Consider the following 69,403-nt stretch of genomic DNA (forward strand, 5'->3'; position numbering starts at 1 on the left):
AGTGATATTGAGGACGTGTCCCCTTCAGTTTATCTCCTGATTGTCTCTCAACAAATGTAGTTTCTGTACATGTTTAAAAGGCAATAAAGATAGTTTCTACTCCTGATTGGTGCTCAACAAATGTAGTTTATCTTCTGATTGGCGATCAACAAATGTAGTTCATCTTCTGATTGGCGCTCACAAAATACAGTATATCTCCTGATTGACACTCAATAAATGTAGTTTATCACCTGATTGACGCTCAACAATAGTTTATCTTCTGATTGACGCTCTCAACAAGTGTAGTTTCTGGTGTTGTTTTAATTAGTTTTTACAAACTTTACAAATCTAGTTTCTGTGCATGCTTCAAAGGCAACAACGATAGTTTATGCTCCGGATTGACGCTCATCAAATATAGTTTATATCCTGATTGGCGCTCAACAACTGTACTTTATCTCCTGATTGACGCTCACCAAATATAGTTTATCTCCTGATAGTCGCTCAACAACTTTAGTTTATCTCCTGATTGACGCTCACCAAATATAGTTTATCTCCTGATAGGGCTCACCAAATACAGTTTATCTCCTGATAGGCGCTCACCAAATATAGTTTATCTCCTGATAGGCGCTCACCAAATACAGTTTATCTCCTGATTGACGCTCATCAAATTTATTTTATTTCCTGATTGTCGCTCAACAACTGTAGTTTATCTCCTGATTGACGCTCACCAAGTATAGTTTATCTCCTGATAGGCGCTCAACAAATACAGTTTATCTCCTGATAGGCGCTCACCAAATACAGTTTATCTCCTGATTGACGCTCATCAAATTAGGTTAATTCCTGATTGTCGCTCAACAATTGTAGTTTATCTCCTGATAGGCGCTCACCAAATACAGTTTATCTCCTGATTGGCGCTCAACAACCGTAGTTTATCTTCTGATTGACGCTCAAAAAATATAGTTTATCTTCTGATTGACGCTCAAAAAATACAGTATCTCCTGATTGGCGCTCAACAAATGTAGTTTATCTCCTGATTGACGCTCACCAATAGTTTATCTACTGATTGGCGCTCACCAAATACAGTTTATCTCCTGATTGACGCTCATCAAATTTAGTTTATTTCTTGATTGTCGCTCAACAACTGTAGTTTATCTCTTGATTGACTCTCACCAAGTATAGTTTATATCCTGATAGGCGCTCAACAAATACAGTTTATCTCCTGATAGGCGCTCGCCAAATACAGTTTATCTCCTGATTGACGCTCAACTGTAGTTTATTTCCTGATTGGCGCTCAACAACTGTAGTTTATCTTCTGATTGACGCTCATAAAATATAGTTTATCTTCTGATTGACGCTCATAAAATATAGTTTATCTTCTGATTGACGCTCAAAAAATACAGTTTATCTTCTAATTGACGCTTACCAAATTTAGCTTATCCTCTGATTGACGCTCACCAAATATAGTTTATCTCCTGATAGGCGCTCACCAAATATAGTTTATCTCCTGATAGGCGCTCACCAATTGTAGTTTATCTCCTGATAGGCGCTCAACAACTGTAGTTTATCTCCTGATTGGCGCTTAACAACTGTAGTTTATCTCCTGATTGACGCTCACCAATAGTTTATCTCCTGATTGACGCTCAACAAATTTAGTTTATCTTCTGATTGGCGCTCAACAACTGTAGTTTATCTTCTGATTGACGCTCACCAAATTTAGTTTATCTCCTGATTGGCGCTCAAAAAATGTAGTTTCTTTTGTTGTTTTAATTAGTTTTTACAAACTTGAACAAATATAATCTATGATCTCGATTCATGCTCAATAAAAATTTTCTACATTTTGATGAGTACTCAAGAAAGAAACTTTCTATGTTTGGCTTGCACTCAACAATTGTAGTTTCTGTGCATGCTTGAAAGGCAATAACGATAGTTTCCGCTCCTGCTTGGTGCTCAACAACTCTAGTTTATCTTCTGATTGTCGCTCACTAAATATATTGAAGACAACATTAATGTGTTTGGGAATCATAACAACATACATGTAGACCTAACAACATCAATGTCGCTAGTTATTGTACCTTCCTATAGGAAATCCACATAATATACCTATATCCAATACATAAATCATTGGTGACCCCTTGGTAATGCGACAGTGAGATTAATAAGCATGCCTATTGTGACCTTAAATCGAAAAGTCGGTATTAACCTCATTTGTGGTTTATGACTTCATAGAAAATGTTGAAGGATTACCCTGTCCTTGTAGTTAATACTCATCTATCTAGCACAGCGTTCTTGAACTGTCGAGTCCATCAATGGGAAGATATCTGCAACGACACACAAACGTAAACTTAATTGTAGTTACTTCCCCTGCAACACAAGTCTATCATTAACACTTTAAGTGAAATGTAATATAACCACATGTAGCATTATCTCATACACGCCACGTTGGTTTGAAATACAGTTAAATAGTTGTAGTCAAATAATTAATGTTTAGACGTGTTTAGGTAGGACACTTTCCATAACAAATGTAAATCATCGTGTCTAAAAGGAAAATTTCAACTTATTGCTACATGCGTGTTTGTGAAAACGTCTTTCATCTCATAAAAGGCCCCAACGTGCGTTACTAAAAGCTCATGGCATATCAAAATTTAGAACTGCTATAGTTTAATATTAGTACATGGCTACACCTGTATGACCCTCTGTTTGTCGGGTAACGTCCACGAGATCAGATATTTGCCAAAATGTTTTGTATATAGAAATTAAAATTATTTCAGTATTTTGCCAGAAAATTTAAATAAAGAGAGTAGGTATACGCGTTATCTGATTTTTCTCCACATTATTTACTGTGATATTTATTGCATGTTTTGTTACCATTAACATGACAATTATGTCCGTATTGTTGGGAATACAAGACGTAACTCCTCTAAACTGGTCTCACACACGACATAAACTGAAGCGTCTGATAATATGACATGCCCTAAGCGTGTAATAGGTAAAAAACTAGTTTTCAACAGTATCAAATAAACATAGAAGATAAAAGGCTTGGATAATCAATTATGAGTTACGGCCATCTCAGTCTTTTGAATTCTTTTTAACATTCATTGAATTAAATTGTCGAATCTCTTTGTATTTTAAGATTAATTTTAGATTTCGGACATCTTATGAATTTGCGAGCTTATTTATGAGCTTTATCATGTACATTGCCACTGTTATAATTTAGTTGTTATTTTGCACCACGATAGATACACCTCGGCTATCGGTATATCAAACAAAATTGAAAGCAACTTACTGTTTTCAATAATCAACTTAAAAATAAGTATTGTATTCTTTAATATCCATGTATTTTTCATTTGACAGTATATGGAGAGTTGGTTTATGGAAAAAGCTGCTTAAGGTATAAGACCCCGTTTTAACTAGTGATATTTGCAAGCCTTTATATCACTTCGTAGATGTATTGTAACATAGTTACTAAATAGTGTCTATGCCTCCGTCTCAATCTTAGATATTACTGTTGACTCTAATATTCGACTTTACAAAGGCATACACATCGAGTCTTATTTGACCTTGTCAGGAAAATGGCGGTTGTAGATTGTATGATAATATAGCATATAGGAAGGCATTTCAATGATTTTAGATTCGTCTATTATATAGTTTTAGGGGAAAATATTTAACTGCTGTATTTGGGGCATTTGTCAACAGCAGTATCAAATGTTAAGACGGAGGCATAGCAACTATTTAGTAACTAAGTTATGTTCAAGTACATCTAAGAAGTGATAGATAGGCATAACCTTAATGTGATTTTTATGCTATATAAGGATACAAAATCACGTGTTAAAATGGAAGTGAACTGTCAGACCTTTTCAATTGCCAAATCTTTAATTACTTTAGTAAAACAAGGGGGAAATTTATCTCTCTTCCTATGTTTAACCTATCATATGGAATCTTAACTGGTAAAAAATAAAGTTAATAGTCTTACAATTTTTGACAAATTATGTATAGATAATATTGGAATGTATCGCAAACTTTTCATCATTTTATATGCCGATGACAATGTTTTGATATCAGAAACTTCGGATGCTCTACTACAAATGTAATACAGAGTTAGATCTATAAGAAGGGTATATATCTAGGCATATCTTTAAAAAATTTTAATGGTAATTTCTTTTAAAGCACGGAAAAAACCTACTGCACAAGCAAATAAATCAGTGTTTGCTATTAATCGGAAACTTAGGAATTAATCTCTTACTGTTGATCTTCAACTAAAAATATTTGATTCACTTGTAATGTCAGTTTTATTATACCCATTACAAGTATCGGTATTTGATATACAAAAGTTTTAAACCAAATCATTTGCTTTTTTGTAAAAGATCATCCTTAAGTTAAGAATGTCTACAAAACGTTTCATGGTCTATGGCGAGCTTGGAAGATACCCAATTGATATTGAAATATAATGTAGAATGATAATATTTGGGCATGATCTTATAACATCAAATAAATCATCAAGTAACATTTATGAATAATTGTTTACTTTACTGAATCAATGTACAACATCAAATACATTATCCAGTAACCTTTACAAGTTATTTAATACTTTATTGGGTCAAAGTTATTTGAATGGTTGTTATATGTTGAAAATATTTAATCCAGAGCTGGTTTAACTTATGTTTGGATATATTAATGGACCAATATATTAAAAAATGGTTCGACGATATTGATAAGACTTCTAGAGGACAGACATATTTTATATTTAAGACAGTTTGGCATAGAAAAGTATTTATTAGAACATAATGAACATGATAAAAGAATTATGCGAAATTTAGCACCGCTAATATTAACCTACCTATAGAGTCAGGAAGATAACTATTCTGCGTGATGAGAGAAAGTGTGATTTTTGTAAATCGGATATTGGCGATGAATTTCGTTATCTTTTTAAATGTAAACTCGAATGAGTGACGTTTTTAAAAAATAAATTTATTCCAAAATACTACTTTTATTTCACAAGTGAAGAAAAATTGCAAGGAATGTGTTTAATGCTAAAACCTTGTCTTTCTCGTCTGATATTTATTTAGGTGTCCATATCAATTTACACAGGCTCATCAACACATGGTCCCATTTTCTCTTTAACTCTCTTGTCGATTTAAAATAACAATAAACAGAAAGTTACTCGATGCCGTGCAAAGTACCATATCAAGTGATTTGTTTCTGCCCTTACCATGTAACGTGATTATTCTGAGAACATCAACATTTTTCTCTGTTTATCGATTGTCTTTTTTCAAGTTTTATTAGTTTTAAGTAAAAGTTGACCTTAAAAGTGACTTTTCAGCAAAGCTTTTGCCTCAGTCTCCATTAAATGAAGTTGCGGGATGAGGACAAATATCCATCACCACGTGGTATGCTGGCCCTGATTGATGTCAGACATTACTGTAGACAGTATTGGTCACGTGATCCATTACATGATGGCCTATCACACCGTGTGTATGTGTGTCGTCTGATAATTACTTCCGCTATCGTTTATCTGTTGGACTCTGCGATATCCGACAGACCCGTAATTTGTCTTGTGTTATTGATACTGATATAAATATATTTGTTAACCGTTTAATATATAATGACATATGGAGACGTTTGACATCTCTCTGATTCTTTAACGCATGAATGACTATCTTATCATTCGACACGTAAGTTTAATATGTTCTGTGTGGGAATGTAACTTTAATATGAATTGACCTGCATATCTTTTTATGTAATCGCAGTTCCATTATATAAATATCTAGTCAGCATATCTAAGCCAGTGAAATCTCAAATTTCTCCAATGACTCTTTTCTCTAATCACGTTGTATTAGCTAAACAGACGGGACGTTACACGGTTTAAGCTAACTTAAACTGTAAACCAATCAAATGGGACCTTACAATGTTTATACGTGAGGAGAAGCTAACTTAAATTTTAAGCCAATGAAAATGCTTGATACAAGCAATGTTTAATTATGTTTTAAATTGTTTCATTTTGAATTATGATTTTGTATTTGGACATTTTTTTGTTGATTTAAGGAGGAATCAGGTATTGGAAGTGTAGGGAAGCCATATTTCAAAGAAAATTATTCACAAGAAAACGCATATAATTTTCAATAGCCAAACGTGCCATTTTGTTTCTAGTTATTAACAAATTCATGTTTCTTTCCATTCAATATGATCAAGTTATTTAATCTACGACATGTTGTTCATTGCATCAATCACTTCAGAGTTGCCGAATCCCCACGAGTGTGAAATCCTCACAATTAAATGTAACATTGCCAGTAAGTGTCGCTGCAAGTTTTCCCTTACCACATTGAAGTCCATCATTCTGGAGGTTTGTTTACGGAGACGTGTCGGTGAAATATCATGCCCGTTCTCTAAATCATACAACTTGTTCTAATATTGAGTAACTGGGTGATGGATACGAGTCACTGACATATTGCCTGGATGAAATACTGCTAAAACGTGTAAACAAGTAAGGAGATACTATCATAATGTATTTTTGCTCGAATGTCATTTATATACCAATGCAACCAGGGGGGACAAAATTTATTGCCGTCCCTGTAGATTTATTATTGTGCATTTTTCAAAAATTTCTCTGTTCATGAAAATATAAACAAGACTCGGAAATCCAATCAGAAATATAAGTGTAGATAGTGCCTGGCTACCGGTGATGATGCTCCCCGTGAGAATATACATACAGTCATGTAGCCACGAACTTGGATAGCTTCATCATAAATACTTTGATGTACCTTGTCCACAACGATCTTCAGATAACAAATACTGGGTTATTTAGTTGATGAGAACAAAAGAAATTATATTAATTACACAGAGACATTAAGCACATTTACGATTGGATTGTACCTTGCAGTTTTTCGCCCTTTTAGGACTCGTCAGTTGGGCTAAGCCGACCAAAGGGCGTGAAAAAGACCCACCAAATTATACATCACTTTATCATTTTAGGACTTGAAATGCTGATGCTAGAAAGCTACTCGAACGGGAACTTTCACCAATAGAACTCCAGACACTGACAGATTGGAGCTGTCAGCTAGTTCCGACTGGAGTCGTGTGTAAGCTGCACATGAAATCAAGTTAACAATGTTCCACGGTTTTTGGACTAACTACTTCTCGTTTTCAGTTGTTATGTAATTTATTAACACATCATTGTGAATAAAGTGATAAGGACTAATTCCTGATTTACGAAATTCTCTGACGAAAGGAAGTGACATTATATCATAATTACAAACTGATGGGGCGAATATAACAAAAATGATTTAGAAATTCTCTGACAAAAGGACATAATTAGAGTAAATCTTATAAAGACAAAAGCACAACCATGGTGTAAAGTCTAAGAAAAAGAGTTTGTATAATGCGGAGTACTGACAGAAATGACGGATCCTCTTCCCTAACACGGACACGGATACCCACGGCGTGTCTCGGAAAATTAAGATTAAAGAGAAACATGATTTATGTATCATTGATTAAAAGAACTGTTTCTAGACAGAAAGTATAATGTATCGAGAGATGCACAAGGGGCCGATATTGATTTTAACATACCGATATACCGGTCGAATCGTCTGAAGTTTTCAATTGTAATATGTTATCTTTATCAGATCGAAAGAATCGCTCCTCATGATCAAGATAAGGCAAAAGTTTGAGAAATTAATCATGTATATTGACGGCACGTAATGTTGAAACATATTGTATAGTTGTTGTAACGTAATTAAGAGATAGAAAATAGGGTATTCATCTGACAAATTGTTATTTATATATATAATTGTCCCAAGGAACGAAGTAACAAAGTAACATATTGTACCGTGAGGATTCGGAGGACATTTGAGTCAAGTCAACCATACCGTAGATGAATCCATCACTAATTTCCATATGCATGTATTGACCTAAAATCTATTTCTGTTAGGTGCAGAGAATAGAAATACTTATACACGGTTGAATTGACAGAGCAAAAGTTTGACACTGTGATGGATGGCTATATAAAGATAGTTAACATGGGGATGACGCTGTCAGAAAACGTCACTGAAAACCATTGAACATTATGATTATTTTAGACAGAAAACCTCTGAATATTATGATCATTTCAGACAGAACACCACTGAACATTATGATCATTTCAGACGGAAAACCTCTGAACATTATGATCATTTCAGACGGAAAACCACTGAACATTATGATCATTTCAGACGGAAAACCACTGAACATTATGATCATTTCAGACGGAAAACCACTGAACATTATGATCATTTCAGACGGAAAACCACTGAACATTATGATCATTTCAGACGAAAAACCTAAGAACATTATGATCAATTCAAAGACGGAAAACCTCTGAACATTATGATCACTTCAGACGAAAAACCACTGAATAGTAGGATTATTTCAGACGGAAAACCACTGAACATTATGATCATTTCAGACGGAAAACCACTGAACATTATGATCATTTCAGACGGAAAACCACTGAACATTATGATCATTTCAGACGGAAAACCACTGAACATTATGATCATTTCAGACGGAAAACCACTGAACATTATGATCATTTCAGACGGAAAACCACTGAACATTATGATCATTTCAGACGGAAAACCACTGAACATTATGATCATTTCAGACGGAAAACCTCTGAACATTATGATCATTTCAGACGGAAAACCACTGAACATTATGATCATTTCAGACGAAAAACCACTGAACATTATGATCATTTCAGACGGAAAACCACTGAACATTATGATCATTTCAGACGGAAAACCACTGAACATTATGATCATTTCAGACGGAAAACCACTGAACATTATGATCATTTCAGACGGAAAACCACTGAACATTATGATCATTTCAGACGGAAAACCACAGAACATTATGATCAATTCATAGACGAAAAAACCTCTGAACATTATGATCATTTCAGACGGAAAACCTCTGAACATTATGATCATTTCAGACGGAAAACCACTGAACATTATGATCATTTCAGACTGAAAACCACTGAACATTATGATCATTTCAGACGAAAAACCTCTGAACATTATGATCATTTCAGACGGAAAACCACTGAACATTATGATCATTTCAGACGGAAAACCACTGAACATTATGATCAATTCATAGACGGAAAACCACTGAACATTATGATCATTTCAGACGGAAAACCACTGAACATTATGATCATTTCTGACGGAAAACCACTGAACATTATGATCATTTCAGACGGAAAACCACTGAACATTATGATCATTTCAGACGAAAAACCACAGAACATTATGATCAATTCATAGACGGAAAACCTCTGAACATTATGATCACTTCAGACGAAAAACCACTGAACAGTAGGATTATTTCAGACGGAAAACCACAGAATATTATGATCATTTCAGACGGAAAATCACTGAACATTATGATCATTTCAGACGGAAAACCACTGAACATTATGATCATTTCAGACGGAAAACCACTGAACATTATGATCATTTCAGACTGAAAACCACTGAACATTATGATCATTTCAGACGGAAAACCACTGAACATTATGATCATTTCAGACGGAAAACCACTGAACATTATGATCATTTCAGACGGAAAACCACTGAACATTATGATCATTTCAGACGGAAAACCACTGAACATTATGATCCTTTCAGACGGAAAACCACTGAACATTATGATCATTTCAGACGGAAAACCACTGAACATTATGATCATTTCAGACGGAAAACCACTGAACATTATGATCATTTCAGACGGAAAACCACTGAACATTATGATCATTTCAGACGGAAAACCACTGAACATTATGATCATTTCAGACGGAAAACCACAGAACATTATGATCAATTCATAGACGAAAAAACCTCTGAACATTATGATCATTTCAGACGGAAAACCTCTGAACATTATGATCATTTCAGACGGAAAACCACTGAACATTATGATCATTTCAGACTGAAAACCACTGAACATTATGATCATTTCAGATTGAAAACCACTGAACATTATGATCATTTCAGACTGAAAACCACTGAACATTATGATCATTTCAGACGGAAAACCACTGAACATTATGATCAATTCATAGACGGAAAACCTCTGAACATTATGATCATTTCAGACGGAAAACCTCTGAACATTATGATCATTTCAGACGGAAAACCACTGAACATTATGATCATTTCAGACGGAAAACCACTGAACATTATGATCATTTCAGACGGAAAACCACTGAACATTATGATCATTTCAGACTGAAAACCACTGAACATTATGATCATTTCAGACGGAAAACCTCTGAACATTATGATCATTTCAGACGGAAAACCACTGAACATTATGATCATTTCAGACGGAAAACCACTGAACATTATGATCATTTCAGACGGAAAACCACTGAACATTATGATCATTTCAGACGGAAAACCACTGAACATTATGATCATTTCAGACGGAAAACCACTGAAACATTATGATCAATTCATAGACGGAAAACCTCTGAACATTATGATCATTTCAGACGGAAAACCTCTGAACATTATGATCATTTTAGACGGAAAACCACTGAACATTATGATCATTTCAGACTGAAAACCACTGAACATTATGATCAATTCAGACGGAAAACCATCGAACAGTATGATTATTTCAGACGGAAAACCACTGAACATTATGATCATTTCAGACGGAAAACCACTGAACATTATGATCATTTCAGACGGAAAATCACTGAACATTATGATCATTTCAGACGGAAAACCACTGAACATTATGATCATTTCAGACGGAAAACCACTGAACATTATGATCATTTCAGACTGAAAACCACTGAACATTATGATCATTTCTGACGGAAAACCTCTGAACATTATGATTATTTCAGACGGAAAACCACTGAACATTATGATCATTTCTGACGGAAAACCTCTGAACATTATGATCATTTCAGACGGAAAACCACAGAACATTATTCAATTCATAGACAGGAAACCTCTGAACATTATTCAATTCATAGACGGAAAACCTCTGAACATTATGATCATTTCAGACGGAAAACCTCTGAACATTATGATCATTTCAGACGGAAAACCACTGAACATTATATGATCATTTCAGACGGAAAACCACTGAACATTATGATCATTTCAGACGGAAAACCACTGAACATTATGATCATTTCAGACTGAAAACCACTGAACATTATGATCATTTCAGACGGAAAACCATCGAACAGTATGATTATTTTAGACGGAAAACCACTGAACATTATGATCATTTCAGACTGAAAACCACTGAACATTATGATCCTTTCAGACGGAAAACCATCGAACAGTATGATTATTTCAGACGGAAAACCACTGAACATTATGATCATTTCAGACGGAAAACCTCTGAACATTATGATCATTTCAGATGGAAAACCACTGAACATTATGATCATTTCTGACGGAAAACCACTGAACATTATGATCATTTCAGACTGAAAACCACTGAACATTATGATCATTTCAGACGGAAAACCACAGAACATTATGATCCTTTCAGACGGAAAACCATCGAACAGTATGATTATTTCAGACGGAAAACCACTGAACATTATGATCATTTCTGACGGAAAACCACAGAACATTATTCAATTCATAGACGGAAAACCTCTGAACATTATGATCATTTCAGACGGAAAACCACTGAACATTATGATCATTTCAGACGGAAAACCACTGAAAATTATGGTCATTTCAGACGGAAAACCATCGAACATTATGGTCCTTCCAGACAGAAAACCACTGAATATTATGATCATTTCAGGAAGAAAACCACTGAACAATATGATCATTTCAGACGGAAAACCACTGAACATTATAATCATATCAGACGGAAAACCTCTGAACATTAGGATAATTTCAGACAGAAAACACTGAATATTATGATCATTTCAGACGGAAAACTACTGAACATTATGATCATTTCGCTATGTTCAATATTTCACAATTTGTAAACTATAGCAGACTATATAACATACGAGTTGTTTTGTAAATTTATTTCAACTAAGAATATAATTATATTAAGTTTCATATTATATAAAATGTATTTTACATTAATGAGTATAAATTGCAATGGATATGTTTTTCATTCATAAAATGTTTATTAACAAATCAGAAAGGGTTGCGGAGTAGATGAATAGATTTTTAAATGTTGACCACAAAAATGTTCCATACATAAAAAAAACCTCCCAGTTAAGAAACGTTTCTTTATCACACTCTGTTTTCGAGCTGTTCACAGTAAAGAAAGATTTACATCCTGTAGTAAAACTAGGCATGTTTTTGTGGGTAAAACAACTTCCTAAATCCACGGAGATGTTATCACAGCTATTTAGGCTCGGCGTACGCTGGACGACGATGTGTTCACACAAATGCATCTTTCATCACTACATTCTGATGTTTAGGGGAGTATCTGTCACTCGCCCTCCAAATCAAACCCTTTTTGTATTTCAGTGGATGAAAAGCCTGTCAGAAAAATCTTACAACAGAGGCTGAGTGTTCAGTGAGATACTGAGGGATGTATGATGTATGCCTAGTAATGGCAGTATACCATTATGATATATAAACCCTATACGCACGTTACAACCACATGAGCTTTTTTACGTTTAAAATAACTTGCTGACAGCTAGGAAGAATTATTGTGAAAATGCTAGCTATATTGAGTCTTTTATTTATAGATGAAAAACCAATCCTAACCTTAAATATCGTTAATTCAAAATATGAATGTCTGTCCTTGTTAGACTTAAGACGTGCGTCATTATGCACCATGGCAACAGGGTAGGTTTTTCTTCAATTGGAATGACAACAGGAAGTTATATATAATTTTTATCAATCACAAATAAAGATTGAAGTTTCTTTTATTACAACGTCAGCTGAACGTGTTATCATTCCGCGTGGACTTCCGGCATGTTAATCACTGAGTATTTACCGGAAAGGATGGAAAGGTAGAAAACATACTTTTCACTAAAGATACTGTCCATGTAAAAAAGTAACATTTTCTAGGCCAATGTGCAGTGGATATTGTCGTAACGATGGACAAAAAAAACAAAAACAAAAAAAAACAATAGGCGTATTCGTGTAGTATATAATTGTCTACATATGAGTTAATATTTATATATCGGACGTAAGAAAAAAATATATGTGTGCGCCACAGAGATATGTTTTAGTGTTAGACGTGATCTACAATGGGTTGTGATTGGTGCTGACAAGGTCACGTGTATAACAAACACAATACAAAAATGTTTTCTATTTTTGATGTTTCTATAACAATAATGTACAAGCAATTAACATATACTGAAACAATGAGAAAAGTGTTCTCGAGGCTTTAGACACATTAAGTATACTCAAATATTAAGATTGATAAGGATGCACATATCACTAGAATGCATGAGCTACGGGAGGGGAAACGTCCTCTAACGATACCAGTAATCATCTCTCATTGCAGTGTGGAACCACGTGACACAAAGAGAAACACGTGCTATATTTTATCTTACACGGATATCTGCATCACTCAATCTTACGTGTAGTACTTTCCTTCTTCGGAAATTTTCACGCAACTTCTGGAAAATCATCCTTGGAATACATTTACATTAGAAACATATACAGTAAACACTGCATTAAGCGAGTGCAGGAATACAATGTTCAAAAATGGTAAAATAAACAATCTTGCCATCATTCACCACAATTATCATATAACTAAGTTGCTCCTGTTGGCTTCGTTGTGACTATAATGTTCGAAGAATATTTAGGAGTACTATTAAGTCCTTGTATCAATAGCAATGCCATTTATTTTTTGAAGTCTTTGTCATTAAACCACATTTAAGGTTTGTGTCATTACACCACACTTAAGGTTTGTATTGGGATCATTTTCAACAGACTGGAGTGGTATATTTCATGAAACATTCAGCCTTCACATAACGTAACAACTAGACACTCATATCGCCGATCGGAAAAGAAAAAAAAGTTGTCGGTATGAGAAGTCGGAGACATTCCCTGAGAAATTGCTAAGTGATTGAAGTAAGCTTGACATCCGCCATGTTGTCAGTGTACTTTATGGGACTTTTACATGATATGATATTTAGCCAGGACGGATCGCGTCAATATTTATCATCGGACGTTCAAACATGTCTGCAATGTTCCATAAAAACATGTATGTATATAGCCGGACAGGGTGTATTTCTTACTGTGAAATGTGATCAGGATATTGAATCTCAGATGGGCGATATTGGTCGGTCCACACTCAGCTGTAATTGATTGACGTCAGGAATAAATGTCATCCTCATAAAGTACAGACCATACGACCGGTGTATTACGTAAGACAATAATATCAACTATTAACTCATAAAATAAACGGTAAGCAATACTGGGAAATACTGAAGAAACAGGCTCAGTGTAGAAAAACAACGAATATATGATTCGTTTTAAATTTTCAGGGTTGCTGAAGGAGTTACGGAATAACAAATGCTTTGATTGTGGAAAAAGTGGGAAATTCCCAATTCTGTATTTAAATTCACTATCTGGATTAGTAATGTTTTAATAAAAAGTTAAGTATAACTGTTTTGTTATTACTTAAATATTTTGAATTTTAAAGAAATCAAGAAATGAAATTTAGTCCGATTTCGGTCTTTGTTGAGTTGTTTGAGTCGTGATGATAGATAACGTGTTGGTATCAAAGCAAGTGTGTTTATCTATCTGTTCCACTCTCTGTAATATTCCTGTTAATGAATATATATTACCATCATTTATCTGTACTTTTCACGATTAAAATAAAACTTAGTGAACTTGAGAACGTCAATGAACAAACATGCCGAAGTCATGAGTTTTTAGCAGAATATTAGACAGCTGTTAGTACTAAGTCGGCGACCCTAAACCATTTACCATACTGTCTCAACCTTTGAACTGTTTAATCAGTCAGGATGATGGTCATCATTCAGGCAGGTCGACATTTATTATCGTTTTTAAATGTCTATTGTATTGTCGATATGTTCTACAGACGAATCTATCCTTTGTTCATCTGGACAGTGTCCAATAGTTTTATAAACAGATGTGCTGATTTATTTAGCTTTTCACGGGCTTTGTAGCCAACGGTCACTATCTAAACCTCGCATTCCAAATATAAACTTATCTCAATAATCTTAAATCGATAGTATGATCATACACGAAGGAACATAATGTACAATGTAGCTTTCGAACCAACCCATTGATTTACAAATACCAGGAGACATCGTAAATAACTTTAGTTTTCGTGGCTCTTTCGTTCATGACGACTTTTTAATCTAGTTCAGTTCACTGAGGTTTTGGCTTTACATATTAATAAAGTCATTTTGTGCCTTTTAACTTAATGACTTCCAATCGTCCACAGAATAAGCAAAATTTATTGAAATAAAAAAAAAATCCAGTTATTAAGCATCAACTGTGGCAGTATGTAGTGTAGCGTACGTTACATCTTACAACCATGCACATCGATGATTGACTAGGTGGTCAAAATATTTTTATTTCAAGAGTATGTTCAAAATATAATGACAGATTTGCACAATATCATTGAAATGAAAATCAACCATGAGTATCAAAAGAGTCGTGTCATAATACACGTCACAATGGTAACGGAAAATCAGATCACCAAGTCATATAAAACAATTAATGGTCGCGGCTGATCAGGTCATCAAGTCATATCGAACAAAAGTCACGGATGATCTGGTCGCCAAGTCATGTTAAACAATGGTCACGGATGATGGGGTCATCAAGTCATATCTAACAATAGTCACGGATGATCAGGTCATTAAGCCATATCAAACAATGGTCACGGATGATCGGGTCATCAAGCCATATCAAACAATGGTCACGGATGATTGGGTCATCAAGTCATATTAAACAATGGTCACGGATGATCGGGTCATCAAGTCATGTCAAACAATGGTCACCAATGATTGGGTCATCAAGTCATATCTAACAATGGTCACGGATGATCGGGTAATCACGTCATATCACACAATGGTCACGGATGATCAGGTCACTTAGCAGTAGCAAACAATGGTCATAGATGATCGGGTGATCAAGACTTACCTATCAATGGCCATAGGTGATTAAGCCTATTACACAAATCAGACTCCCGTCACGGACGATGACGACCCACTGAACACTTCAATATAAATGTATTTGTATTGACATGAACAATACACGTCATGGATGATTTCAAAGACTTTATTTATCATAACATCAGGGCGTTATAATTGACCAATTACGTTAAATTAACAGTACAGTTGGTATCGCTTATATACTATAGTATTAACATAATTAATGTTTCTGTGTAAGTTTCAACGCCGACGAAAAAAGAAAATGAATTAATAAATAGATCTTCAACATAGGCAGAGATAGGAGGATGAACTTCATGTTCACCGTCCGCTGATACACTAGTCAAGACAGATGCTAGACGGTTTGTGGAGATCTTCTCTTTAATTGTGATGTAGTGTAATTGTGTAGTGACAATCGACAAGCCGTTATTTGTCCCCTGGCAGTTGAGACATGCCTATGGTGATGCTGATGGAGTTTTACGATTGTGTAGATCAGTAAGTAACACGCTGTACAAATAAATTCTCTCTGAACTTACACGTACGAAGTGTAGTCAAGGCATAATTCGCATTAGGGACAGTCAGTGTAACGAAATTTTCGTGTTTTATGTGTCGCTCTTCTGTTGAGACTTTACCATGCCGCAGTGGACCAAGGATAGCTAGGTGTCACAGAACAATATCTAATAACCGGCCCCTACAGTAAACCTATAACCGCATTAATAGAAATAAACAAAGAATTTAGGATAAAATGTCAAATTTACAAAGCGATGTTTCTAGCCTGTTTAATGAATATGGCTGGAGTATAAAATGTCCAAGTGTTCCGTTTTATCTGATGAAATATTTATCATTATACGGAAGATGATTTTATTTTTCCGAGATACATTGACGCCGTTTTATTTCCTTTGGTTACCTTCATGGCGCAGTGCGACATATCTGCTTATTTCACCTAGTTATACTGAAAGTTTTATCACTAATGTATAAAGATATAATGGAATATGTAGTTAGATAGTGCATAAACTTTATTGCTTTGCTTTTATTTTCAATGTAAAATTAAGATATCTTTAATTAATGTTAATTCAAAATTTGTTTGTGAAACTATTATTATTGTGTAACCTTTGCGAACAAAACTTAAGATATTGAAAAGCCTTAATTAAAATCCTGTATAGCTTGAACACATTATTTAGATGACTTTTTATAACCGCCAAGAAACCTTCACATTGACAAGTTTTAAAAGTCATTCCTGATTTAAATGATATAACTAGTCACTCCTGTTAATGTCGCCAGTGGTTTTATTCTTCATCAGTTCTTTTTCAGTTTTGCTCACAAAAGTAGTACATTAAATCTCACATTTAAGATCATTTTAATAATATTATTATTATCTATAAAAAGTCAGTTAATTTCATATTAGGTAACATCATCATATATGATCTAATAAGTTCTAAGGTTGGTAGGTGACAAATATAGCTTTAAACTGATTTTGTGTTATTGACTATCGTTATCTTCATCCTTAGCCGGAGATAAGGGAATGCAAATGTTTGATATTGACATGCCGATTGTCAGTTTCCGTTTATACACAATATCATAATGCATCAACACTAATCAAATTAACATATGACAATACCTGTAGTAAAAATAAATAGTACTATGTAACGATATATTTGTTTTAAGTTATACAAATATCTGCTTGTATCTGTCCAAATAGATACATGTACATTATATTTGCAGTCTTTACATATGAACATCATGTTCCCGCTCTGATTAGGTCAAAGGAAGATACCCTGTATACGGTTAATGGCGACTGGCTGACTTGTGACAAAGTATTGGTTTTAGTCAGTGACACTCTCTAATACAAACAAAGGCAATGAGAATAAACTTTAAATTGAGAAATACGTATGTAAAAAATATTATAAAAATAATAAAATGTAAAGCGTTATCCACAAGCAGTTCGACTGTATGAATATCACTGATTTATCAATTTCATAAAAAAATGGCTATAATTACTTCTCTTCTTTAATTAATATCTACAATACGGCATGAATTGTAATTCAACACTACAAAATAAAGATTTAGCTAGATGAATATCATCGGCTTCCTCATAGTATTTGGGTATAAATAGTCATGATACAATAACAGACAATGATTTACAGTATACAACAAATTCTCATAGTTCTTGCTATAATAATAGTTGATATATAAAGCGATAGTAGATGTTCCGCTACATTGTATAACGTAACATTTAGTAAGGTGTTAAGTGTATATCTGGATATCGGTTAGAATTAGCTCTGTACTGAAATCACAACTTATTTATTCCTCAGTCCAAAACAATGTCTTTATAACCACAAAGAAGGAATCGATTTTGCAGAAATGGAACAATTATAATGCCAATGTCAGTCTGATAAAGATATTTTGAGATTTGGAATGGATTACTTGACTGTTTCATTTTCATAAATTTGATATAGGGGGAAATTATATACAAACTATTAAACAACTGTCTGAATGTGAATCCAAACAAAACCTCGCAAGAATGATAAAAACAATAAGAAATCTCCATGGACAGTACAATCCAATTATACCTCGACTAAAATGCTTATTAAAGCAATACTACTCGGCAAGGTTCAGTATGTTTGTACAGAGAGGTTAAAAGGGCTGGCCAGATGACCTTTGGTTCGCTCTTTACCTTCCTGTTTAAGATGGCGGTGTCGTGGTACTGTCGCCGATGTTGTTAAAAGCATGTCTATGAAAAATAACGTCTGGATTTGTGAGTACAGATTACATAACTGACAACACACACATGGTTGGCCCGGAGATAACAGTCTAGCTTATTGATTTCCTATAGACCAGGAGGGCAGATCTGTGTTATGTCACCAAAACAATACTATGTAGCAATTAATAATACTTCATCTGCGGGGATTTTAAAATGAAATTACGTTTTTTAGAATGTTACATTTGATGTGTTGCAGGTAAAAAGTTTTGTCGATTGCAAATATTGATGAATAAACCTCATAATTATATAAATCAAATTTTGTAAGAAGACAGTTCTAAGTGACCTATTTTGAAACAATTCTAAAACTGACTTGTTGAATACCTAAAAACTAAAAAGACAATAGATAAGACCAGCTTTACTATAGAACGTAATATCTGCCGAAAAGATTGCGATTTTGACGTGGATTTAAATTCCCAATATGGCGGCATACAGGGTTCATGACGTTTCGACGTCCCCATGTCACAAATTTAAATACATTTATTTCAAACTTTTGATCGCTACACTTTTATGATGTCTCCATACTTTATACTTTTATCAGTATTTCCCCCAAACATGGTTAAGGAAAGGGAGCTGGTTTTAAATATTTGAAGGTTTCTAGATTACTCATTAATGATTTTTAGTCACAAAATATGTTACTTGGCATAATATATAGTTTTGTAGTATTTAAATTGGGAAATCATTTGTCAATAGTATTTTTCAGTTATTAAAAGTTTTAAAAATATTTTTAGCAATGAAGTTCGAGTGTATGTCTCCCTTGGGTCATGGTACATAAACTGCATAAACATCCTGCTTAGCAGGCATGTATACTCGTCTGACAGTTGTTAACATATATAATACATGATGGTGCATGCCTATTCCACTGGATACACCTTGCAGTAATCGTTCCCTCTGTAAATTGTATTTGGTTGGATTATCAATACCTGTTCTGGCGTTGGTATTGACCAGCCTGTGTTACATTTAAAACACATTGACAGAAATATCTAACCTATCTAATCATAATTCAATTACCACAGATTGGTTTTTTGTCATTGAAATCAATTTTGTATCTAATCCACCATCAGACTATTGGTATTTATAAATTGATAGACGCTTGCTTTGTCCGGTAACGAAATACCACTATTGGATAGGCGTTTGCTTTCACACATCACACATCTTATACGATCAATGACGTTTCGTAATGTGTCGTTTCTGTTCACCAACAATAGAAATAACTTGTATACCGGAAACTAAGTCTTCAGGGTTCTTTATAAAGTCTTCTTAGATCCCTCCCTCCAGTTTTTACCGTTAACCTTCACAGGTCGAATACAAATTTCATCTGCTTTTTTTATACATTTTCATATTATAGAAAGTTACTACTGTACACTCCCACAAAGATTGTATCAACGGACATGGATTTGACATTGACATGAATGTTTTCGTAAACAAAGTATTTTTATTAAGGTATATCTAGAAGCAGTTATCAATTTCCATTTACACTAAAACTAACAGAAAAGAAACAAGTTCTTATTTTATTTAGGATATTTTAAAGGTACCAGCACTAAAATGACATGGACAGAAAAACATGGACACGTCTCATGGAAATTGTATGCCCATTTCGTTCTGTGTTGTAAAAACAAATATCTCTCCACATGAGTTTCATTAAAATGAGACTTCTTTGCATTGATGCACGATACTTTTCTCTTCAAATAATCAACTGTTAAATAAGTTTTCTTATTGAATCTTTTAAGGCCTGTGAAACAGCATTATATGAGCAATCCGTTTCTATTGGAGAGGAACGACTGGCTTGTATGTTGTCTTCATTGAGAAATACTATAAAACTGCAAGAGCTTCACTCTTACAAGATACAACACAAATATCCACACACCACAACACGTTACACACACGGGAGGCTGTCCATAAATAGCTAACCATAGGTCGTCAATTTAATAAACCAAACAAAGCTAATCAATAACGCAGTAGCCGCTTTCTCTCCCGAAACATCTGGATCTACTGCTGTTGTACAGAATTCTTTGTACTTTATTAGCCAGTATGAAGTTTGAGTTTAGATGGTGGTTTGCATTAGTTGATCGGTTGTTATAAAACCCAACTTTATCATTTTCGTGTTTCCCTTATGATAAATGTATTATCAAGTATTCGATTAATATAGACACAAATATCGTTGCATCCACAAACCTTATCTATCAAAATCACTTTAAAACATTACGTTGGTCATACATATAATACTTCTTTTCCGGAGTTGAAATTGGATCCAAATCTTTTAAATTACTTATACTATTTTGTAATCAGAAGGCAGATGAATGAAGATGATAGTAGATGTTATTTACCAACCTCTGCTTCGGTTAATAAACATTTCACATAATCGTTATATCTTCTGTGTTGAGTATGCGGCAATTAAAGACAAACTTCTTTACTTAACAAGCATTTATTAAACAAAGCAAATCATATGTACCCGATACTACCAATAAACCATGCATTTAACGACAGTTGCTCTTCACAACATGTTAAAGTAGTGGCTCGAATATAATTGGGTTAAAGTTACTGTAACATTGAGGGAAATTACGAACGCTGATGTTGGTCCCTTCTGGTCTGTATTCGTTCCAGAATATGTTATAAAGACCCTACAAATAAATTAATAAAAACTATTGTATAAGTTGTAGAATACTTGATTATATAATCCATATATCAAAGCTATTCTACAACCGAAATTATTAATTATAGATCATTCACAGATGTATCAATTAATAAAAGTATCTGAATCAATTCATTTTAAAACATTTACTATAAATATAACACTTACCTTGACAATGGGTCAAGGGTTTAGTAGAAGTAGTAATATTCACGTCCGTCTGGTCTTCAGTAAAATTCCCTTTTCTTTTCCCCGCCAAACTGCGGACAAAGACAATGACCACAAATAAAAACAGAAACGAAACAATACAAGGACACGAACATTGACTACTTCACACAGATAAACTGGACATACGTACACAGGTATACAAAGCTAGTGACAAACAAAACGAAATAGTAAAAACCACCCTAAATCCCTGATTACTGCTGCGAAATAGTAAAAACCACCCTAAATCCCTGATTACTGCTGCTAGATATAATAGTATATAAATACATAATAGGTGGTGGTACCATGTTTCCCAGACATATAGATATCAGGACATGCTATTCACTGTTAGTGATCCTTCCAGCCATCGTACTAAAGTACACGTCGTCTGGATGATGTCAGAAATGGACATGAGTTGTCGCCCCTGGCACATTTGTACTATCTGTTCTCCTCGCCCATCTTCCTAACGTAATCAATGAAGACTCTATTAAGATTTTATTGTTACATAAAATACAATGGACGGGGAAATTGACCATAACCAATTATTGTAATCAAATATATTTGGTTAATAGGTTTTATTACTCTTTTGTGTCGGCGGTTAGAAATATACTGACAAAATAGTAAAATAGGGTCATTTGACTCCGAGTAATACCCAGTTGGGTTTTTTGCTTTCAAAAACATCTGTAACAACGGTAAGATTAACTACACCGCTACACCAGGCAATTCATCGCTTTCCCAAATATCTGGTACTGTACGTGAAAACAACTACTCGTCGTTTGCCTTTTCGATATACTAATAAACCTTTGTGTCGGTGTTGTAACTAATAAACCTTTGTGTCAGTGGTCGTCTAATATGACTAGGTCTAAACTTTCCCATGAACGTGATAAGATATTCTAAGCTAATGTAAATGTTGTGTTGGAATTCTACTTATATTATTACCATAGTTACCTTTATCAAAACAGTTTGTGTACATGATTTGTTGTTAATAGGGCGATTAGGTGTGTGTAAATATATCCCGGCTGCGTAAAACCTTTTGAATCTGACACATGTGAATATAGATAGATGGGTTTTCTTTATTTCCTCATTTCGGAGATTGCAATATCTATTTTACATTTATGCTATAAAAAACCGTTATTCAGTTCAAAGGTCAGAAATCAAATATTCAAAGTAAAGAATTCATTTGTACAATCAGTGATGGAATTATGTCACCATCGTTTACCATCATCATTTCTCATCTACCATAATCAAGGGGAATATCCCTCTGGTTTCCAAGTAGGAAATAACATTGCTTTTTCTCCGGACGATGGTCGAGTTTTATATATTCTATAACTTCTAAAAAGTTAACGATGAGGTCTGATATTTTATCACGACACAGTGCAGGACCCTGGAAAGAAAGTGCTTAGTAATGTTTCCTGAATGTTTCCCATATAGTCTGGTGGTTATGATAAACAAGTCTCGGTAACCATACTGGAGTAGGACCACGGGTAGAGTGAATGCTGTCGTACGTTTTGAGCACAATCGAAATATCCATAGCGTCCACCATTTATTGAAGTAGTCCTCTTCCACTACTCTCGTGGCAAAGGTTCGCCATAAATTGCGAGTAAGACAAAAACCATCATAAACAAAGTCAAATAGAATTGATACTACATTTAGTCTATGCGCGGTTGCGAATATGTCACGAGTAAAGCTTTACGCGAGGATTATCTTGTTTCCGAATATGAGTTCGGGATGTGTTTAGACATCAAAAGACAAAGTCTGTTTCTGAAGATTACCCGTTTATTGAGTGAGAGAAAAACCTACAAAAGACAAGACAAACATTCAAACACAACCGAACTCACCGACCGAGAACATCCTAGTCAACTTACCAGACTTGACATAAAACGGCGAGATTTTATAGCCCCCGTTTGGATAAGTTACATTGTAGAAAGGAAAGAAAGCTATGGAAGTGACGTAAATTAGGGTAAAGCAGTACAGGTTTAAAGAATGTCGAGTTCATGTCAAAGCCACGTCGGACGGTTCGTCCACGTTCCACAGTACATAAACACTGGGTAATTACGTAAACAAGTCGCACATGTATATAGCATAACGTACACAACTGGCCTGTACATGTATATATACAATGTATGACCTGGATCACATATATTCCAGCATTGTACAGTATTAGGCATGCACATACATTGGTAAATAGTCACTTCATTCTATCGTTATTACTTCCATGAACTTGAATTTGAAACAACCTGATCAGATGCGTTAGTGTACGACAGTGGCACTTAAAGTTGTCCAATCACTTCTGTTCTCCGTTAAGATATGGGAGGTGTACGAGTGATTTAGATGTTTGACATTCTGCGACATACATACTAATCTTCTTCTCTCTCAGAAAATAGGGACTCGTGAGAGTCATTTTTCAGATACTGGCATTAGGTTTGACTTTTTTCCGAAGTTTTCCTAAACAGAAGATGATATGTTGTATATAGGGTTTCGATTTCGCTTTTATGTTAACCATGCTTGTATGGAGCAATTCCTCTAAGAATATATTCTATGGGGCGCGCCCCATATTTACACTCATACGACTTTTTATTTATATTTTATGCAATAAAATCGAAGTTGTAAAGTGACGTTATTATTCAATAAAAGTCTGTCATAAGTGGTAGGAGCTTACCCAATTGAACAGACAAGGACGACTCTTCACATATGGTAAAATTATATTCATCCGCGAAATAAAGTTCAATAATTTAGTGTAAAATATACATGACAAACAAAGTAAAATTCATAGATAATTTTATCTAATCAGATCAGATATTAAATATGCATTTCCTTTTTAAGTAAAAGTTAATATATAGCGTAGTTCCATAAAGTATTTGTACTCGACCACATGTAAGAACGAAGCTGACGCACGCTTACACACTAGAGTTTGCCGATGTTTTCAAAACACCGATGTTCAAGTAGCTCAATGTGTGTTTGAGATTTTTATCTGACTTGACGATATTACATCTTTGCGACAATGTGATTTAGAAATCTACGGTAGATTCATCGATATACGGAACACCTTCACTTTTGTTCGATGGATACACTGTATTTGTGGTGACGCGTAACTGTCAACACGCGGATTACTAACGGTGCATACTTTATATTAAACATTATTAAAGTTTCAAAGAACAAAGACAAGAGGATATGTTTATAACTGACAGACACAGAGGTAATGTTTTCATTTGACATCCATCATTTTTAACAAAAAATGAAAGCATTTCACGTCGGGATGTTAATTAAAAAATGTAATATACATAAATTAATATACATTTAAATTTTTTCCATAAGTGTATGAAAAAACCCAATATACATGTAATGTGCTTCAAAATGTAAACAAAGCCATATGTTTCTTAAAAAAGTAGCCCTATACGCAAGTTCAAAGTTCAATGTTAACATGCAGTTATGGTAAACACACTCGGCTAGTAATTGCGTATGGTATTATAACAAGCCTGATAAGTGTAAATATATAGATATGGTTGTGGTAAGATTTACAATCCATCTGTTGATAAAACACGTGTGATCTTTATTAATCTTGAATATGAATGAGTAATATATTTTGTCGTGAATTGAATTTTGAGAAATGACTAAAATATTACTTTATCACAAGTCATGGGATATTTGGTTATTCTCACAGTGGTCGCTAATTAATGTGTCGAATAGACTGCCCCCTAGCGACCAGAGGAGTCGATCGTCTGCTCACCAATTTGTGGTAGACATTGTCTCTTGACACACGGAAAACGAAGCTATAACTTCAGTCGTTAAATGATACAACTTTCAAAGGGAATGAATACCGTCTTCAGATTAAAGATAAATTTGATCATACAGACATTCGTTTGTCTGCTAACAAAACAGTATATACAAATTGTGGTTATACCATGCTGATTGTCTTAAACTGACACCCAGAAAGGCTTCCCGAACGTAGTTAACCGCCTTGACAGTAAGTGATGATTCCCTTATCCATTTAGGAATAGGAAATAAAAGCTCTGGACAGACTCGGTAATAAGTGTAAACATATTAACGTTAGATTAAGATTGACAATATGAAAGTATCGTAGCGTCCGTCTGTCTGTCTGTCCGACACAACTTCCGGAATACCAGTTCTACAGTGTAAATTACAAGGAAGACATTAAGATATGATATCGGTATAAGATTATCATTCTCTAAAACCTTTGAGTATAATACTGGTTTATTCCATGCAATACACCATGCAATACAACTTGAACGTATCAAAATGACCGACTATTGTTATTTTAAAATTGTAATAAAATTTCGAGGTGTGATCGAGAAAATAACGTTACATATGTGGATGTGAAAGGTAGGGATATTCTACCCAAGGGTCACAAAATGTTATAAAAAGCCCGACAAGTCTGAGGTTTTTCAATATTTAGTGATTTTCGAGTAAAATATCCCTATCATTCATATCTACACAAGAAAGAGGATTGTGATATATAAGGTTGTAAGATTAATTCGACAGTGTTATACAGATGTTTTTCAAAATATGGGTTTTTATCTATTTAGAAAAAGCAGGACTTCCATTCAGATTCCAATAAGTTGCTGATACGGGACTAGGAAACAGACCGGACCCTTGTTTTACGAGACAATGAGGTTTTCGGTATGTAATACATCAAAACGAAACACACTATGCACTTCATAGAACTAAATTCACTTTATTAAAGATGCTCCACCGCCGACAGAGCATAAATGATATTCATCATTTGAACAATAATTGGTGTTTAATCGTGTATAAGTATTCTAATTAACACAAAAAATAATGTAAAATAATGTATTTTGCCTTTGGTACATGCGCAATCAGTACTTCATTCCATATAGGATATAGTGCCACGGAATTTTTTCGGGATGCAATTAATTATTTTTTCATATTTTTAACTTAAGTAAAATTAGAAGCCGAAACTTTTCAATGGTGGTAATGGTGTAAAGTAAGTAACTTTTGTAAATGAAGAAAAATACGTAATCGTCAGCTCCTGTTTTTGATAGTGAAAAATTACCAATTGTCAGCGGTGGAGCATCTTTAATTAAAATGAGTTTCGTGGATTTTGAGGTAACCCAACTTAATTGGCGTTTACCGTCGCTATTACATAATTGAACTAATACATTCCATATAGTCCGATACGAAACGTTTATGTAGACTATGTTGTACCATGTCTCCTTTAACAATAGCAATCATCTTGTTATCTACCTATGGCGAATATTAAGTCAGGGTAAACCTATTCGTCATAATTAATGTATTGCTGCAAATGTTTTACCCAGCGATCGATACTTCTCTCATAATCCAGGTTTGAGAAGATTTAGTGCTGCATTTGTCATATTGAATTCTGTAGAGATATAATTATGACAAACTACGTAGAAGATAAAAAAAAAATTATTATCCGTAAATAAGACATTGTCAGCAGTGCACAAGGTTTAAAATAACCCTTACATGATCACGCAAGTACACGCTGTTCGTATAAAACATATGACCTTGTCACAATAGTTTAAACAAGAAATTGTTATTATTTTGTTGTTTACTAGTTTGTAAACTGTCGATAAGTTTCAGTCTACAAATTCAGCTTACACACACTTAAACAAAAAAAGCAACTAAATCGCATTGAGATACATGGATTTCTTCTGAACTGATAGAATGGTTTGACAGCTGTTCCAAAATTTACGAGACATCCTCGGGGCTTAACAAATGAAAGTGCCTCAATATGTCATTTTCATTCGGTCCTGGAGATATTTCAAACTTCGGTATATATATATTTGCATATTAAATTATACAAAAAAAAATCAAAATTAAGAAATCAAGGTTATATGTGTGTCGACTCAAGCCCTCGACCTCGCTTTATTCCTACTCATAAAAAACATGTTTATGGTAAACTAAGAAGTGTGAAAGATCGTAGGTAAGTCTGTAAATATTTACTTTTACACATATCAATACACTTCTCGACATAAATATACTTATTTATTTACAGTTTGCACTGACATGGACTTAATAACCATGTTTTCTAGTATTATCATTATTAGTGTTTAATGATAATACAACACGTGTGACGATTCTATTGTTACGGGAATAGTCGCTGGCGTAGCAACGTGTTGTCATGACCACACTTTTTGTGGGGACATATGAATGACTCGTTTGCAATCAGCTGTTCAATCGAATTAGTTGACCATGACGGTAGAGAAATTTTTTTTATAAAAAATATGCAACTGTCGCGAGAATAAAAAATATTAATTTACGTGAAAAACTGTAAATATAATATGTAATATAATGTAAATTTCATGTGACCCGGCTTCCCGGGGTTACATAATTAACACGTGCTCCATTATCATTATACCCTCATAACCTCAACAAAATAAAAAACAATTCCTTAAATATTTACAGTTTGCACTGCCATGGACTCAATAACCATGCTTTCTGGTATTATCATTATCAGTGTATAATGATAGCACAACACGCGCGGAGATTCTATTGTTATGGGAATAGTCGATGACGTAGCAACGTGGGGTCATGTCCCCACTTTTGGTGGGAACATATGAATGACTCGATTCCATTCAGCAGTTCAATCAAATTCGTTGAGATGACGGGAGAGAAAAAAATAAGGGTAATTTAATGAAAAACAAATATGCGACTGCAGCGATATAAATGATGTTCATTTACGTGTTCAACTGTAAATATAAGGAATATATTTTTATTTTGTTATTAAGGAATATGATAATGGAGCCCGTGTAAATTTATGTATCTCGGTTTCGACGGGGTTACATTGCTCCATTATCAGTATACTCTCATAACCTCAACAAAATAAAAATATATTCCTTAAATCACGTGACATGGAGATGTATGGTAAATGAAAAAAAACAACGAAACAAGATGCATATTGAAAAATAGCAATTCTACATTTTATTCGTAAAATAAACATTTAAGGTTGCATATGACGGTAGCATCAAGGTACATGCATCATCTTTTTCTGAAATAACATTTCTTTTTCTTTTTTTGTCATCAAACACGTATTGATTATCCATGTCAAGCTTGGTTTTATAAATACAACTATAAAGGTCATCCAATCTCCACTATGAGAAATAGAATTTTATTCAATGAATTATACTAGTTTTAAGATATTCACTGTTTAAAATTTCAGACTCTAAGAATTAGGAAATGAATTCGACGACTTGGTATCAACATGCGTTAAGCACAATAGAAACAGTTAAATGCACCACAAGCATTTGGGACTTAGAGTAGGCAATTTCAATGTCTCCTGCTGAAAATGGGATTCATGCAATTAAGTAGATTTAGCGTTTCCATAACAATACTTCTGTGGTCCCTTGTCAACCTTGTGTGCCCTAAATGCATGCCTGTAATGCCTTAGTACTGTCTAACATGATGGTCTTACAGTACTTTAATGGTTCATTTTAAAACAATTATTTATCAATACCTAAATTGTATTTAATATTACAGAAATAGTTGTCAGCAATCCGTAATTCTAGCTTTGAGATATCAAATGATGAATGTAACTAGCTGGATACAACTTTAGGTAGTTATTGTGAAAGGCTTGTCACGTTTAAATTCTCTAAATATAGTTCCAGTCTTAAACTTGTTCTCAACCAATACATTTGTATGTATACAATTACCTGGTTTTCATGTGGTTTTTTTTGTGTAACCCATAATGTATGTGTGAGAGTTTATGACCTCCAATAGGTTTTTTCACATTTAGAATGAAAAGAATCAATCAGAATATTCAAAATCAATACAGTATGTGTTTGAAATTATAAATTCAATATATCAAGGTCATTGGTTCACGACAGTAGGTTTACACCATATCTTATAATTAATCAGCGCTATAGCAAGTGACATGCATGCTCGTAGAAACCCCTAGAACCACGACCACTAAGTGCTAATTTTTTAACAGTAGGCCGCCTTCTCTTGGTCGCGAGTTCGAATTTTTCAATATGTTGGCCGTCTGTTAGTTAATAGTTTGATTTCGTATATAAGGCTTATATCATCGTCCAAAGCCAGATTCCGACGAGAATGTCATAAGATGTAAAACAAAATTCAAACAAATTAATCAAGATTTCGTCTGTAATCGTTCTTTTGATGTTTGTAAAACTTGAAATTGCTTAGATCAACGTTAAACCACAACAGGCTAAATTAAAAACTAAAATGTCTGAAAGTCATAAATATCACAGTCTTCCAACGAAAATTGATACGATAGGAAGGAACCAGACGGGCCTGTCAGTGGTATCACATGTCTTATCGTCGATTCATCAATTAATGTATTTATATTTCCATATTGAAATCCGATCAAATTTTGACATTTTACTTCACTGGTATTTGTATATCGTAATTTATAGTAAAATGGATGGTTAACAATATTTACAGATGAAGTTGTTGAAATGATACAGAAACAGAGTTACTTGAAACCTAATCCTCTAAGTCATTAAACATCACTCACGTCACAAACAAAGCAAGCATTGCTTTGGATTACCTATGTAATTCCGTGATGAACATAATGTCTACTTTCGGTTCAGCTTATGATTACATTACCAGTGTTGTATTCTTAAAGTAATGCAATTGTTGTATTTGTCAGTCTCGACACTCAATTTAAGTGTCACCATTTTCATCTTAGTTTTGTTTTAATGTTTTATTATATTTTTATCATTGGCTATCGTCCATATTCATTATTCTTTTTGTGTTTGAAAGGAAACCCCTTGTCTAGAGGCTGATGAACTGATGTGTCTGCACCACTTACACACTGGAGCACCAGTCAAATAAACGATTTTCAATCTCTTTACACACAAATGCTATTACTGTATTTAGATCTTCGGTTCGAAATAATTTACGGACAGTAACCTAACGGAATCGACATTGTTGTTCATTATTTCTCTGTTTTGTTATTCGTTCGTTAAAGATGCTCCACCGCTGACAAATGGTATTTTTCAATGTCAAAAACAGGAGCAGACGATATGTATTTGTCTTCAGTTACATAAGTTACTTAGGCCATGGGCTAGGAGGGTCCCACATGCACCCCCCCCCAAACCTCCGAACCAATATTTTTCTGAACCCTTATGACCCACTGATCACAAATCCAAATGTTAACATTGCATAAGTTGGGATGAACTTCCGGTTATGACGTCATCAAGATGGCCGCCATCTCGAATTTCACTAAAAATTGAAAAATAGTCATTACATTAACATTTTTCAACCGAAGTAGACAAATGAGGTATCAAAATGACCACAATAGAACAACAAATACATATCAGGACCAAAAAATCCAATATATGTAGTTATTTCTACGCAGGAAATGAAAAAATCGGATTTAAAGCTCAAAAATGGTGATTTTTCAGCAAATTTTTCATATTTTGTTTGACGCAGCAAAAATGTTTTCCAACAGCAATCTATTATTTCTAATAAGTTTTTGACCACTTGTCAATCAGTTTAAGCAACAAAAACAACCAAAACCAATGTTAACATCGTATAAGTTCCGGTTATGACGTCATCAAGATGGCCACCATCTCGAATTTCACTGAAAAATGAAAAATAGTCATAACATTAGCATTTTTCAATTGAAGTAGACAAATGAGGTATCAAAATGACCACAATAGAACAACAAATACATGTCGTGACCAAATAAGCCAATATATGTAGTGATTTGAATGCAGGAAATGAAAAAAATAATATTTTAAGCTCAAAAATGGTAATTTTTCAGCATTTTTTCATATTTGGCTTGACGCAGCAAAATTGTTTCCCAACAACAAATTGTTATTCACAATCAGTTATTTGACCTCTTATCAATCTGTTAAAACAACAACAACAACAAAAATATATAGAAATGCAACAGAGATTTGTTATACCATCATTTGGTTTACAAAACATCACCGGATGCGGCATATGATTGTTATTTTTTCCAAACCGCTAACATTGCAGTTTCCTGGTGTCTTGGAATTTCCTGAATATAACATTGGCTATTGACGATTTATATCTTAACAAATTTGAATTTAAAGTTGGCTGAATATCTAAGTGGGACTTCAAAATAATCCATTTTCATGCTCGACATTTTGTAGACTAGTAGCCTCTCAAACTGAATTATTACAGCAAAACGCTAACTAATAGCTATAGGGTATCAAATTAAAGTTCCGTAAATACCATGACACTTTTCGAAACATATTGTGTCTTTTAGAATGAGCACATCCATTGTTTATTTCCTGTGTATAACGCAAGATATAAGATGGTTACTACAGTGTCACATATTTCTTTCACTAGTTCTTAATGCTAATCATTTTCGTTGTGCGTGCTTTCTCGCCAGAGTGTCGTCTTCGACCTCGGTGACCTGATGTGACATTTACATTACCGGGTTACCATCGTGGTTCTAACTTGTCAACTGTCCATGGTCAGAGTTCAGATCAGAAACATCGGCTTCAGGGATGTGGGAGCTCTTCCTGTTTCCAACCTAGTTTCACCTAGATTCACATATCGTATATGATGTTCCAGACTTCCCCGGCATGATGGAAAAGACACCAGATCAACATTCTGCGGAGGGTTGAGTTGGTTCTCCTTAATTCGTATGAAGCACAATTCCTAATTCTTGTGAACCTCAGTGACCATAGGTGGCACAGGTGGATTCTTTGAGGTCATAAATGAGGTCTGCAGTGAAGTTTCACTCTTTGCCAAGTCTGGAAAGCATTTTTTACTAGAGAGTCTTCAATGGTCTCTTTGCGCATACACCAGATGTGACACAACCAGCACCTTCAAGGGAGTGGGAAAAAGTCAGACCAATGAAAAACATTTAACATTTATGCCCTCATTAATGACCTCGATGATATCACCAGTGCCATTTATGGTTGCACGAGGGTCCACAAGATTGATGAATAGTACTTCATACGAATTATGGAGTTATGTGCTTAAGAGAACCAATTCCACCATTTGAAGAATGTGCATCTGGTGTAATTTCCATTATGCCGGAGAAGTCTGAAACAGCATATACGTACGATAAGTTAGAATCTGAAAGAGATCCCACATCCCTGAACCTGTTGTTCCTGATATAAACTCTGGTCATGGATGGGTCATAAAAGGCTAGAACAACACTGGTAATGCAGTGTCACATGAGCACATCGACCTCGAAGACGTCGATCTGGCTTTCGACGAATTGGATACTGATATCTCGAGTACTCTGATTCGGACTGCATGTACCAGCTACCAGATATGCCGAGTCTCTTCAGTGGATAGGTCAGTGAGGCGAGAAAGCACGCACAATGATAATGGTTATCATTGTGAACCAGTGAAAGACATATTAGTGACATTGTAGTAACCATATGACATTTTGCTTATGCTATGCATAGGAAATAAACAATGAATGTGCTCACATGTGACACAAACGCTTTGGGAACTGTTAATGATATTAACGGAAACACAGGCTTAGCTTAGGTTACATTTGTTACGCTATCAGTAGGTGTTGTGTTATTTTTGAGACGCTGCTAATCTATAAAATTGAGGGTATAACAATAATTCGTTTTTTGCATTTCTATATATTTTTGATGTTGTTGTTTTAACAGATTGATAAGAGGTCAAATAACTGATTGTGAATAACAATTTGTTGTTGGGAAACAATTTTGCTGCGTCAAGCCAAATATGAAAAAATGCTGAAAAATTACCATTTTTGAGCTTAAAATATTATTTTTTCATTTCCTGCGTTCAAATCACTACATATATTGGCTTATTCGGTCACGACATGTATTTGTTGTTCTATTGTGGTCATTGTGATACCTCATTTGTCTACTTCAGTTGAAAAATGCCAATGTTAACTTATGACTATTTTTCATTTTTCAGTGAAATTCGAGATGGTGGCCATCTTGATGACGTCATAACCGGAACTTATACGATGTTAACATTGGTTTTGGTTGTTTTTGTTGCTTAAACTGATTGACAAGTGGCCTAACTTACTTTACACCATTACCACCATTGAAAAGTTTGAGCTTTTAATTTTACTTACAGTTAAAAAATGGAAAATAAATAATTGCATCATGAAAAAATTCCGTGGAACTATATCTTTGAACGAAGTAATGATTGCGCATGCACCCAAGGCGAAATAAATTATTTTATATTATTTTCTTGTGTTAATTAGGCATATATATACACGATTAAACACTAATTATTGTTCAAATGATGAATGTCATTTATGGTCTGTCGGCGGTGGAGCATCTTTAAGTTCATGGATTTCTTCGAGTAAAACAAGTAAAACTAGTAAAACTTAGCCTGAGTGATAAATCTAATAACGAAAAAAATAATTTGAAACATTTCCCTATTTATAAACTATTTAGATGCACATGATTATAACAAAATAACGAAGTAACAGGTACAAGGAAAACTGACATGGACTATAGAGGGTAGTAGAGCACAGCTCGTGGTCTGTGTATAACCTTTATATACTTGTTTGGTCGGGAGTACTTCCGTGTCGAACACCCTAGTCATAACTAACAAAATCATGTTCTTCACTAACGCAAAAATGTATTATTATGTAAGACCATCTGCAAATCTTGTCTTTAGCAAACGAAATTCATGATGATTAATTCAGCTAAGCTACAATAAATAAGAAATGAGATAAAAACTAAATCGGAACACACCACATTATGTCATTTTGTAGTATGTACTCGTGGCTACAGATTACTTTGTTTAAGAACAATATTCTGTTATTAAAACTTAATCACATTAAAGTCATTTCGTCTTTTGATATATATATTTTTATTCTTTCTGAATTTAGATAAAATTATATCACTTGACGATTAACAATTTTATATTTTCCTCGATAAAACTGTAGTAATCTTGTACTATCTAATCTATTGGTTTATACCACTTTTTGGTGTACCCAAAGGCTATAGTAGGACGCTAAATTGGACCTCGATCCCTGCTCTGTCTAACGCTAATTATCACAGTCTGTCAGTCGCCCTACCGCCAGTTCTACTCCACTGAGAGTTTCAATAACAGAAATATTTCTCTAATGCATAGTCCAGTGTATTCTCACTTGTTACTGTGGGATCAGATAAGTGACCGCGTTCGGCCAATCCTACAGATTTTCAGTCTCTGAGTCCCACAGCTATATTCTACAGGTATTGTAGCTTCAGATTGGCAATACATCTTCTTTACATACTGACGAGACTCGCTGTATAGAAAAAAATAATCAAATGTCCACGATAGGATCAATTGGTTCCCAGAAATATTAGTAAACATTCAAGAGATACTGCACCTATTGGGCAATTTGACCAAGAGTTGTTAGCGACTTTTCGATTGGAGAATTGCCGTGCTGTGAATTCTCAGATAACTCGCTCGGTGTATTTGAGAGAGCTTTCTGTGATGTTTGGTACTAAGGCAACTTACCAAGGTCCTCTCTGTAAATAATGAAAGGATATTAAGTGATACTGTTTCGGAAAATGTTGTTTTTTCTGCGATCGATTGACTTTTAATGGAAAGAGATATGGCCTTACGAACTATGTTTGGACACAGCTATAGGAAGAAATAATTATAAGGTAAATATTTAATATTTTATTGGCTTTGTCATGATTCGTGAGAAATTATGTAAGAAATGATTGTTCTTTAATGATAGCAGACAGTTAGATTTTAAATGTAATTAGTTATCAATACCAAAATTCAGATGAAATTCATTATTTGGTTAAACAAAAATTGAAAACAAATAGAACTGCAAGCTTAAGGGAGTCTGAGAAATGTGCAAATTTGCACATTTGAATGTAACATGTTGTGAAGATAAGAAAAAATAAGAAATGTCCGATTTAATTAGCAGTGACTGCCCTGACCACTTTGTGTACATAAACTCCGTCTAAAATATTTAACAAATCTACAGTGATTAACATATCACATTTAAAACCGAAACTATAAAAAAGTATAAATTTGTATCAAAATAAAGTTAAAAGTAAAAGCGAAATGCTATTAAGAAACATGAGAGCAGAATTAACACATGTTCCTACAATCGACTTTAAATGATATTTTCGTATGTTGGCTATCAGATAGTATATCGTGTGTTCTCTTATGATACTGGTCCATCGGCGTCACGGCGATTGGTACAGCGCACAAATGTCTTCACGGGAAATGAACGTTACTAAAAAGTGACACTTCGTCACGTAATTAAAAAGTAATAACTCATAAATCATAGAATATGAATACATGAGAACATATCCCTCATAATTATGACAGATTAATGCAATAAATGACGGCTTTGTTCGTATCGACGTTATCGCCAATATGAAATTAGCATTCTGTCGATAACATCCAACTACGTTATTGGCGTTAAAGCGATATACACCAAGGCACATGCCTCCTGCCCCGACCACCGTAGTGATTAGGAAGTCTTTTAATATTTTATCTCCGAACAAAACCCCCGGACTGCAGTAGCAGAAAACCAGATTTAATGCACGCTTTGGGACCCAATCATCAAAACTGCTTAACAATTCTGACTGTTAAGGAACTCTGGGAGTCGTGATAAGCTTATTATCTGATAAAGACTTTTTACACTAAAATGAAATGCACATTTAGAGGAAGTGCTAATGTAGCATTGGACCGAAGGTCATAACTCTATGAATGTAAGTTCTATGAAAACAAAGCGGTGTTTGTAATGCATGTTTTTTCTGATCCTGATATGAATTTTCCCAGAGTAATAATTTCGTTTATATTACGATATATTTTGAAATGTAAATATTTTATCAGTGCTTTTTCGTGGAGAGTGTCCTGTTATTTGTAGACGCTTTCTACCTCAGACGTTTATGGCAAGTGCAAGATTATTTGAAGATAGTGATCTGTTTCGCGTGATGTTGACATGAGGTGTCACTTTATAGGGGTGGGTCGTTACCCACACAGTGTGGCCATTGAGATGTTTGACAAGTATCCACACGACAGATTGGGGATGCTGATGTTTGGTTCCGTCATGGTCTCACAAAACATAAATATGTTCTATGTTTCAGTGTGATAAGGGAAGAGGCAGCATTGGCTGGATAAGGAATTTACTGTGCATTGATCTGAAAGTTAAGCTGTGACGACTCGGTATAAATGAAGGTACCAGCAGGCCAAGAAGCAGTGTCACAAAACAGCTGGTCACACCCGTGCTATCTTCAGTGTTTATATTAAAAAATAACCATGAATTCAAGTTCTCCAAATATTGTTTCCGGAGTGGTTGTCCCGACGGATGTTAGTACCATGGCGTCACCATCTTATGGTGACGAGCTGTACCTGGATTACTATGGGAACTATACTTATGAGTACGACTATAACGAGGCCATGAATCACCTGCCACTTAACGAGTTTATACCGACTGTCGTATTTTATTCATTTGTTGGACTTATTGGTCTCGTGGGCAATGTCCTTGTCATCGTCGCTATTGTTTTGTTCCCGCGTATGAGAAGTATCACCAATGTGTTTCTCGTTAATTTGGCCACCGCTGACCTCATCTTTGTTCTCATCTGCGTCCCCGTCAAGGTAAGGACTTTTCTCTATTGGCAATAGCTTTTGACTTTTAGATAATTTAACCATTTCAGTAAATAAGTTTAATCTATTGCTCGATCCTAGCTAGGCAATATGTTCTATGTTCAGAGTGAAGGAGTGCTGCATTTAAAAAAAATCTATGAAGTGTTTTATGAAGTAAGACTACATCGACTTTATTTTCGATTGGCAAAGTTTTATTTCTATGTGTGCAAGTAATAGCTTATATTTCGTTCAACCCAGTGGTTAATTTCTATATCAAACTATTTAGGTATTTGAAGCACTTAATTGAGAATTGTCCGTACCAAAAACAATTACCGACTTTTTTATGAAATAGAAAAAAATAATAAACAATGACATTAGATAAGCGACAACTTTCAAATAAATGTTTCAAATGTTTTTAAAGTATGTTCAATATCCTAGGCATCATTGAATGAAATGAAATAATATAACAAGTTACATCCGGGGTTAATATAACAAGTTACATCCGGGGTTAATATAACAAGTTACATCCGGGGTGACATAAAACGTTTATCTTTAGCTTACAGTAGATACAACACGAGCTTTTCGATTTGCTGATGACAACCTCTATAAAATTAAAGATTTTATAAATCCCTTTATTTACGTTACCAAATATTAAGTCGCTAATGTTTTTCAGCGTCCAAATAATAATACTTGTGTCGACACTATACCTCTGATTAGATCTCTTCTCCATGATCTGATATTAGGTTTTGTTGGTACAGCGGCTTCCTATATTTATACTATTGCTGTAACCTGTCGGTGAAAGATTCATTTTAAGTAGAACACAATTGTACTCTACACAGCAAAGAGTATATTAACAAAGTGCATAGCAGCTTCGTGTTAAATTTGATATTGTCGATTATCCTGTTGGCAGTCATCATCCCATAATTACCAATTAATGCAGCTCAATGCTTATATTTACATTTGATAACAATTTTATAATGCAATTTCGAGACAGCTAGCGCCCATAACGAATAGCATTTTTCTTCCGAGATAGTGACATCACAATGATAATGACGTCAAACTAAGCGAATGGTAGCCGTCCATCTCCGAGTTCAAGGTCGCGGGCGGCAGTGACCAGACATAGTTTTAGAATTCTGTCTTTTATTCGGGAACTCTGACTTCTCTTCATCCCTAGAACTTGATACAATTTTTTGTACGTTGTTATTATGTCTTACCTCATTACAATGTATTCCATCACCAATGGGATAGTTTACTCTGTGACATGAGGCATCGAATAATAAAACTGCCGTCTGGGATGCTAGGTAGCAGAGATCATCACGAGTGTGTACGGAGTAGAGAGACGGCGGGGTACTTAGATTGTACAGATGGGTATGTATGGTGTATATGGGAGATTGATTGGTCTCAGGCTTTATATGTAAGTGCTAGATAGGACCTTTTGGTGGTAAATTTCATGTCAGAGTGCTAGTTAATAGAAACTAGAAGGTGTTGAAGTTGTTTAAATGGAATCAGAAAATCAATCGGGACCAGGATCTTCAATGTTTTTGAAAAAAACACGGAAGACCAGTGTTAGGCCAGCTGGTAGATATCAACGAAATTAATGTGTTATTAAAATTAAAGTGAATGTCTTTATCTGAGTTGCTAATTAGGAGCCTAAGAAAAAACTAGATCCAGAAATATTTCGGATAAAAAGGCTGCTTACAAAATTATATAAATATTTATTACATACACAGCGATGTAAGAAAGTCGGTTGTTCTTCATAGTTACTGTGGTTGGAGATATATATAACTGATAGTCCAGTGTGTAAAACATACTGTTACCCTCACATCAACTTATCTATATGTTAAGGTCTTTTTGTCATAGTTGGTAGGTCATTGTTAGAACTCTCTTTAAATCATCGATGTACAGAGAATAAAGCTAACCTCATCTTCTCTTGTAGCCCAATTATGTGTGTTTAAACGATTGTAGCGTAGTACAAATGTATATATGGTGTGAGGAAACCAATGCTTTATCCGCTCTAGGACAAGGTAATTCCAACTGCTAGCGGAATGTAGAAAGGTATTCATTATTTTACTTGTGCTTCCTGCTATCCAATAACCGACAGTGCTTATTTTGAAATTCATCAGTCTTCGTCAAGCCAGGGTCGTTGAACTGGGTTTACAAATGAATCTCGACAACTTTATAAAAACAAAACAAAAATAATCAAGAATATGAAAAATTTCCACATTCCACTATCGATAAGAAAATGCTCATCTCCAAATACAAAAGAATTTACAATATACAATATTATACTTTTTTCTGTTAATTACACAATACCGGTATATTGTACATAAATTTATATTATCCAAAAAAGACACACCATCTAGATGAATACAAAGTTAGATTTCCACTTACCTGTACCTAGGTATCACAAATGAGAGTATGGATGTTCATAATATATATACACAACACGACCAGTTTGACAGCTTTATTAATAACGTATTTATAAATTAACTATCATCGGAGATGCCTGCTCATCTTTTAATGCAAATGATAAAATCTATAACTTTAGACTAGATACGACATTTAAGTATCATCCTATCGTGGTGACCTTTTGGCTTTGGCTTCCTGCTGATGAAAAAAAACAACCATTACGATTTTCAAAATATATGTTTCCTTAGAGATTTCATCTCACGAATGTTTGAGGAATAAAAAGGAGAAGATTTATTAATACTTGAAGTTTCAACACTCCGTGATTCCTGCCATCCGAGGAGTTTTTCTGTGATCTACCTGTGTGAAATGATATCGGACTTGATAAGGAGGAGAAGACAATCTTTCGTGGCGAACTATACTGATCGAGCTTTAATTGGAATTAATTTTCTGTCTTATCTGTTGCGATATGAGATAACGTCCCTTGACAATAAAACATGTGAAATATGTCTATAAAAACTTTCAAATAATTCATCTTATATGTGGCAATTTCCATCAATAATGCAACCATTATAAATATTACAATGCCTTTTTACATAGAATAATAACAACTTGCAGTAGTCGGTATTGTACGACATTCACATACATTACGTTACTGTAGCGTTGATTATACAAAAAATTCTAACATTTAATAGTTATATGCCATACAAGACACATTGTGTTGAAAATCCACATAGACTATATTAAAACAAATATATATTGCTGTAAAGGGCAAACGTAAATAAATTGTAAAAAGCCACATTACTGTTGCAAAAGAGAGAAAGGGGTAAAGTTACATTACTGGTACAAAAGAGAGAAAGGGGTAAAGCCACATTACTGGTACAAAAGAGAGAAAGGGGTAAAGTTACATTACTGATGAATGAGAAAGAAGGGGTAAAGCCACATTCCTTGTACAAAAGAGAGAAAGGGGTAAAGTTACATTACTGGTGCAAAAGAGAGAAAGGGGTAAAGTTACATTACTGGTGAATGAGAAAGAAGGGGTAAAGCCACATTACTTGTACAAAAGAGAGAAAGGGGTAAAGTTACATTACTGGTGCAAGAGAAAGAAGGGTAAAGTCACATTACTGGTACAAAAGAGAGAAAGGGGTAAAGTTACATTACTGGTGAATGAGAAAGAAGGGGTAAAGCCACATTACTTGTACAAAAGAGAGAAAGGGGTAAAGTTACATTACTGGTGCAAAAGAAGGAAGAGGAAAAGCCACATTACTGTTGCAAAAGAGAGAAAGGGGTAAAGTTACATTACTGGTGCAAGAGAAAGAAGGGTAAAGTCACATTACTGGAACATAAGAAAGAGGTTGTCCAAACGTATTAAAGAAAAGAAAAACGTATTGCACGATAGGCAAACACAGTTTGCACATCAGTGGAACAAATTATACAAAAGTCACATAAAATGTATTAGTTGCTTATATATGGCAATGAGATAAATATGTATATACTAGGTAAATGTAAAATATTTTTTGTTATAGAATTATAAAGTGATTAGTTTTCTTGTGGTCATTGCGTATCGTCGACAAGTCGTTATGTTGTAGAATTATCGGCGATGATAGCGTACTGATGTCTCTGTGGAAAGTATTGGAGAATTATATAAGACGACGAAGGCCATTTTGCGATTTATTTTTCACTTGGGACTACACCAGTGTGAAATGAGGCGCTACTCGTGTTTATTTTTGCAATATTAACTACATTATATAGCGGAAGGCGTATCACGGAACATATTTGGAGACGGAGATACTACTCTATGTATATTTACTTCCTTGTTCATCAGATTAACCGATTTACCTGGTATTGGTGTTAGAAGTTTGTGACCATCTAAACGACAACATCTTGTACACGGTTTTAAGAGGTATACGACCTAATTAATAGAACGGGCTGAGATGTTAGTCCGGTCCTGAATTACCATCGTGTCCGACGATTTAACTCCAGTATGCAGCGAAATTCATTTTATTGCGCCGGATTTAACACATTGTCTCTAGTACAATGATAAAAGAACGCTGAACTGGCTTACAGAAAGTGCTGAACGGTAATATAATTTAAGTTAGGCGAGCTCTAAAAACATTAAATGACATCTAATGCCTATATTTAAAACCTGGTAACAATACTAGACCTTTTACATTGTCTATATTACACACAAATTAACCTTTGCCACATTTTATCTGTTCATTTTGCATTATACTACACACAAACTGCCCTTTGCTATATTTTATCCGATCATTTTACATTAAATTACACACAAACTGCCCTTTGCTACATTTTATCTGTTCATTTTGCATTATATTTCACACAAATTAACCTTTGCTACATTTTATCTGTTCATTTTGCATTACATTACACACAAATTAACCTTTGCTACATTTCATCTGTTCATTTTGCATTATATTTCACACAAATTAACCTTTGCTATATTTTATCCGATCATTTTACATTAAATTACACACAAACTAACCTTTGCTACATTTCATCTGTTCATTTTGCATTATATTTCACACAAATTAACCTTTGCTACATTTCATCTGTTCATTTTGCATTACATTACACACAAATTAACCTTTGCTACATTTCATCTGTTCATTTTGCATTACATTACACACAAATTAACCTTTGCTACATTTCATTGTTCATTTTCTTATTTCACACAAATAACCTTTGCTACATTTTCATTATTCATTGCATTTCATTCACACAAATTAACCTTTGCTACATTTCATCTGTTCATTTTGCATTATATTACACACAAATTAACCTTTGCTACATTTCATCTGTTCATTTTGCATTACATTACACACAAATTAACCTTTGCTACATTTCATCTGTTCATTTTGCATTATATTTCACACAAATTAACCTTTGCTACATTTCATCTGTTCATTTTGCATTATATTTCACACAAATTAACCTTTGCTACATTTTATCTGTTCATTTTGCATTATATTTCACACAAATTAACCTTTGCTACATTTCATCTGTTCATTTTGCATTATATTTCACACAAATTAACCTTTGCTACATTTTATCTGTTCATTTTGCATTATATTTCACACAAATTAACCTTTGCTACATTTTATCTGTTCATTATATTACATACAAACTGCCCTTTGCTATATTTCATCTGTTCATTTTGCATGTACTTGATGACAAAATAATGGTATCATATTAGTTGATGGTAACATTTTTTGTGTAAATTAATCGGTCACTAACACGAGTTCTGTCTTCTGATCGAGATAACTATAGTCAATAAAAGTGGTAATTTCTTCTTAACGCTCAGCATAAAGGGATTGGGACGACTGGTTAGTTTGTTTCAGTGTGATATCGCAACATAAACATACTGTATCTTTCCACACGCACTTCACATTAGCAACACATCGCATGAGACCGTCCTTGAGTGACTCTGGCTGAGATAATAAAGTAGTCAACTAACCAACGATTTCAACTATAGACAGACCATCTATTGTTTACTTTACCTGTTAGTATTTATCAATTACATATTAACTCGTTCATTACACAAAGAAGGAATAGGCGAAATTTGATTTGTGTTCGTTAATTTCATCAATAAGAATAAATGTTTCTTTTCGACTACGATGTTTTCTATTGTTTAAGTTCGAAGTAAACTCATCTTTCTGTAAAGGTCCCTGTTTTAAGACATTATTGCACGTATTTAATGGCAAAAATCCTGTTGCAAAACGAATTGGTATATACATTTCTAATTTAGCGTTAAAATTTTAAGACTTTTGTGTTTCACTTTTATCTCTCTCCCTACAAAAATCACTGATAACAATGAAAACGCAAACAAATGTGTTATCGACAATTGCTATCCCCACTTTATCCCTACTCGGCGACCAATCTAACACAAAGGCCGTTTCAGTGTTGTTTTACTCACATGTTTGTTTTAGAACTCTCTTGTGAGACATCATAAACACGCATTTTGCACGCCAGAAGAACTCTCAATAAAATTCTAACAGCCGCTTTGGTTTCGCCCAATTAATCCAACTTGCTTGCACATTATTTCAATTTCTTACATCAATTCCCTACAATAAGAAATTCACGATTTCTTCCGCAAAATTGCAAAATAACTGCTTGCTATACTGTGATATTTTATTATTCCCTAAATGACGATTCTTACAAAAACGTAATCGCAATTCAAAGACGGTAAAATCAAAGATAAAAATAGATTACACATTGTATAATATAAGTGAAGGTAATAAAGTGATAAAACCATACCATATATAGTGTATATATAGCACTCAAAGAAATAACATTTACCTTATCTAAATTATCTATAGGCATATATCATATATATAATACTTAAACTTTTAAAAGACGTTGTGCATCAGTAGATATTAAGAAAAAATATATCATCACGGCATTCCTTTTCGCTAACTTTTTTCAGGCCTTTCAGGCCATCTTCAGGCGATTGTTTATTTACTTTAGCTTAGATACAAGATGACGTCATAGTAAATGATGACGTCATAATAGACAATACTCGCAGGGGAGGTAACGGTATTGTCAGTAAATATAGGTACAGGTATCACTATATTATTAAATTATTATAACTAATCAATAATGAACATATTAATGACCATTCAACAATGGTTTAAATAATTTTACAAACATATTTTCTTTGCAGAGTCTGTTCGTAACCCAGCATCTCCCATCATGTAAAATGGGAATATAGTAAAATAGCCTTTACCACATGTGTCGAGGTGTGCACTGAGTGGGATTTTCCGAGTTTCTGGTGAGCGTATTTGCTGCTTGTGAACTCGGACTCTCTCACTCAGTGCATTTCCTGTTTGTCCTATGTAGAATTCTTTACAAGTGGGACATACAATCACGTAGATAAGGTTTTTGCTTTTGCAACTCAAATAATTATTAGGCGTTACTTTTTTCCCAGTCTTTAAAAGAAGATTGGTCCCTTCGTGGATGTAATTGCAGGTCCCACATCGTGTGTCTCCACATTTCGTCACCGAGTAGGTGCATCCCTCTGAATCATTATATCGTGCACTTGTAAGTATCCTTTTCAAATTTGGCGGCTGTCGCTTACTTTGAAGGATTTCAGATTTCTTGACAAGTTGTTGCATCTTTTGGCTTTGATGTAAGATTGGAATTATGTCTTTTGCCGTTTCTACGATATTTTGATGATAGGGGTTATGTGTGACCACGAACGGTATATTTTGATTCTCGTGGGAGGACTTTACTTTCCGTAATTCATTAATGGGTATGACTTTAGCCCGGTCAATACTGTTGTTTATTAATTCCATGGGATAATGTTGTTTTCTCAAGAAACATCGAAGTTCATTCAATCTCTTTTCTCGTTTGCCATAATCGATCACAATTGCACATATACGTCTGGCGAGGCAGAAAGGTATGTTACGCTTTGTGTGAGTTGGATGACATGACCGAAAATCTAAATATTGGTGCGTATCCGTTGGCTTGTAGTACACATCCGTTAAAATGAATTTTCCCGACTTTTGCACTAAAACATCTAAAAAGGCTAGTTCTGTTTCGCTTTGGTCTATGGTGAATTGAATGGACGTGTTTAGGTTATTCAACATGTTGTGAAATGTTACTAAATCTGTTTTTGACCTTGTCCAAATAATAAAGCAATCATCAAGATATCTTTTCCAACACATTTTTACGTAGTTGACAAATGTCTCGCAAAAGTTTGCCCTCAATTTGTCATAGAGCTGTTGTTCAAGATATCCCATCACCAAATTTGCGTATGTCGGAGCGACTTTGGTGCCCATAGCTGTCCCGTTGGTTTGTAGATAATGTTTTCCATTGAAGCAAAAAGAATTATTCTGGAGAATCAGTTTCAAAGCTTCAATTATGAATTCTATTTTGAATCTTGGATCCAATGCATTTGAATGTTTGTTCGTCCAGAAGCGTATGGCTTCAATACCGAGTTCGTGTGGTATGTTTGTGTATAAACTTGTCACATCGAAACTCACTAGAATTGCCTCTTCATCAACTTCGGTTGGGAGTTGTGCGATGAAATCCATGTCGTCTCTGAGGTAACTCGGGATATGTTGACATAGGGGTTTTAAAATGATATTCAAGAGATTGCTTAGACGGTGCGTGGGGCATGCCGGTCCTGCAATAATAGGCCTCAATTTCAAATCTGCCGGTCTTAGGATATTCACAACTTCAGAGTTTTGTAAATCAATGGCTTCTTGGATCATCTTACTTTTATGAATTTTCGGTAAACCATAAAAGTTGCTACATTTAACGTTAAACACTGTTAGATAGTTCTTTTCTTTTTCAGTGAGTGTTTTACATTGTGTTGTTAGCTTGTTAATTTTCCTCATAGTTATTTTGTCCATGTTTTCAGGAATATCTTTATAGTATTTCGGATCATTTAATTGTTCAAGAACCTTTTCCTTGTACTGTCCAGAATCCATTATTACTATGGCCCCACCTTTGTCGGCCTGTTTGATCACTATGGACTTCTCATTTTTCATGGTGTCTAAGGCTTCCCTTTCTAGACGGGTTATGTTTTGCTTTACATTGTTTTTGGTTTGTACCAGATCCGAAAGATATATAATATATATATATTGTCATATCTGAAACGAGATAATGATGTTGACAACGGAACAAGGAACACACAATCTCGTCATTGCTTAAGAATTGTACTTAAAACGCAAAAATGAGATTTTAACGACTTGAAAATCTTTGCCTAATGATTACACACTTATTATCATGTCCATGACCACAACAACGTTCTGCGAAAATATAATCTGGCAAAAATTACCGGACGCACGGTATTATGGAATAATTTTCAATTCTTGCATCACAATACAGGACTGGATAGTGGTGGAATCTTTGTTAACAGGGGAAAAAAACATTCATGGTTTCTTAATGTTACTGGTAAATAAACGGAGCTTCAAACGAAATCGAGCATTAATTATTTCTACATATAACTCTCTGATAAAAATTGTTTATATTTTCAAATTGAGAAACAAAAGGGAAATATGTTAAGCAATAGACTATCTTCCTATGGCATCTATTATCTATTTAGACCATAGATGCCATAGGAAGATAGTTTATTGCTTATATTTACATTATCAACTCATTTTAGGGTCTATGCATGATTATTGTTTAAGCTAGACCAGGAAAACCGTTTATCAACGACGATTTAATCCTCAAGATGGAACAGCCATTTTGACGATGATCAGTTTATGTCATCACGTCAACATTACTGACGTCATGATGGTCACGTTTTGGGTGTCAGTTATACCCTCATATACTTCACTTTACCTTGGTTAGTTTATATAGTAGAAGTGACAATAATATGTAATTATAAATACAAACAACTAACGAAATCGTTAAAATTTCAAACTCCAAACATGGTTGTTTGTTGTTGTGTCTTACGTTCAACTTCAAATGTCGAGTTGCAAATATCAATTAAAATGCCACGGCAAATATGTTCATATTGACGCCCTTATCTAGGCACTCTATGGGAGTAGAATATTCCCCGTAACGTATAATTTCAATGACGATAAGTATTTTTCTGATAAAGCTATTGGTTTCTACACGACAGTAATAAGGCAGACATAAATAGTAATGCGCATTACACCATTTGTCATCACCATATATGGTAATACTGTAAGGATGGTCTCCAGAGAGGAACTACATTGTCAATTATCAATTTGATACATGTCATAATTATGAATTTAATCTCCTTCGTTTCACATTTATTTAACTTGTGCAATGCTTAACAATTCATATGTGGTATTTAGTGCAAAGTTTGAATTATTTCTAAGAGACGATTCATTAAAAAGCACTCATCGAATGAAACTCGCTGTCACATAACGTAAAACATTTTGAAGTCGAACCATGTAAATAAAGACGTTTTATATCGCCATCTCGAAATCACTTGTTTGGTTATTTCAGCTATAGTTTATAGCCATGATAACAGACAGATAATGTGATAATTTGTAGCATAAAATTCACAGATTACGTACGTTAACATATCCTTACTAGTTCATTAACACTACGTTTTCTGTTTCCTGAATGCTATATTGTACGTCAAACCAATCTACGTACTTAGCTTTTAATCGTAATCTTCTCTATATCCTCCATAGTGACGAAAGATTATTGGTCCCCTGTCGATAAAACCGGAGGGGACTATAGTGTTTGTTCCCGTTTGTCTGTTTGTTTATCTGTCTGTCCGTCCGTCCGTTTGTCTATTTGTAAGTCCGTATTTGGTTTTCAAATGATAACTGGAGAACGAATTGATGGATTTTGATCAATCTTCACACAATGGTAGCATATGAGAAAATATAGCTTGGGGGTTGAATTTGGGGTTAAAAGGTGAACTACAAAGGTTTACAAAAAATAGATTGATTCACGAAATATTAGTTTTCAGACGATTACTTGAGAAAACATCAACGGATTTTGTTCAAACTTAATGTTAGCATATTAGACAATATAGCTTGGAGTTGAATTTAGGGTCAAAAGGTCAACTACAAAGATCACTGTTACTGAAAATAGATTGTTTCACAAATTTTAGTTTCCGGACAATAACTTGAGAACATATCAAAAGAATTTGTTCAAAGTTCAACCAATTATAGCATAACTAAGCATTGATAACTTGCTATAGATTAGAAAATCTAATTGACGGCAGGGGACATATGCTTACTGTAGGCTTGTTGAATGGTGGCATACACATGAATTACTCAACTCTTGAATTGTACTTTCAGTAACAGTGATGGCTGATTGAATGACATTGTCCACTAATCAGGAAAGAGATCGTGTACCTTTCCGATATAAAAGGGGTCCAACATTGCATTCGAACCCCTAACCGTATTTGAATATTACAAACCTGCTGATCTTGCGTGTTATTACAATTCACTTACGTAGCTGGCAATAAGAATTCGCGTAAATTAGTTACACAAAACTGTGCAAATAACAAATATGACTGAAAGATTATTCGTTTGGCATGAAAAACGAATTAATGTTGTGTTCACAGCAAGTGCGCAGCATCGATAGAGGATTAAGTGTCAGTTAGCTGGTCATCGTGTTTATTATCACACTCCCAAAACAGTGTAATGGACCACTCGTTAATTAGGAATCATTTTACTCTTTATAAGATGGTTTACTTGTTCTCCAATATCATGGCGCACTAAACAAAACTGGGTAACGGGCCCTAACAGAAACTAATTACAAATAGTATTATCTACACCAGTTTGACAAATCAGATTTATCAAATAAACCGACATATTTGTTTTATTTGATAATCTAACGTTTTGAGACTAAAAATGAGTCTAGTGCATTAGATGTGTAGAAGCCATCAATAGCTGATGTCTTGGATTTCGCAGATTTGGTGAGGCATCATGTTTGCACTTATGCACATAATAAAACATTAACATCTTATTAGACTGGGCAACAGGTCTGTACCAAGTATATATATGGTCTTTCAAAACGTCTCTCTAAATGTATGCCATCGGATTCGCCACTGCTATTAAGATGATTGTATTGACTATTAACTTGGATGCTTTAACGATAAGGTATGAACCATTTACCAAAATCTGTAAGCATTATGTACGTGTGAAGCGCACTATCGGACCCCATGTAGCGTGCAAACCATTGGTACATTAGTAAACACATACAGGTGCTCTCCCTAGGAGAACCTTTATATATATTACAGTACAGTAGCCTTTCTCTGTTGATGTCATGATTATCTTTGCATCCATATTTATCGTTTAACCCTTGACCTTCCACAATAATGTTACGTTTCTAATGTAACTTTCTTGATTACTTAAAACGTTTTCACAGTGTGAAATGAAGCTATAAAATTGCTGAGCAGATTTCGGTTTAAGTATTTTGATTATGGATTGTACTTGCGAGTATGGCATTCCTTAAACAATGATAACAAATGTGTAATTCTGGATCATACAAATATACAAAACTGAAATAATAATCCATATAACATTCAAATAAAACATAAACTTTCAGCTATCTGGTGTATTCCTCGTACTATATCAAATATATCAGGAATTCGGCAGCATTCTAACTTCACAGAGCTAACACTGTTTTTTAAAAGAAAAATCATTACCTTGACTTTACAGTTGTCGACATAATTACTAGATAATGAGTTGTTCTGGAGGTACACGGCGTTGATGACATTAATCACTTGAGCTGTCAATTCAATAAAATGTATGCCCAGGTTCAATATTTACGGACCTATCGGTTGAGTAAATTATACAACGATACTATTGCGTATTTGAAATATTACCAACCCAGACTACGTTGGTTAATCATTACCCATATTTATATATGGCGGTTCTCTTCGATTCAACAGCGAACATGATACAAAGGTTTCGCTTTACTGTTATTTGTGGGTGATGTTTACGTGCAAGATGAGTTCAAGTGTACAGATTAGTTTTTGTTTAAAAAAACCTCTCAAAGACCCTGAAAAGGCCATTAAAACTACAACTATTCACATGGGTATCGTCTGGGAAGTACATAAAAGTAAAAACAGTCATAAACGATCTCTTTCAGATCCGGATCGAGGAATAGAGGAAAATACGCGAGAAACAATTATAGCACAAAAAACTGTTGAAAAACTTAATAAGATGGGCAGTGTTGTCATTCAAACGCCATGGCTATTTACCATTAAAGTCGTCTGTGATGTAACAATGTCGCTATCAATGGATCGGCGCGATAGTGTTTATGTGTACGGACGTCAGACGGACACCTGCCAGACACAACACTAATCAACGGCCATAATGGCGCATTCATTCTTTTATAGATATTTACGTAAATTGTTTTCTATTTTGAAAACATTGAAATAAGACTTCCAATCTCTTTCCTCATTAATCTTAAATATCTCATCTGTCACTTAGTACGTATTTGATTGATTAAATCGAGCAATAGCGTCCCCAATTACTCGCTATTTTATATCACAGAGTGGCATGGTTTTGTTCTCTATTACTCGTCTCTCATGGATCTGGTTGTGATTTATCACATATCACACACGTATATATCCGTTGTAATTAGTTGTAATTGCTATCTATGCCGATTATTCTCATCTGTTTCATCATTCATTTGGAAGAATGAGTAGTATTATGTAGAGTACGGGTACTTTTAACAATATTCATCCCATGACTGTAATACAAAATATGTGGTAGAGATAATATTGAGCGAACAGCTGATTCATTCATGGTGTCAAGAACAATATAGAACACTAGAACAAGAAAGGAATCCGGTTGTAAAAATGTACCGGAATTTAAGGATGCACTCATATCGGGTTTCAGTATCTCTGACTGTTAGACTTGGATGAAGAGCTTTTGGGAATTTCAAATAAGAATGTTCAATCTTTGAAGTAAGTTGCCATCTCAAAATTAGACTTTTGTTTCTTATATTTGCAGAATCATTTTCAGTAAAATTTAGCATCAATATAAGGATGATAGAAACTCTTTGTAGTCGTCCCCTCTTCCGCATCCGTCTCTGAATCTCAATATGTTTGGTTGGAATCATTATATAGCAATTGTTTCATTGCGACTCGAGGTTATATAAATTGGACCTATTTAATGGTTCTGAAGATTTTTGGTACACAAGTCAGTAGAGGACCTTGTGTTTTCCTGGCTTCAGGAAATACGTTGTAATCACAGGAGAAAGGACGTCCATGGGACAGTGGTGAACAGATTACAAATTAATGCACTTTTGTATTATGTCACATTGTCTACTGATAAAACTTATCACTGATTAAAACATGTTGGTGTGAACTATTCATAAGCATAAAACTCTCGTGAATTGATCCCCACTATCCATACTATGCCTACAATGTGAAATTAGATTTGAGGACAAATTGATAAGAATTGTATGTTTCAGTATGTCTTGCCATAAATCTCTGTCATAAATGTTGATCAATATTCACCAATGCTCAATTCCTCTTAAAATAACAAGTTAGGACGTCATCGCAGGTTCGGTACAATATTTAAAATCTCATGTTTTAATTCGTTATGTCCATTGAAAATGAAATAAACACAAAACTCCATTAGGATCCGATATTCCTATGCGTAAATCCTTTAATACCAGAAAATCTTTTAAGTGTGGTAAAAATTCAATATGGTAGAATAACATTCACGAGTCAGTGCTAAGTACTGAATGGCTTCAGTCGACAATGGCGGAACATTTCATTTATTCTGAAATGTAAAATGTCTCCCAAACCAGCGGGTCCGGGTAAAGAATCTGATTGAATTACTAGTAACCTCTGTAATGGAGACCTGACACAAATTTCATATAAAATTGGCGATTTCACTTCAATCTGTCACTTTATAATACTCTCTGCTTAGAGTGCAGCTATTCCTGATTCTGTTGAGGCCGTTTTATATTGTAGATGTCATCAATCAAGCGCTTACCGCGTTCTGGTATGGCTACCTCATGGCGTTTCTCGCGGGAGTTTCTGACATGTTCCTATGAGAGACTTCATTCTGAGACCGCAGTATATTTGATGCCATTTCAAAGCCGATTAATTAATTCGATAGACAGACAGACATATTGACGGACAGATTTTAAAGATAGATGACTTAGTCACCAAAAAAAAATCCTGACGCAACAAAATTAAATGTTGAACAATGTTTCACTTTTGGTTTGCATTATTTTCGGGTATGTATGTTCTGTAAATACTTGACAGTAGAACAGAAACCTTCTAACACAAGTAGAACGAGTGTCTACACTACACAACACTGCCATTCCAATTGATCATTCTAATCCTCCCCACTATCACAGTGGGTACAGGAATACTCTCGAGACGATTTACTATCAAGCAGTCGACATGCCTGTTCTTTACGTTAAAAGCCTTTATTTGATATTAATATTTTATTATTGTGCAAAAATACAGCCACACTGATAAAACATATATTAGAAATATTCGTATTGCCGTTATACTTAGATTGTGAACGAAATGCATGTCTGATACGAACGCACATTTCTTGACCTCTCCTTTATTCATATTTGCGATTATCAGTTGGACATGTTGTCTAAGTAAACCCTCTGCTGTAGGTTATTGTCGAATTAGATAATATATTGGTCATCAAGTATAGAGAGTGTTAACCCTTGTGCACTCTAGTTAAGCAAGAAATGTTCTTGTGGTCTGACCAAGTAGTTCGATAGTCAATGGATTATTGGAAATTGTTTTCCTGTGAATAGTAACATCTGCTTCCCTTTCGTACATGATAGTAAAAAGCGATTATATTTCATCTGTTATAAAACACCTCTATTAGTAACATCTCCCCTGATCCATTAGCACATTACATTTTAGAGTTAATCCCTTGCTCCTGTAAGAAAGGCTCAAGGTCATGTTCCCTGGCCTGAAATCACCGGTAATATTCCGATTATTGCTTATCATATTTTTGTTTTATTCAATCGTGTTTATCATTATCACACCATAAGTAGAACACGTCAGATGCCCATGCACGGAACCTCTCGTTACATAACATATAGAATATTACACATCGACGATTGTCCATCTATAAAGCTGTCTGCCTCAATGTGATTGCATTTCGAATCCATGTATGACAATAATGTATTTTGATGTCATGTATAATTTATTCTAAATGATAGGAATTGGATTAGTTTTTTTATATCTAGATCAGAAAACATGAATTCTAGAGGCGTTTCGACATTTTATTCATATGACAAGACAATGTAAAAACAGGCGTAGTTGGCTAAAGGCTGCTAGACACGTATCACCCGCCTTCTGGTGACAGTCATTGATACCCTTGTTACATTGATCGTTACCAGAGGAACAGCTGAGCCTATCGTTAACTGTATACAGTTTGTATCATCAAAACACGACAGAATGCTCCCTGGAAGCATGTTCCCAGACAAACTAGGTAGCGGAAGTGACGTGTGCCACTCCTGTGATCGTGTTGGTATGTAAAGAAGCGGATACTACAGGTATTGCACTTTACACAGTACGGAGACACCAATAGTCTAACAGTTTAGGACATCTAGTAATCAAATGTGCTTGACGCCTGAAACTACGTTAATTAACTTGTATTACCTTCATTTAAGTACAAAAAAAGCTACAAAACATAATAATTTGTTTGCTTAAAATTTAAATCGTATATTTTTTTTATCTTATTTTATTTATTTCCTTCGGGTCACCTTCATCAGAAATATAAGTTTAAGATATACGAGTTGCCTTCGAAATCAAAGTGGAAGATCGATGGTCTATGCTCGATGTCGTTTTAGTCACTGCTGAATAATACAAAACAAAACGATAGTATTGTAATTGAGCCGACTGACTCAATCTCGCTACTCTTTGCTGATGTCTGGTTCTCCTAACCAAGTTTACCCTGCTGTTCTGGGACTATTGTCTCACGTATATTGAGTATGGCTAGGATTGAAGTTTAGGTATTGGATTGTGTGGGCTGTTTTCCTATATACCAATACCTAAACCATTCCGTTTTTTTGTTAACAATAAATATGTGTAAACTGCATAGTGCCGTTGGTGTCTTCTTTACCGGTGGTTTTGATGTTATTACAGGCATCTCTAGTCGGTCAGCTCCTCTTGTGACCCTAGAGTATATCATCAACGTACTGTTTCCATAAGCTTGGCTTGTATTATAGGGGCGTCATATCTTTCAGCTCATAACTCCATAACAAATCAATTTTATCTGTTATTGTGAATAAAATGTCAAAAAAAAACATTTACATGAGTTTTAATTATCTTGGTTTAAGTATTCTGGATATCATAAAGTTACAACGAAACATTTTTTCTAGATAGTCATTTTTATTGCCGTCATCCCGATGAGCCATTAAATTTGTGTAAATAAAATAAGGAAGATCGTCGGTAATGTCAATGTAAATTGAAAACAAATGGCCAACATTGGCAGGTGTGCCTTGTTTCAGTATGCCCTAACCAAACTGATATATGTGATACCATATAAAAGCGAAAACGATAAGTAAGTTACTGAAACAATTTTGGTTTACCGTAGGTAATCTTCTAGAGTCTATCGACTGTCCTAAACCAGTTTATTATAGTGCGATAACTTTGTAACGCCATGCTGACAGGCGATACCAGAGTCTGGAAGCGCCCCTATTACACATCCCTAGGGAAGGTGGCGACTATTGCATTAGTCTAAGGCCCGCACCGAACCCAAAAAAGTCGATTAACTTTTCTTTACTGCTCAGATAAAAGTGGACGTACTTATATCTATTTGTAGAAAGTTTATTTTTATGACAAATGATAGTTTAGTAATTTGCCAAAAACACTGCCCTTCCCTGTTACCTACTATATATAACCGTTGTGATGACGGGGTTGCAATTTTGGATTACAAGGAATCGCTTAAGATATTGAATACCCTTATAAAGCAATTTGAAATCAAACGATACAATCTATGAAACAAAATCTAAATAACATTGTTAACAGGTATTGAATTCCTTTAGAACTGTGATAACAGGACCACACGTTTCACATGAGTACACGCTCTATCTCTATTCCGATAACGACAAATATTGCACAAATTAAAACTCCGTTTGAGATATTTTCAATTTCAAATGAGAAATAATTAATGTCAATTACAAATATCAATTAATTTTTAATAAATATGAATGATTGAGAGGTATTGATGAGTAAATGATGTGAAAGCGGTGAAAAATAATGTTAAAAATTAGACTTTGTCTGATGATATCGTCGAGTTGTCGTGCCATTCTTGATTTTTGGCCAATCAGAAAGACAGATTTAGTATGGACAAAAAATATACCTCGATCAATTTGAAACATTGGAGAAATGAAATAGATTAAGTTCCAGAGAAGTCACGTTGCTAATTATAAAACTAGCCAGCACTCTTCCTGAAACTTCATACCAGAACCCCTGTGAGATAGTGATGTAAGCCTTCCTGATTTTTTGCTAGTAAATTGTAGTCGGTTTAAGACCATGAGATGATGAGTAAAATAAAATATAAAAAGGATATCATTTCCTGTCCATGTCGTATTATTTGCCCGATAAAATATAACTATGAATGCCAAGCGAAGTTTATAGCAGGCATGTATGATATGTATGAACATTCAAACCGAGAGTTATATAACGTTGTAATGTTGCTATGTAATTGATATATTGACGAGACAAGTCTCATCAATTGGCGGTATGTGCGGATGTCGAGTACGTATATACAAGGTCCATCCCAGTGGAAGGAGGAGGCCCAATTTGTCTGTAAAGTGCTCCAACGATATCATATCTAGATAAACTCGACATGGTTTGTGCTGATATAAATCAAATAGACACAACAGGTCATATTTCAGATTTCGTTTTCCATCAATAACAACAAAGCTAAAAGACATTACTGTATGGCTTCAGTAACTGTATTCTTTGTACAGTTATCACCATTCATTGTGAGAGTTAAATATCACTTGGATTGAACTGCAAGTCTTCGTGGTAGATCCCAGACTGGACAGGAAATTGAATTCCCCTTGTGGATGTAATTACGTTGTATTTGGTTGTCTAGAGGTAGGAGTTGAATAAATATGTGAAAATGGAAACATTTAAAACGAAAGCAAATTTCATCAATTGAGATACTTGTTGTGATTCTCCTGATTTGTAAGTGTAAGGGGTGAGTGATTCCTAAATCCCACGAGGCAGATATCTGTGATTGTACACGGTCGATATTCATTCACATGATTATTACTGTAGGTTCTATCAATGTTCTATGCCATATTGACAACTTGTATTTGTTAACGTTTTATGTTGCTGTTATCGAATCCAAATTAGAGGCTCACTTTCTTTACCTTTTAATTTACTAGTGTGTTCACACATACGTCTATTGTATTCAATTGTATGTTGTAAAATGTTGCCGAGTACCTGTTTGTTCGAATTGGATACTTGAGTGGATATAGGAAATACTGCGTGTTAGTCGTAACAGTAAATAGAATGTGGTCCAGTTTAACGATGCTTGCTGCTGTGTTTAGGTCTTATTAACACATACATGTTGGTCATCCATGGACGTATCCTGCACTGCATTAGGCCTAGGAATCGGACATGATCCCAGACCGACCAATGGTTTACTTCCTTCCCGCGCTTAAAATACCGACCCAGATGTTGAGGGCTCCTGTCTTTTTTAAATAATGGCCAATGTCCATTTTATTGATACTGAAGCTGCACGTGCTAGGTTTAGGTCAATCTATCATTGTCCATTTCGTTTATCGTGAGGTCAATACAAAGTACATTCTCATTTATAAACAAAACACGCAGACGATGACACAGATAAAACAATGAGGATGGGTCAGATTTGTCATTGTGTCCCGTAATCAGGGGACGTCGTCAATAGTACGTGTGTATCAATTATCTAAGTACAGGACTAATGCAGTGTTTCTAATAGATCCTAGGAGGTACTAAAACTTCGGTATCATCTCAAAATCAAAGCTAATATCCATATATTTCTTCAGCAGCCCAAACGTGGTGCAATTTATTTTTCAAACATATTTTGATATTTGGATAAGATCGAATGCACATGCAAATTCTTTAACATTAAACAAATCCTTAAGCGACATTTAACAATTTCAAATATATAGTATAACATTATATTTGAAATAATACTCCAATGACACAACCAAAAATGACGGTAGGGAGACGCAATGACACGAAATAAGAATATTTTATATTTTGTTGGCTAATGATATCAGAACGTTGGCTTTGTGGAAAGGTAATAAAACATATCTAAGTACTATAATAGACCAACAACAGCTAAGGTCATTATCTGAAGAATTGCAGTCTAGGGGAGGTCATATATCGACAGGTAGACTTCCGATAAAGTAAGAGAAATCTACTAAAACGCTGCGATAATCAGCTTTCGTTTCCTTGCTTGATCCACAGTTTATACATGTATGGATAAAACATTTTTAAAAGAGCAGTTTTTAACTGAATGGTTGATAGGGGGTGGGATGAGATACTATCGACCAGACCCTAATTTGTTGTGCAGACTTTCTCAGCAGAGTTCTTCACTGGACTATTCCTCCCTAGTTTGAAACGTAGGAATCAGACATGAAGTAAAGACAAAAATTATCAAGTCATTTTGTTTTCAATATTCTTGAGACTATGGTCCATCTAGTGGGGTATATAAGTAAGTGTTGATGGTCCGGATCCATTAAACAGTAATTCACACATAGACACATTCCCTACCAAACATGATAAACTAATGTACAGGGGATAAAGAAAGCACCAGGAAAATATCATTTAATCGTATGAATTAAATGAAACAAATACTTGAATATGTATTTCACTGATAGTGGGAACTTTTAACCGTTAAGTTATTTATAGAGAAACAGGTCTGTTTACCTGCTGGCATTTCGTATGGTCGGATGGGCGACATTAAAACATTATCATCATCAAATTGACACACGATAACACTTGAGGATGACGAACCGAACCACGAAGATATTTATAGATAATTTAAGACTACAGAGGATGGACCAAATAATTCAAATTGAACATTTTGTCATTTTGACTTTCAAAATTATTGATACATTTAGGGAACTTAGGGGGCAAAATTCAAGCAAATTATAAGCTTACCCAATGATGTGTTTTGTGTTTAAAGGTAATATTGTTCCTGTTTCCCCGTAACAATTATAAAACAAAACGAAAATAAAAAATAACAATGGAATTTACTAGTACTTAATGATACACAATGACATCGGCAGAAAAATATCACCTTTCAGCTAAAATTAATTGCTAGATACGTGATAAATAAAACAAAGTATGCTAACACGATTATCTCACATTATCAGGCTATCAAATATTGGTTATGGATCTTATAAACGTAAAATGTTTGAATTTGAATTCATTAATAAAATATTCGGGGATATAACATACATACTTCACAACATGACTGTGTGATTTCCATTAAACAAGTTATTATTGAATATGCACTTTGTTTTGTCACAAAATTTAGTCCTTGGATCATTTATAATAACTTCTAAGTGCATTATTATGTAATGCTGCCCTACGAACAGAGAGTATAAGGTTTTCCTTGAACGCCACCTAGCCGTGTGTAAACGTTACATATTTTTCCTGAATGTCTGTAAAACAGTATTGGTCTACTTGGCATTTAGTCTCAACGTTGGTAGCAATCGGGAAACCGAATATTACGCCAATTATATCCTAATTAGGAACTCGTTATCACTAATCGGAATTAGTCGCGCGTGCGTTAGACGAGCTAGTCTCGCGCGCCATATAGGAGCGGCGTGTGCCCGTGGCCTTGGTCTAACTGACCACCCCCACGTACTTGTGATACTTCCAACACTTTGGTGGTAATGTCACAAATCACCACAACAGTTACAGTATGCCATTTTTATCAGAAATTAAAAATATAAGAGAAAATGGACATCCTCTGAGGTCTCCATACTAGCACATATATATCTTTTTAAGAACATTACTATTTTTCATCTGAAAATATTTTATCAAATCAAATTTTTATTATGGAAAAAAGCACAAAAGACAAAGCATATTTATACCCAAGAATATTACTTGATAACTTTTTGTTCATTCATGTCTTCTTCAAAATTCCTAGACACGCTGGCATTTTATGTTGTATCGTCTGCATGCTAGAATTCAAAGTTAGCAGTAACAGCCCGTATTTGGTGATCATATCGAGCTATGATTGTATTATCGACTATATTTCAGTAACTGGATAGTCCCTTTAGTACATCCTTTACCTTGACAGAATGGAACGTTTTATTCACCAATAGGCAGGAATGTCCTTGTCTGTAATACTTCACATACCATAGGTATAATGTACTTTACTTATATATTTTCTTACACTACTTTTCTCTTGGTCTATCTCTTAAAGATTCCAATATGACAATTTCCTATGGAAATGACATTACGTCAAAAGTTGCTATACACTAGTTCTTGGATTAACTAAACTTAATTTCAATCCCGTGAAAAATTACGAATTGAACATTAAAAGCAAATTACTATCTGCATAATACAATTTGGTGTCAGGAAATATAATGATGTATAATGACGGTTCAATAATCGAGTCCAGCTATCATATCAATATGCCATGGTATCTATATATTGTAATTGGCTTTATGAGCTGGGATCATTTTAAGATGCTCCACCGCCGACAGAGCATAAATGATATTCATCATTCGAACAATAATCTGTGTTTAATCGTGTATATATATGCCTAATTAACACAAAAAATAATATAAAATAATTTATTTCGCCTTTGGTGCATGCGCAATCAGTACTTCATTTCATATAGTATATAGTGTCACGGAATTTTTTCGGGATGCAATTAATTATTTTTCATATTTTTAACTTGAAGGAAAATTAGAAGCTCAAATTTTTCAATGCTAGTAATGGTGTAAAGTAAGTAACTTTTGTAATAGAAGAAAAATACTAAATCGTCTGCTCCTGTTTTTGATAGTGAAAAAATACTATTTGTCAGCGGTGGAGCATCTTTAAGGATTTTTCAGGTTGAGGACAGGGAGCAGGAGTACCCGGATAAATACCATCGACACGCGCCACAACCCCACATGGGCTTTTAAATGATATTGACGTTACCATTACGTATTATGTAACTCTACCACACTGGTCCCTTCATTCTGCTCCTCGTGTACGGATCAAACGGATGATGGATGTTTTTAATTTACTCTCTTTTTTGTTGATGTTATTTTGTTGTCAGTATTAAGATAGACTAACATTTTGATTTAAGCACCAAGCATATTTGTTGACGAAGACTCAATCAATACATTTCACACTTAAAATGGGAATATAATATGATCCTTGGTTTGAATAATAGTAAATGTTTATAACCCGAAGTGACGGAAAGTCACGGAATGACGGTATGGGAAGTCACTAGAAGACGCTTGGAACTATTCATCAATATCGCTTTGTTTTGGCGGCGTTATATTGGGATTGTGAACGTCTAACGTCACAAATAAATAAGTCGGAAGTCGGAACTAACGAATAATGTACTACAACATTATCAGGAACCGCATTCATACCTGTCGGCATACAAATACAAAATAAAGTTATTTATTTCAAAACGCAGCTTCAGAAATACAAATTGGGAAGCATCTCTAACATAATTCATCCCGGAATTTCAGTTTCAATGATAAATGTGTTTGTGAAAAGCAATAGGTGCCTTCAGATAGGGTTTTAAATGATTTTTTATCATAATGTTAGTTTGATAGTAAGATATGATTTTCGTAACCCTGGTGGGGCTGTTGTTTAGGGTTAATAACCGAATTATATGATATAATATCATGTACTCAATATATAGAGTACTTTTAATGGCAGCTATCATCTTTTATCCTACACACGTATGGGTTATACCACGAGGGCGGATGTCACTGTTACTGTAAGTTGAACTCCAGGAAACCCAACCCGACCAAGGTAATGATGTATAACGAAGGAAATAAAGACAATCATTCCTTCATTCAATAGAACAATGGTGGGTTTTAATTTTGATTGAGTGATTGGGTTTGTTTGAGTGACAATCTGTTTTTTGTTCATCGCAATGAAGATGTAAAGTTAGGAAGGCACACAACTTACATACTAGTTAGATAAAAGGTTGCATACCGTAAGGCTAGCTCTGGTTTACCTTATTCTCTACTTCTAAAGTAACTGTTTGACATGTGGAAACTTACCAACGTATACCTTGATAATATTGTCGGAGATAAATAAGCTCTGCAGATGGCATTATATTCTCTCAGGGACCAGTTTATCGGCCAAGTTGGTGTAATAATATAGCTATTGTGTACTATTATCATCTTTATAAAGTCCAGTCGATATAATTATTCATGATGAATGTACAATCGTAAGTGAAGAAGAATGTTTTGTAACATGCTATTTACGTTGAGAGATTATCTTCAAAACCAGTAATTTTGTTTACATTATTGCTGTGGTTGAAAACTTTCAATTTTTAATTCACTCGATAATGGAAACGAATTTTGGGAGTTAAACGTATGTTTTAATGTGTAAATACTCTGATAAAAGACAGGATGGCATAGAGCAGCATTAGTTAAAAAGTTATGGTAACTACGCCATGACGGGGCAGGAGTATCTAACAGTTGTACAGAGGTCATCAGACACATCATCTTGTATAGGAGAGTGTGTCATATAAGGAGTATGTACAGTGTAATAGTTATACAGAGGTGGGTCACTGTATATTGTACAAGTATCAGACACGTCATCTTGTATAGAGGAGTGTGTAATATAAGGAATATTATCTAATAGTTGTACAGAGATGGGTCACTGTATATTGTACTAGTATCAGACACATCATCTTGTATAGAGGAGTGTGTGATATAAGGAGTATGTACAGTGTAATAGTTATACAGAGATGGGTCACTGTATATTGTACTAGTATCAGACACATCATCTTGTATAGAGGAGTGTGTGATATAAGGAGTATGTACAGTGTAATAGTTATACAGAGGTGGGTCACTGTATATTGTACTAGTATCAGACACATCATCTTGTATAGAGGAGTGTGTGATATAAGGAGGAGGTACAGTGTAATAGTTATACAGAGGTGGGTCACTGTATATTGTACTAGTATCAGACACATCATCTTGTATAGAGGAGTGTTGATATAAGGAGTATGTACAGTGTAATAGTTATACAGAGGTGGGTCACTGTATATTGTACTAGTATCAGACACATCATCTTGTATAGAGGAGTGTGTGATATAAGGAGTATGTACAGTGTAATAGTTATACAGAGATGGGTCACTGTATATTGTACTAGTATCAGACACATCATCTTGTATAGAGGAGTGTGTGATATAAGGAGTATGTACAGTGTAATAGTTATACAGAGGTGGGTCACTGTATATTGTACTAGTATCAGACACATCATCTTGTATAGAGGAGTGTGTGATATAAGGAGTATGTACAGTGTAATAGTTATACAGAGATGGGTCACTGTATATTGTACTAGTATCAGACACATCATCTTGTATAGGAGAGTGTGTGATATAAGGAGTATGTACAGTGTAATAGTTATACAGAGGTGGGTCACTGTATATTGTACTAGTATCAGACACATCATCTTGTATAGAGGAGTGTGTGATATAAGGAGTATGTACAGTGTAATAGTTATACAGAGATGGGTCACTGTATATTGTACTAGTATCAGACACATCATCTTGTATAGAGGAGTGTGTGATATAAGGAGTATGTACAGTGTAATAGTTATACAGAGATGGGTCACTGTATATTGTACTAGTATCAGACACATCATCTTGTATAGAGGAGTGTGTGATATAAGGAGTATGTACAGTGTAATAGTTATACAGAGATGGGTCACTGTATATTGTACTAGTATCAGACACATCATCTTGTATAGAGAGAGTGTGTGATATAAGGAGTATGTACAGTGTAATAGTTATACAGAGGTGGGTCACTGTATATTGTACTAGTATCAGACACATCATCTTGTATAGAGGAGTGTGTGATATAAGGAGTATCTAATAGTTATACAGAGGTGGGTCACTGTATATTGTACTAGTATCAGACACATCATCTTGTATAGAGGAGTGTGTGATATAAGGAGTATCTAATAGTTATACAGAGATGGGTCACTGTATATTGTACTAGTATCAGACACATCATCTTGTATAGAGGAGTGTGTGATATAAGGAGTATGTACAGTGTAATAGTTATACAGAGGTGGGTCACTGTATATTGTACTAGTATCAGACACATCATCTTGTATAGAGGAGTGTGTGATATAAGGAGTATCTAATAGTTATACAGAGGTGGGTCACTGTATATTGTACTAGTATCAGACACATCATCTTGTATAGAGGAGTGTGTGATATAAGGAGTATGTACAGTGTAATAGTTATACAGAGATGGGTCACTGTATATTGTACTAGTATCAGACACATCATCTTGTATAGAGGAGTGTGTGATATAAGGAGTATGTACAGTGTAATAGTTATACAGAGATGGGTCACTGTATATTGTACTAGTATCAGACACATCATCTTGTATAGAGGAGTGTGTGATATAAGGAGTATGTACAGTGTAATAGTTATACAGAGATGGGTCACTGTATATTGTACTAGTATCAGACACATCATCTTGTATAGGAGAGTGTGTGATATAAGGAGTATGTACAGTGTAATAGTTATACAGAGATGGGTCACTGTATATTGTACTAGTATCAGACACATCATCTTGTATAGAGGAGTGTGTGATATAAGGAGTATGTACAGTGTAATAGTTATACAGAGATGGGTCACTGTATATTGTACTAGTATCAGACACATCATCTTGTATAGAGGAGTGTGTGATATAAGGAGTATGTACAGTGTAATAGTTATACAGAGTGGGTCACTGTATATTGTACTAGTATCAGACACATCATCTTGTATAGAGGAGTGTGTGATAAGGGTACAGTGTAATAGTTACTGGGTCACTGTATATTGTACTAGTATCAGACACATCATCTTGTATAAGGAGGAGTGTGTGATATAAGGAGTATGTACAGTGTGTAATAGTTATACAGAGATGGGTCACTGTATATTGTACTAGTATCAGACACATCATCTTGTATAGAGGAGTGTGTGATATAAGGAGTATGTACAGTGTAATAGTTATACAGAGATGGGTCACTGTATATTGTACTAGTATCAGACACATCATCTTGTATAGGAGTGTGTGATATAAGGAGTATGTACAGTGTAATAGTTATACAGAGATGGGTCACTGTATATTGTACTAGTATCAGACACATCATCTTGTATAGAGGAGTGTGTGATATAAGGAGTATGTACAGTGTAATAGTTATACAGAGGTGGGTCACTGTATATTGTACTAGTATCAGACACATCATCTTGTATAGGAGAGTGTGTGATATAAGGAGTATGTACAGTGTAATAGTTATACAGAGGTGGGTCACTGTATATTGTACTAGTATCAGACACATCATCTTGTATAGAGGAGTGTGTGATATAAGGAGTATGTACAGTGTAATAGTTATACAGAGGTGGGTCACTGTATATTGTACTAGTATCAGACACATCATCTTGTATAGAGGAGTGTGTGATATAAGGAGGTATGTACAGTGTAATAGTTATACAGAGGTGGGTCACTGTATATATTGTACTAGTATCAGACACATCATCTTGTATAGGAGGAGTGTGTGATATAAGGAGTATGTACAGTGTAATAGTTATACAGAGATGGGTCACTGTATATTGTACTAGTATCAGACACATCATCTTGTATAGGAGAGTGTGTGATATAAGAGTATGATTAATAGTTTACAGAGATGGGTCACTGTATATTGTACTAGTATCAGACACATCATCTTGTATAGAGGAGTGTGTGATATAAGGAGTATGTACAGTGTAATAGTTATACAGAGGTGGGTCACTGTATATTGTACTAGTATCAGACACATCATCTTGTATAGAGGAGTGTGTGATATAAGGAGTATGTACAGTGTAATAGTTATACAGAAGATGGGTCACTGTATATTGTACTAGTATCAGACACATCATCTTGTATAGAGGAGTGTGTGATATAAGGAGTATGTACAGTGTAATAGTTATACAGAGGTGGGTCACTGTATATTGTACTAGTATCAGACACATCATCTTGTATAGGAGAGTGTGTGATATAAGGAGTATGTACAGTGTAATAGTTATACAGAGTGGGTCACTGTATATTGTACTAGTATCAGACACATCATCTTGTATAGAGGAGTGTGTGATATAAGGAGTATCTACAGTGTAATAGTTATACAGAGGTGGGTCACTGTATATTGTACTAGTATCAGACACATCATCTTGTATAGAGGAGTGTGTGATATAGGAGGATGTACAGTGTAATAGTTATACAGAGATGGGTCACTGTATATTGTACAAGTATCAGACACATCATCTTGTATAGAGAGTGTGTGATATAAGGAGTATGTACAGTGTAGTTATACAGAGGTGGGTCACTGTATATTGTACTAGTATCAGACACATCATCTGTATAAGAGAGTGTGTGATATAAGGAAGTACATCTAATAGTTATACAGAGGTGGGTCACTGTATATTGTACTAGTATCAGACACATCATCTTGTATAGAGAGAGTGTGTGATATAAGGAGTATGTACAGTGTAATAGTTATACAGAGGTGGGTCACTGTATATTGTACTAGTATCAGACACATCATCTTGTATAGAGAGTGTGTGATATAAGGAGTATGTACAGTGTAATAGTTATACAGAGATGGGTCACTGTATATTGTACTAGTATCAGACACATCATCTTGTATAGAGAGTGTGTGATATAAGGAGTATGTACAGTGTAATAGTTATACAGAGATGGGTCACTGTATATTGTACTAGTATCAGACACATCATCTTGTATAGGAGAGTGTGTGATATAAGGAGTATTAATGTAGTTTGTACAGAGTGAGTCACTGTATATTGTACTAGTATCAGACATCAAAGGAGGTGATTAAGGATTTTAATAGTTAAGAGTGGGTCACTGTATATTGTACTAGTATCAGACACATCATCTTGTATGAGGAGTGTGGAGTGTGTGATATAGAGGAGTATACAGTAGTAATAGTTATACAGAGTGGGTCACTGTATATTGTACTAGTATCAGACACATCATCTTGTATAGGGAGTGTGTGATATAAGAGTATGTATGTACAGTAGTATTGTTATAAGAGTATGAGTAATAGTTAAGGTCACTGTATATTGTACTAGTATCAGACACATCATCTTGTATAGGAGAGTGTGTGATATAAGGAGTATGTACAGTGTAATAGTTATACAGAGGTGGGTCACTGTATATTGTACTAGTATCAGACACATCATCTTGTATAGAGGAGTGTGTGATATAAGGAGTATGTACAGTGTAATAGTTATACAGAGGTGGGTCACTGTATATTGTACTAGTATCAGACACATCATCTTGTATGAGGAGTGTGTGATATAAGGAGTATGTACAGTGTAATAGTTATACAGAGTGGGTCACTGTATATTGTACTAGTATCAGACACATCATCTTGTATAGAGGAGTGTGTGATATAAGGAGTATGTACAGTGTAATAGTTATACAGAGGTGGGTCACTGTATATTGTACTAGTATCAGACACATCATCTTGTATAGAGGAGTGTGTGATATAAGGAGTATGTACAGTGTAATAGTTTACAGAGAGGTGGGTCACTGTATATTGTACTAGTATCAGACACATCATCTTGTATAGAGGAGTGTGTGATATAAGGAGTATGTACAGTGTAATAGTTATACAGAGGTGGGTCACTGTATATTGTACTAGTATCAGACACATCATCTTGTATAGGAGAGTGTGTGATATAAGGAGTATGTACAGTGTAATAGTAATATTACAGAGGTGGGTCACTGTATATTGTACTAGTATCAGACACATCATCTTGTATCTGAGAGTGTGAGATATAAGAGGAGGTACGATGTAAAACAGTAGCCCCATTGTCTGAGTGTGTGATATAAAGAGGAGGTACGATGTAACAGTAGCCCCATTGTCTGAGTGTGTGATATAAAGAGGAGGTACGATGTAACAGTAGCCCCATTGTCTGAGTGTGTGATATAAAGAGGAGGTACGATGTAACAGTAGCCCCATTGTCTGAGTGTGTGATATAAAGAGGAGGTACGATGTAACTAGCCCCATTGTCTGTGTGTGATATAAAGAGGAGGTACGATGTAACAGTAGCCCCATTGTCTGAGTGTGTGATATAAAGAGGAGGTACGATGTACAGTAGCCCCATTGTCTGAGTGTGTGATATAAAGAGGAGGTACGATGTAACAGTAGCCCCATTGTCTGTGTGTGTGATATAAGAGGAGGTACGATGTAACAGTAGCCCCATTGTCTGAGTGTGTGATATAAAGAGGAGGTACGATGTAACAGTAGCCCCATTGTCTGAGTGTGTGATATAAAGAGGAGGTACGATGTAACAGTAGCCCCATTGTCTGAGTGTGTGTGATATAAAGAGGAGGTACGATGTAACAGTAGCCCCATTGTCTGAGTGTGTGATATAAAGAGGAGGTACGATGTAACAGTAGCCCCATTGTCTGAGTGTGTGATATAAAGAGGAGGTACGATGTAACAGTAGCCCCATTGTCTGAGTGTGTGATATAAAGAGGAGGTACGATGTAACAGTAGCCCCATTGTCTGAGTGTGTGATATAAAGAGGAGGTACGATGTAACAGTAGCCCCATTGTCTGAGTGTGTGATATAAAGAGGAGGTACGATGTAACAGTAGCCCCCATTGTCTGTAGCCCCATTGTGTGTGATATAAAGAGGAGGTACGATGTAACAGTAGCCCCATTGTCTGAGTGTGTGATATAAAGAGGAGGTACGATGTAACAGTAGCCCCATTGTCTGAGTGTGTGTGATATAAAGAGGAGGTACGATGTAACAGTAGCCCCATTGTCTGTGTGTGTGATATAAAGAGGAGGTACGATGTAACAGTAGCCCCATTGTCTGAGTGTGTGATATAAAGAGGAGGTACGATGTAACAGTAGCCCCATTGTCTGAGTGTGTGATATAAAGAGGAGGTACGATGTAACAGTAGCCCCATTGTCTGTGTGTGTGATATAAAGAGGAGGTACGATGTAACAGTAGCCCCATTGTCTGAGTGTGTGATATAAAGAGGAGGTACGATGTAACAGTAGCCCCATTGTCTGTGTGTGTGATATAAAGAGGAGGTACGATGTAACAGTAGCCCCATTGTCTGAGTGTGTGATATAAAGAGGAGGTACGATGTAACAGTAGCCCCATTGTCTGAGTGTGTGATATAAAGAGGAGGTACGATGTAACAGTAGCCCCATTGTCTGAGTGTGTGATATAAAGAGGAGGTACGATGTAACAGTAGCCCCATTGTCTGAGTGTGTGATATAAAGAGGAGGTACGATGTAACAGTAGCCCCATTGTCTGAGTGTGTGATATAAAGAGGAGGTACGATGTAACAGTAGCCCCATTGTCTGAGTGTGTGATATAAAGAGGAGGTACGATGTAACAGTAGCCCCATTGTCTGAGTGTGTGATATAAAGAGGAGGTACGATGTAACAGTAGCCCCATTGTCTGAGTGTGTGATATAAAGAGGAGGTACGATGTAACAGTAGCCCCATTGTCTGTGTGTGTGATATAAAGAGGAGGTACGATGTAACAGTAGCCCCATTGTCTGAGTGTGTGATATAAAGAGGAGGTACGATGTAACAGTAGCCCCATTGTCTGAGTGTGTGATATAAAGAGGAGGTACGATGTAACAGTAGCCCCATTGTCTGAGTGTGTGATATAAAGAGGAGGTACGATGTAACAGTAGCCCCATTGTCTGTGTGTGTGATATAAAGAGGAGGTACGATGTAACAGTAGCCCCATTGTCTGAGTGTGTGATATAAAAGAGGAGGTACGATGTAACAGTAGCCCCATTGTCTGAGTGTGTGATATAAAGAGGAGGTACGATGTAACAGTAGCCCCATTGTCTGAGTGTGTGATATAAAGAGGAGGTACGATGTAACAGTAGCCCCATTGTCTGAGTGTGTGATATAAAGAGGAGGTACGATGTAACAGTAGCCCCATTGTCTGAGTGTGTGATATAAAGAGGAGGTACGATGTAACAGTAGCCCCATTGTCTGAGTGTGTGATATAAAGAGGAGGTACGATGTAACAGTAGCCCCATTGTCTGAGTGTGTGATATAAAGAGGAGGTACGATGTAACAGTAGCCCCATTGTCTGAGTGTGTGATATAAAGAGGAGGTACGATGTAACAGTAGCCCCATTGTCTGAGTGTGTGATATAAAGAGGAGGTACGATGTAACAGTAGCC

At 34.9% G+C, this 69,403-nt stretch overlaps 1 long non-coding RNA gene across 1 annotated transcript; it reads right to left on the reverse strand.

The window, feature by feature from the left end:
- Positions 1–21,314: 21,314 nt before the first annotated feature.
- Positions 21,315–23,663, reverse strand: LOC138326369 (uncharacterized). The gene is made up of 3 exons (XR_011208898.1): positions 23,556–23,663; positions 21,658–21,746; positions 21,315–21,478 (listed from the first exon to the last, which is right to left on the reverse strand). It is a non-coding gene; the product is annotated as an uncharacterized lncRNA (long non-coding RNA).
- Between the last annotated feature and the right edge of the window lie 45,740 nt (positions 23,664–69,403).

Source organism: Argopecten irradians, chromosome 6, assembly GCF_041381155.1.
Source record: "Argopecten irradians isolate NY chromosome 6, Ai_NY, whole genome shotgun sequence".
NCBI classification, from domain to species: Eukaryota; Metazoa; Mollusca; class Bivalvia; order Pectinida; family Pectinidae; genus Argopecten; species Argopecten irradians.